At 46.7% G+C, this 60,948-nt stretch overlaps 2 protein-coding genes across 5 annotated transcripts; one reads left to right on the forward strand and one right to left on the reverse strand.

Annotated features, from left to right (window-relative positions):
* The first annotated feature begins 10,691 nt into the window (after nucleotides 1-10,691).
* On the forward strand, nucleotides 10,692-15,141 carry MMGT1 (membrane magnesium transporter 1). The gene is made up of 4 exons (XM_075259024.1): nucleotides 10,692-10,812; nucleotides 12,348-12,400; nucleotides 12,597-12,700; nucleotides 13,934-15,141. The coding sequence occupies exons 1-4, from the start codon at nucleotides 10,734-10,736 to the stop codon at nucleotides 14,094-14,096; spliced, it is 399 nt and encodes a 132-aa protein (XP_075115125.1). The 5' UTR covers nucleotides 10,692-10,733; the 3' UTR covers nucleotides 14,097-15,141.
* Nucleotides 15,142-19,543: 4,402 nt separating this feature from the next.
* LOC142184528 (integrator complex subunit 6-like) lies at nucleotides 19,544-52,542 on the reverse strand. 4 transcript variants are annotated; one of them, XR_012711838.1, is made up of 19 exons: nucleotides 52,200-52,499; nucleotides 52,009-52,086; nucleotides 36,464-36,613; nucleotides 34,783-34,872; nucleotides 33,358-33,541; nucleotides 32,641-32,769; nucleotides 32,191-32,354; nucleotides 31,279-31,431; nucleotides 30,164-30,296; nucleotides 29,976-30,070; nucleotides 28,135-28,245; nucleotides 25,818-26,033; nucleotides 24,964-25,087; nucleotides 24,454-24,596; nucleotides 23,068-23,305; nucleotides 22,311-22,694; nucleotides 21,498-21,591; nucleotides 20,078-20,428; nucleotides 19,544-19,732 (listed from the first exon to the last, which is right to left on the reverse strand). XR_012711838.1 is itself a non-coding variant. In XM_075259430.1 (19 exons), exons 2-19 carry the CDS (start codon nucleotides 52,269-52,271, stop codon nucleotides 20,329-20,331), a joined length of 2,658 nt encoding a protein of 885 aa, XP_075115531.1. In that variant the 5' UTR covers nucleotides 52,272-52,285; nucleotides 52,527-52,542; the 3' UTR covers nucleotides 19,544-20,328. The 4 variants fall into 4 exon arrangements, 3 of the variants coding, with proteins under 3 accessions (XP_075115531.1, XP_075115530.1, XP_075115532.1); XM_075259430.1 differs by adding an exon at nucleotides 52,527-52,542 and having other exon boundaries at nucleotides 19,544-20,428; nucleotides 52,200-52,285; XM_075259429.1 differs by having other exon boundaries at nucleotides 19,544-20,428.
* Nucleotides 52,543-60,948: the final 8,406 nt, after the last annotated feature.

The following is a 60,948-nucleotide window of genomic DNA, read 5'->3' on the forward strand; positions in this document are numbered from 1 at the left end:
CTGAATGGTTAAATGCCCATGATCAGAGATGACTCTGATCATGGGCATTTAACCATTCAGATGCCGTGCAGTAGGCTTCAATAGTTACATAGTGAATCTGCCATAGACTGCAATACAGTAGCATTCTATGGCACAGGTGAGCTAAAGATCCCATGCCCAAGCTCCCTAGGGGGGACAAAAAAAATAAATAAAATAAAATAATAATAATAGTAATAGTAAAAAAAAATATAATAATAAAAATAATAATAAAAATTAAATAAAAAAAAGTAATAAAAAATATAATAAAAAAATAAAAATAATAAAAAAGTAGTAATAAAAAAATATAAATAAAAAAATAAATAAAAATAAAATAAATAAAAAAAATAGAAAAAGGTTAAAAAAAATAGTAAAAAAAGTTTTTTAAAATATAAAAAAAATTAAAGTTTAAATCACCCTTTCTGTAGATGACATATAATTATAAGTAAATAAATGTAAACATTAACACATGAGGCATCCCCAAGTCCGAAAACACCCAAATTATTAAAATATAAAAACATTTGTCCCATACAGTAAACGGTGTAGCAGGAAAAAGAATCAAAATGGCTTATTTGGCTTTTTTTTCACCAAATTACCTCCCTAAAACAATGGAATAAAAAAGCAATTACATTCCCTATCATGGTACCAATAAAAACTACATATTGTCCTGCAAAAAAAAAAAAAAAAAGACACCTTACGCCTGGGTTCACACCTGCGCCTCGGTCTTTGTTCTCAGGTTTCCGTCTTCTGCAGGGCAGGAAACGGAAACCTAAAAAACGGAGACCCGAGGTGCAGATGTGAACGAGCCCTTACACAGCTCAGTACATTGAAATATACAAAAGTTACAGGGGTCAGAATATGGAGAGTCAAAGAATTTTTTTTTTCTTCCAAATTTTTTATTTTTGCAGTTATTAAAACATTAAAAAAAAATAAAATAGAAATTTGGTATGCAGGTAATCGCACCAACCTGAAAAATAAAGCGAATACAGCATTGTTACCGCAGAGTGGAAGTCGTAAAAAAACAAAACAAAAAAACAAGAAAACGTCAGCACTGCATTTTATTCTCAATTCCACCTCATTCTGAATTTTCGGAATCCGTGGACCGCCATTATGGGGTCATGTGACCATGTGTCCAGGAATATCAGGCAAATGTTTTTGTGTTTTGTTTTGTTCCAATGCACATAACAGAGGTGCGGGACGCGTTACAGTGTATCTGGCCTTGTATTACAACCAGGACAAGTCAGGGCAGATGAGAATGTTCTCTCCGACAGCAAGCAGAGATCTTACAACTAGTAAGCAAATGAGCTTGTGTTCACACATTGCATAACTTTTATTCTCTGTGATAAGTTGTCTTCCTGCAGCTGCCTCAGCGCCTCTTTCCACAGAGGCTCGATCAGGCCCATAGTGATGCTCCACCCACCATGTATAATAACACTGCCCTGGTCCATACGGAGGACAGGATATAGTGAGCTCTATGAGGCCTCGTCACCCCCCATTCCAGATGCAGAAAGATGGGGCGACACCTCCACGACAGCAGCAACATCCAGCACCTGAGCAGGACAATCCCTCACCAAAGCTGGAAATGCAACGACGTCCAAACCCAACGTCCTAAAGATGGTGGAATATAAGAAAACCTGATGGGAGATGTAGTCCTATGTGCTGAGCTCCATAATCCCCCTCCCCAATAACCAGGGACATCATAGAGCCCATACATCTGTCTGTACATATTCCTAGTATACCTGATGTTATGTGAAGCAATGGCTGACAGCCGGACACAGACAGGCACAGGTGGAGGCGGCTCATCACCTGTCTGCACCCTGCTGGGAACCATCACTACATCCAACATCGGAGGAACGGGCTACGGTTTATAATGATGTACATGTGTGAATACCGCTATATCATACGTACTCTTATTCATGGTCTGTAGGATTGTGACCGAGTATTTAATTAAGGCAAATTCCAAAAGAGAAGACAAAATACCTGCAAAATAAGAGGATTATGTAACAACAGGTATACAGGAGGAGGAGTATAGTAGAAATATTCTGGAACACAGTAGGAGTTTTATATACAGTAGTTGAAATTCACCTTACAAAATTAGCTTTCCTGGAGCCCAGAAAAGTGTATGTGCAGCATATTATACTGTGCAGGGCTACTGTGGGGAGCATATTATACTGTGTAGGGCTACTGTAGGGTCCATATTATACTGTGCAGGGCTACTGTGGGGAGCATATTATACCGTGCAGGGCTACTGTGCAGGGCTACTGCGGGGAGCATATTACAGTGTGCAGGGCTACTGTGGGGAGCATATTATACCGTGCAGGGCTACTGCGGGGAGCATATCACAGTGTGCAGGGCTACTGCGGGGAGCATATCACAGTGTGCAGGGCTACTGCGGGGAGCATATCACAGTGTGCAGGGCTACTGCGGGGAGCATATCACATTGTGCAGGGCTACTGCGGGGAGCATATTACACTGTGCAGGGCTACTGCGGGGAGCATATTACAGTGTGCAGGGCTACTGCGGGGAGCATATTATACCGTGCAGGGCTACTGCGGGGAGCATATCACAGTGTGCAGGGCTACTGCGGGGAGCATATTACAGTGTGCAGGGCTACTGTGGGGAGCATATTATACCGTGCAGGGCTACTGCGGGGAGCATATCACAGTGTGCAGGGCTACTGCGGGGAGCATATCACATTGTGCAGGGCTACTGCGGGGAGCATATTACAGTGTGCAGGGCTACTGTGGGGAGCATATTATACCGTGCAGGGCTACTGCGGGGAGCATATCACAGTGTGCAGGGCTACTGCGGGGAGCATATCACAGTGTGCAGGGCTACTGCGGGGAGCATATCACAGTGTGCAGGGCTACTGCGGGGAGCATATCACAGTGTGCAGGGCTACTGCGGGGAGCATATTACATTGTGCAGGGCTACTGCGGGGAGCATATTACACTGTGCAGGGCTACTGCGGGGAGCATATTATACCGTGCAGGGCTACTGCGGAGAACATATCACACTGTGCAGGGCTACTGCGGGGAGCATATTACACTGTGCAGGGCTACTGCGGGGAGCATATTACACTGTGCAGGGCTACTGCGGGGAGCATATTACACTGTGCAGGGCTACTGCGGGGAGCATATTACACTGTGCAGGGCTACTGCGGGGAGCATATTATACCGTGCAGGGCTATTGTGGGGAGCATATTATACCGTGCAGGGCTACTCTGGGGAGCATATTACACTGTGCAGGGCTACTGTGGGGAGCATATTACACTGTGCAGGGCTACTGTAGGGTCCATATTATACTGTGCAGGGCTACTGTGGGGAGCATATTATACTGGGGGGCCTCTGCAGAGCATATTATATTGTGTGTGGCCCATGTGGAGCTTTATACTTGGGGGCAGTGTGGGAAGACTATTATACTGTGTAGGGCTACTGTGGGGAGCATATTATACTGTGTAGGGCTACTGTAGGGTCCATATTATACTGTGCAGGGCTACTGTGGGGAGCATATTATACTGTGTAGGGCTACTGTGGGGAGCATATCATACTGTGCAGGGCTACTGTGGGGAGCATATCATACTGTGCAGGGCTACTGTGGGGAGCATATTATACTGTGCAGGGCTACTGTGGGGAGCATATTATACTGTGCAGGGCTACTGTAGGGTCCATATTATACTGTGTAGGGCTACTGTGGGGAGCATATCATACTGTGTAGGGCTACTGTGGGGAGCATATCATACTGTGCAGGGCTACTGTGGGGAGCATATCATACTGTGCAGGGCTACTGTGGGGAGCATATTATACTGTGCAGGGCTACTGTGGGGAGCATATTATACTGTGCAGGGCTACTGTAGGGTCCATATTATACTGTGTAGGGCTACTGTGGGGAGCATATTATACTGTGTAGGGCTACTGTGGGGAGCATATCATACTGTGCAGGGCTACTGTGGGGAGCATATTATACTGTGCAGGGCTACTGTAGGGTCCATATTATACTGTGTAGGGCTACTGTGGGGAGCATATTATACTGTGTAGGGCTACTGTGGGGAGCATATCATACTGTGCAGGGCTACTGTGGGGAGCATATTATGCTGTGCAGGGCTACTGTGGGGAGCATATTATACTGGGGGGCCTCTGCAGAGCATATTATATTGTGTGTGGCCACTGTGGAGCTTTATACTTGGGGGCAGTGTGGGGAGACTATTATACTGTGTGTGGCCACTGTGGGGAGCATATCATACTGTGCATGGCTACTGTGGGGAGCATATCACAGTGTGCAGGGCTACTGCGGGGAGCATATCACAGTGTGCAGGGCTACTGCGGGGAGCATATTACATTGTGCAGGGCTACTGCGGGGAGCATATTACACTGTGCAGGGCTACTGCGGGGAGCATATTATACCGTGCAGGGCTACTGCGGAGAACATATCACACTGTGCAGGGCTACTGCGGGGAGCATATTACACTGTGCAGGGCTACTGCGGGGAGCATATTACACTGTGCAGGGCTACTGCGGGGAGCATATTACACTGTGCAGGGCTACTGCGGGGAGCATATTACACTGTGCAGGGCTACTGCGGGGAGCATATTACACTGTGCAGGGCTACTGCGGGGAGCATATTACACTGTGCAGGGCTACTGCGGGGAGCATATTATACCGTGCAGGGCTATTGTGGGGAGCATATTATACCGTGCAGGGCTACTCTGGGGAGCATATTACACTGTGCAGGGCTACTGTGGGGAGCATATTACACTGTGCAGGGCTACTGTGGGGAGCATATTACACTGTGCAGGGCTACTGTAGGGTCCATATTATACTGTGCAGGGCTACTGTGGGGAGCATATTATACTGGGGGGCCTCTGCAGAGCATATTATATTGTGTGTGGCCCATGTGGAGCTTTATACTTGGGGGCAGTGTGGGAAGACTATTATACTGTGTAGGGCTACTGTGGGGAGCATATTATACTGTGTAGGGCTACTGTAGGGTCCATATTATACTGTGCAGGGCTACTGTGGGGAGCATATTATACTGTGTAGGGCTACTGTGGGGAGCATATCATACTGTGCAGGGCTACTGTGGGGAGCATATCATACTGTGCAGGGCTACTGTGGGGAGCATATTATACTGTGCAGGGCTACTGTGGGGAGCATATTATACTGTGCAGGGCTACTGTAGGGTCCATATTATACTGTGTAGGGCTACTGTGGGGAGCATATTATACTGTGTAGGGCTACTGTGGGGAGCATATCATACTGTGCAGGGCTACTGTGGGGAGCATATTATACTGTGCAGGGCTACTGTAGGGTCCATATTATACTGTGTAGGGCTACTGTGGGGAGCATATTATACTGTGTAGGGCTACTGTGGGGAGCATATCATACTGTGCAGGGCTACTGTGGGGAGCATATTATGCTGTGCAGGGCTACTGTGGGGAGCATATTATACTGGGGGGCCTCTGCAGAGCATATTATATTGTGTGTGGCCACTGTGGAGCTTTATACTTGGGGGCAGTGTGGGGAGACTATTATACTGTGTGTGGCCACTGTGGGGAGCATATCATACTGTGCATGGCTACTGTGGGGAGCATATTACACTGTGCAGGGCTACTGTGGGGAGCATATCATACTGTGCAGGGCTACTGTGGGGAGCATATTACACTGTGCAGGGCTACTGTGGGGAGCATATCATACTGTGCAGGGCTACTGTGGGGAGCATATCATACTGTGCAGGGCTACTGTGGGGAGCATATCATACTGTGCAGGGCTACTGTGGGGAGCATATTATACTGGGGGGCCTCTGCAGAGCATATTATATTGTGTGTGGCCCCTGTGGAGCTTTATACTTGGTAGCAGTGTAGGGGAGACTATTATACTGTGAGATTTATTCTTCTGCCAAGATCAAAGATTTTTCCAGGTTTAGGCCATTTTTTCTTCAAACATTCGGTGAGAACAGAATGGCCTGGGATCATTTTGTCTCTGGTAACATATTTTAGATTCATCCTTGGGATCCTAATCAGACACCACAATATCCTTGATGGAATATTTTATTTTTTCAGAAAAATTTTTTCTTCTGGATCTTAAGAATCTTTGTCCGGAGAATATATTCCCCTTCTGATAAAGAGTAATGTTCGTGATCGGTACCCGCACCGATTGCGGACATTAACCCTTCATGGCGGTGTGGGAGCGTGCCATTTTGCTGGGGATCACTGGCACCTGGAGCAAGCTCCAGGACTGGTGCCCCATTGTCATGACAGCTGGGAGTCTTGTGAAGGCTCCCAGGCCTGTCTGTACTTTATTTCTATTGCAGGCTGCTCTGTGTAGCCTGCATTAGAAATACCAGTATTTTGCAATGCATTTAAATTCGGTATCCCTGGAATTGTACCGAAACATAGAATACAGGTGACATGTCATTTTGTCTGCACAGTGAATAATGTAAAAAGCGAAGCTCGTAACAAAGTCGCACAAATGCACTTTTTCTTCAAATCTACCCCATTCAGAATATTTTTCCAGCGAAGAATTTGTCCCCCAAACATTAAGACCTCATATGGCTCTGAGAGCGGAGAAATAAAAAAGTTATGGGGTTTGAAAGAGGGGGGGGTCAAAAACAAAAAAATGAAAATCAAAAAATGTGTGCAGCAGGAAGGGGTTAAACTGTACTACAAAGTCATTAGGTGTCTGCCACTTGCGAGTCTTCCTTTTCTAGGTCTCCGCACATATTACATATAATAGAAGGGTTCGGTCCAGGATTATTTGATTATCATTTCTTTTCACATATCCTTGGACTTTCCCTTCTTCTTGCCGCTCCCCTGACATCTAGTGGAGAAGAGAGAGAGTGCAATCCCTTAGGACTAGAACGCGCCTATTACCTAGAGATCACCATCACACTACAATTGTTGAAACCAATTAATTCCAGAATACAATGGCGAATCTATTCTTAAAGCAAACTCTTCCTCTTACATAAGCTTCTTTATGGATTTGGGGGTGAATTTTGCCCCCCGAATCCAGAGCAGATTCATCCCGGAATCTGCTTGCCATTGTTTTCAATGGGAGGCAGAGATCGCAGCAGGACGCAGAAAAAAGAAGCGTCCTGTGGATTCTGTGGCCGATTCATCTGCGGTGTCCGTGGCTTGAGACTCCCTGATGATTAGGCCCATTCATCTGAGCCTAAGTGGAATTCCTTTTCATTTTCTGTGATGTGAACATACCCTTACTGGGGGATTTTCGGATAGTAGGATATTTCCTGCGAGATTTTATGGCCTCCCAGTGCTCTGGTGTAAAATGTGCCATTGTCTCTTCCGGCTGACAACCTAATGGACGTGCCAAACTGCAGAGGAGAGAGGGTTGGCCGGATACCTTATGTCCATGTTTCTGTAACCCTCTCGCTGTTTGAGTCCAGGCAACCATAACTAACTTTTAGAAACATGGAGACAAAAAAAAACCCACCCTTGTATTTAATGTACCTAGCCCAGCTTCTGTAAGTAGGTTATCCTTGTTTTAAGGGGTTCAACCTATTTCCCCCCAAAAGTTGAAACTACAGGCTAAGGAGTCTAGCAAATAAAGTCTAATGGTTAGGATTCCTGGTTCTCACGCAGGTGGCCTGGGTTCAATTCCTAGTATGGGAAGTTTCAATTTTCTGATCAGCACGGTGGCTCAGTGGTTAGCCTTGCAGCGCTGGAGTCCTGGGTTTGAATCCTGTCAAGGATGATATCTGTAAGGTGTTTGCATGGGTTTCCTCCCACACTGTAAAGACACACTGATAGGTAAATGTAGGTTGTGAGCCCTATATGGGACTATGTCTGTAAAAACACTGCGGAATATGTTGGCCCTATACAAGTAAGCTTAATAACAAGACAAACTATGAGAAGACAGGAACCAGGTAAGTCAACATTTTAACCCTTTCTCTATAGGTCAGCCTCCATTTCTTCCATTTCTTTACATTTCCAGAATACAAATTTTCTTCCCAATTTAGTCTAGCATTATTATCCCTCCCAAATTTAACCCCAAGGATCTTAATATAGGAGGGAGCCTTGGCAAACTGTGCAGATCATAAAGAGAATTTGTATGACTTGTCCAAAGAGCTTGAACAGAGACCCGGAGGTCTCTAACCTAGAGGACAGAATTTGTGCCAGAATTTTCTTGCAGTCTTTAACCCTTAAGTACTATCATGGTTTCTATCATAATGATAGGTCTATAGTAGTGCTGTATGATAGACACCATGATAGGACTTAAGGGTTAATATATAAACAGAGTCCATGTCTATCTGCAGCATTTGTGAGCCTTTAGTTGCTCCATTTTGCTTACCAGTGCTGGGATCTCCTGCGCCCCTTGCAACTGTGGTGTCAGCGGCGTCTATTGCACCTGGGTTTTACATGGTGTCACAGGTTTCCCCTTTGCAGATTTCGTAGTTTCTCTAGATTTATGACAACTGTCTTTGCTGGAGCTGGATCACACGTTCCCAGGTTTGGGTTAGAGACAGACTAAGAAGAACCTTCAGATTTTCCTACAGGTTTAACTTGTGTTGCATCCACAGACTTTGCAACATTTCTGCTGTTCCCATCAGTGGCCTGAGATCTTGTGCAGCTGGGTAACGCCATGCTGGATACAACCTCATGTAGTTGTAGGTTCTCCTGATATGTCTTCCTCTCCGCTTGTGTCTGTGTGCTGGAGGTGTTACTTACACACCTGCTGAATGTGATGGGTTCTGCTTCAACTCTTGCGCACCGTGACGGCCTGGTTTTGGACTTTTCAGACTTTCAACTGAAGATTCCACCTAAGGCTGAAGCCCCATGTTGCGGAGACGCAGCTTTTTTTGTTCAGATTTTGCTGCGGTTTTTTGAGCCAAAGTCTGGAGAGGATCGAAATGGAATGGAAAATATAAAGGAAGCTCTTAGATGTTTCCCTTCTGTTAAATCTATTCCAGACTTTGGCGTTGCCTTAGCCTAAGAGTCACCTTGTTGTCCAGAATGCTGCATTCCTTGCCTTGCTGAACGTCTTATAACACATCTCATCGATGCTCCGGCTGCTGGCATTTCTTTCTTTACAGCACATGCTTCCACATCTTCACCATCTTCCTTGCACTGGTACTGCTCACATTTTGCAGATTCTTTTCATCAAGGACCACTTTTTGGGTTAACATCCATGTTTAAAGGAGTTTGGAAGGGATCTCCTAGTGAAGGCCTGGAAGCCTGGGCCTTAGTTGGGAAGCTTTCCCATCCAGGGTGGCCCCTGCCGTGAGCGATTCCCAGACATGAGAACTACCAAAACACATCATCATAGCTAGGAGACAGTGTTATAATAAGAAAAAAAAACAACGTTACTTATCTCTCCCTGGCTCCAGTGCACTCCCAGCAGATCATGTTGGCCATTTTCAATGTAGTACAGCAGGACGCTGGACGTCACGTGAGCAGGGGCTTGCGACGCAACGTATAAGGACGCAAGCCCCGGCCCATATAACATCTGAGACGAGAGGTAAGTAACTGTTTTATTTTATGGTCTGCATTGTGACTATTTTTATACCAGACAGTTATTTTGTCATTATTCCGGAACCGAGTACCAGCGCATTACGGCTCATTTTAACAACTGGCAACTACCTACATTATTCACACACTGTATACACTATATACCCACATCACATACATTACTCCACCCCCGACATTTACAATATACAGTGCACTCCATACTGTTTGCACACACTGCATACACTACAAATATATGAATTTTACACCATAGACCAGGGGTAGGGAACCTTCGACTCTCCAGCTGCTGGGAAACTACAACTCCCAGCATGCTCCATTCACTTCCATGGGAGTTCCAAGAACAGCAGAGCCAGTATGCATGCTGGGAGTTGTAGTCTTGCAACAGCTGGAGAGCCGTACGTTCCTTACACCTGCCATATACATTATTCACACACTACCTGTGTTTCTCTAGGCCGTTTCCGTAGGTATAATTGCCATGCTGCAATTTCGAAAACTGCTGCGTTATTGGAAATTGCAGCATCTCCACTATGCATATTTCTGTGGATGGTTTCGTGAGCCACTTTGCAAGGACACACCCGGCATAAAGTATTTTTTATACTGATGACCTCTGCACAGGACAAGTCCTTAGTATCTGATTGTGGCTCCAACCCCTGGACCTTTTCTTGATCATCTGATCTAGCAGCATCGCAATGCGTGAAGCTACAGCATAGGAAGGCGCCATAAGCAGATATGTTTCTATCCGAGTAAAAGACGCGGAGCTACAACATCCCCCTGCACCATTGCTAGGGCTGTGGATGGGGCTGCAGTTGTGCACCTATTGGTTGGCTAAGAGCAGACCCCTTCGGGGTTCACCTTATTTTTGGAGCAACCAGGTATATACAATATACATACACTGCATATACTATACAAACACCACATACACTATGCACACAGTACATACACACTACATTTGCAATAGAGACAGCACATCTATAATAGTAATACACACACATATAATAACACACACATACAGCAATTCTGATATTGATCACAAGGTCAAAACCAAAGGGAACCAAAACTTGTAGCGACACGCGGAACTGTAACCTGCCAACCACAACATGGCGCCTCGCTCACTACTCACGCGTGTGATTGGCCCGCCGGACGTCTGTCGTCACTAGACGCCGTCTCAGCAGTTTGACGTCATTGACAGCGACCGCCGGCGATTTGCTGTAGTATCTGGAAGTGGAGGCGCTCCGGGGACATGGCGTCTTCAATCTGGAAAGGGCTGGTCGGGGTCGGGCTCTTTGCCTTGGCACACGCTGCTTTTTCTGCGGCTCAGCGTAAGTCACGGACCCGGAGTGTGAGGGAGAATGGCGGATGGACGGGCAGAATAAGCGGCTGCTGTGGGACAGGCCTTGTGGAGGCCGTGGGGGGAGGGGAGGCCAGCTGTTGTCACTGGAGGGCGCCTGTCTGCTGTAGAGGAGGGGGCTGTGTACTAGCAATGTATATATATATATATATATATATACTCACCGCAACATACAGGCCAGGCTGGCAGGTGACATGTGACCTTTGGCCCTTGAAGCCTAAACAATGCACCTGTGATGTCATCATGGCTGCCAGATCTTGTATTGTGCAGGACTCCCTCATGTCCATGGCTGTCATTAGTAAGGAAAGTTCTGCCACTTAGTAATTTACTTTCTTAAAGGGATTTTTCTTATCGATGATCCCCCATACATCTAATAAGGATCGGCCATCCCTTTAAGTAGTAGTCACACTGCAGCGCCATCCCCTGTATAGTGCTGGTTGCAGACAAGTGCAGCCCCTGTTACTAGAATAGGATTGGGCTGCGCACCCTCTGTCCACTGCAGCATCTCCGGACACCTGACCTGTGCGTTTCCAGTCCCAAAACTCCACTTGGACTGAGAACCCGCCTTTAGGCTAAGACCCCCGTGCTGTGCAAAAGCTGCTTTTTTTTGGGTTGCAGATTTTACTGAGGCTTTTTGAACCAATCCCAGGAATTGCTACGAAAGTAATGGGAAATATATAGGAGACTTTTATACTTCGACCCAATAAACTCCTGCAAAATCTGCAACAAAAGAAGGTTTTTTTTCACAACGGGGTGTTAGCCTTAAAGGGATTGTCCTGGCTCAGTTATTTTAATGCAACCAGCAGGGATTCTCATAAAATACATATGCCAGTGGTTAGCACTGTAGCCTTGCAGCGCTGGAGTCCTGGGTTTGAATCCCACCAGGAACAACATCTGCTGTGACCAGATAAAATTTAGGGGTAGTTTTCATGGGTGAAACTATTGCGGATGTATCCTATAGATAGATCACTAATATCAGATCCATGAGGGGGGGGGGGGGGGGTCCTGCCACCCCTATAACGTGATAGACAGAACAGAGCAGGTAACAGTCCCTGCGCTCAGGCCCTATTCAATTGACCTGCAGTACCTGATCTGGCCACTACATAGAGAACAGCGCTGTCTGCTTCCTGCTCTATTCTCTTTGGCTGAGAAGAGATGATCTAATATTGATAATCTATCAATAAGGCACTGCTATTGTTAGCCAAGCAAACCCCCTTAACGCACAGGGCGCTGACTTAATGTATGATGGACGGTCATGAGGTCGCAGTGATGTCTTGTGTACTAATATACATGAGACTGTTAAATAAGGCGCCTCCAATGCCTAATATAGCGCCACTGCGGGGGAACTACAAGTGAGCCTTGTTCCCCTGTGCTGTACGGAGGCCTCAGTGCACAAGAAGACGCCGCCATCTTAGTGTCAGGAATGTAACGTTGTCATATCTAGATCTATAAACAAGAAAATATCTCTGGGCAGGAATAATTTCTGAATTCTACTTTTGTCTGTAGATCGTTCGTACATGAGATTGACTGAAAAGGAAGATGAAACGTTACCGATAGATGTAAGTGACGCCTGGATCTATTCCCAGGGCTTCTGTCATTTCACTTTGTGCAGTGTGTAAGATTCAGCAGAATTGTTGTATTCCTCTGCCTATAAGATGGCTGGTGTACACAATAATACGGTATACATTCTATTCTGCACCATTTGTTATTCCTCGTTTGCTCTGGTTGTAACTTTCCAATCTTCTTCCATTTCAGATAGTCCTACAGACCTTACTGGCGTTTGTAGTCGCTTGCTACGGCATCGTACACATTGCTGGAGAGTTCAAAGACATGGACGCCACTTCAGAGCTGAAGAATAAGTAAGGCCGATTTGTGACAGAAGCGACAGCTAAAGGTTTCCATACACTCTAGATCAGGGATAGGGAACCTTCGGCTCTCCAGCTGCTGTGAAACTACAACTCCCAGCATGCTCCATTCACTTCCATGGGAGTTCCTGGAACAACAGAGCCAGTATGCATGCTGGGAGTTGTAGTTTTGCAACAGCTGGAGAGCCGTACGTTCCCTACCCCTACTCTAGATGAATGTCTTCTCCTCTTGCTGTTTTCAGCTGAACTAGAAGAACATCTAATTTGTATGGAGGTATCCCAAATTTCCCCTCAATGGCAGCAGCTTGAAAGATCGGGCATGTTGTATTACAATATGCCCAATCTTTCTATTCCTAAAGAGGACCTTTCATGGTCCGGGGCACAGGCAGTTCTATATACTGCTGAATTCAGCGCTCTGTCGGCTTTCCCAATCGGTGCCCCGGGTAAAGAGCTATCGGTCCCATTACCGTAGCTCTTTACAGTCAGAAGGGTGTTAGTGACAGTCTATCAGGTACGTCTTGCTCCACGGCAGCGCCTATCGCACCATACAGTGTGAGCGGGGAGGAACGCCCCCTCCCTCTGCTCGTCCATAGAGGAGTATTATCAGGAGGGGAGGGGGCGTTCTTTCCCGCTCACACTGTACATTGCTATAGGCGCTGCTGTGGAGAAGGACGGACCTGACTGACTGTCAGTAACACTCTTCTGACGATGAAGAGCTACAGTACCGGCACCGCTAGCTTTTCACCCGGGGCACAGATCGGGAAAGCCAACCGTGTGCTGAATTCAGCAGTATATAGAACTGCCTGTGCCCCGGACCATGAAAAGTCCTCTTTAAGGGGGGTAAAGTTACTTCCCTAGTTGTAAGTGCTGGTGTCAGGCTTGTTGCCTACAGACCTTTTCTTCCCTTACCTTTAAATACGTTTTCTGACATCATAAAGACCTATCAGACCCCCTGCATGTGCTATACATAGTAGCAGTGGTGCGGTCTGGGTATGAGACTACCACCGATCTGATACTGAAGGCTTATCCTGAACATTGCCCCCTTTACCGTTCACTTGTAGGTTTCATTCTTATCTATGGCCAGTTACGCCCCCTTATAGCTATTTCCTAATTCAGCAGCTGTAATACCAATATAGAGCTATGTAGAGTGCACGCTGTGACCGTCTGTACGTTCATATAGGCATCGCGATAAGTTTCCATAAAATATGTGTTGTTTTTTCTTCCAAGGACATTTGACACTTTAAGGAACCACCCGTCATTCTATATTTTCAACCACCGAGGGAGAGTAATGTTCCAACCCCCAGAAACAGAAGAGTCTCACTCAAATCGGCCCGGCCTCCTATCCAACCCTTCTCTGAAGTTACGAAAACTAGAAGCGATGCAACGTTGACGACAGAACAGATTTTTACAAATGATTCTTAGAACAGAACATTGTGATAACATCAGAGTCCCGGGTGGAAACTTTTTGTTTTTTTTCCTCTTTTTGTTTTTCTGGAGCAATATTTATATTGATCTTCCAGACTTTATAAGATGGGAATGAGGACTTACTTTGTACACTTCGTCGGAGGACTGCGAGGCGGCCGAGCGATGCACTGTAACTTATTGCTCCAATTATGCTGTAAAAGTTGTCTTTTATCTTGGAAACATTACTTAATGCTGCAGCTCGAATAAATTGGCTTGAATAAGAGAGAAACGGTGAAGGTTTGTTCAGGGTAGGTGTGTGGTTTATCTAGAAACCTTTAGTCCAAATGTCCCACCGTCCGGAAAGGGCTCCGATTATTTGTTGCTTCTCTGTGATCATGTCATTGACCCGCATGTAATCATTAACTGCCTGCAACGGGCACTGAGGAGGAGGAGGAGGAGGAGGATCATTCACCGACATTGTGAACCCTGGCCTGCAAGCCGTGCAACTCCAACTCCCAGCTTATGTCTATCGGGGCCTACTGGGAGTTGCAGCTTCACAACATTTGCAGGCCCACGGTTGGTTTATGTCAATTTCCCATTTTTGTGCAGAAAGAGATAAATTTTAGGCTGTGTTCAGATCATGTTAAGAGGCTAGGTTTGCAATATATACACCAAACGTATATCATAGGCATCCCTTTAAGCCGACGGGCCAATAACTGCCCATTTGGCCTCTATTGGGCCAGTATACAGGATAGTGTAGCCTATTAATAATGCATTCCCCTGTATACATAAACTGCAGGATTATAGGTATACACGGGGCGATTGTTCTAACCTATAACTCCAACATGATGTGAACACCGCCTTGGTTGGTATAATGGTTTTTCTTCTGATAATTTGTGATTAGACATTGCATTACCCCTGGATATTGTCAGATGGACGACCACTCTGCACAATACAATGGGGTTCTGTTCGCTTTGCATTTCTTTATTATAACCCCAGAACCTTATGGATCAAAATAAAGGAACAGTCACTTACCCGGTTCTTGTTGTCAAAGCCTTCTTTAACTTTATCTGGATTACGGAGAAGAGGGCGCAAATGGGGGCAGCGAGGACAGTAAATGTCTGATGTGGCCTCTGGCTTGGGCGGTGGTGACACTTACCAAAGCTCTTATGATCCCTGTTGGAGGTGAACACTACAGTAGCAAATATAATATGCACCATTAAATGTAATACCAAAGCACTGCAAACATTGAAGGGGGTGTAGTGTTCACGTCAGCACCCTAATCCCTCCAAACTGCTTATCAATGGGGGTGCCAAGAGACCCCTCACCAATTTGATGTTATTCTCAGAAACCATTCCAAACTTCTCGCCGAGGCTCCATTCAGACACACATTCTTATAAAACACGGCCACAAGTTCCATCTGATCTACAGTTTTAATGACCTCATCGAAGGGATCTGCAGCCATAACATTGTAGGGGGAAGAGGGGGATCCAACCTGCCCCATTCTTTGTGCCCAAGGCAAAATAAGCTGCTGTCAGAGGCCCAAGGTCCCTTCTTGAAGAAACCAAATCTATTTAGTGTGCATGTGGAAAGGGGATTTAACCAAATATCCTGGGGGGGCCTAGAACCTCTATTCTGAGGTGAGGCCGCACTGCAAGGAGTATACTGTAGGTAAGTGGGGAGGGCGTAGTGATGAAACCGTAGGTCTTCTATAAACTGTCACAATGCTATTTGTTTGGAGTTTCCCACTTTGGATGTCTCCTTTGCGGTAGAGGAGTCCCCTGATAAGCAGATCACAAGGTGCCCCCTGCTGGGAACCCCAATATCCTGAGTGTAACTAGTGCTGTACTGCGATCAGCACATACTCTAATATTTACAGATCTCATTCACTGCAACACTGGGGAAAACATTCTAACTAGATGTAAATGTAGTCGTACATCTCAGGGGGCTTTCATACTTCACTCGTTCTCTGGTTTGTGCATTTTGCCAGGTTTCCGTCTTCAGCCCCAACGAAACTGGACAAGAGACAGAAAACCGGCGGTCAGTTTCAAAAGCCATTCCTGCACGTCTGACAAAAAAACCCAGTTTCCCTGTGGACACACAGTCACCTTTACAAACCCATTCAAGTGAATCAGTTTTAAAACTGACGGCTGGGCTTCCGTCTCCTTTCCAGTTTTACCGGGGCTAAGGACAGAACTGCACAAACCAGAGAACGAGTGCAAGTGTGAACCCCCCTTAGCTGTCTGCTGACGTCTATTTCTCACCATACACATGCACACTGGGTTCAGTCAAGCGTACATGTGTTTCCAATATGGATAAGGAAATGAACAGTATTGGTTATGTTGAAATGCAGTGATCCATCCTTTCCTGCCATAAGGGGGGTCAGATATACATGTAAGGTTTGGAAACCAAGGGGCCCATAATTGCGCTTGCACAGGGGTCCTCTGTGTCCAACCCTGCGATGTTTTTCCATTGATCTCCATGTATAAACATAGCGAATGGAGTCTAATGTGTAAGGCCGGCTGGTGAAGAGAACAATGAGGGAACCCAAGAGAAGACGACTCCAGGAACAATGTCAGATCTAATCCGGGAGACATCTTCATCTTGATGTAAGTCGTATGTATCGTCTCTCTCCTGACAATGCTAATGAGATATCCGCTGTGTGACTCGGCTGCCGCATGGGGTGACATCGTGTCACTCAGTGTAATGAAGGTTTGACATTATCACATGGACCCGCAGGTTCAGTTCCTGTGACCGATTAGATTAGTTTTAGGTAATAAATCTCAGCTATTGGCCGCCATTCCCGGGCTAGGCTTCCTTAGAACTGAAGGTTGCCATCTTTGTTTATCTATAGAAGAAATATCTCTAGTTAAACTTCACCTAGAGCTCAAGCTGGCCAAACCAATCCCAAAAATATTCTCACACGTCTATAGTGGGTGCAAAGGTCCTGATGTGTATAATACAGTCCACACCATGCAGATTCAGCTTTTTTTTTTTTCTGTTGACATGAGGGTTTATTCTTTTAATGATGAAATATATTTTTAGATGCTGCAAATTTTTCGGACTATAAGACACTTTTTTCCCTCAAAGTTTGGGAGGAAAATGGGGGGTGCATCATAGTCCAAATGCATCGCCCCACTCCAGCCGTGGCCGGCTTCTTGCAGGAGTGGGACAATGCTGCGGGCAGGGAGTGGCTGTCTTAGCGATCCCATCCTGTCTGTAAAGATGATGATGGCCGCTCTGCTGCCATAGCTACTGGGTCTCCGCTGTAATTGTACAGCAGAGACCCAGATCTAATGACCGCGATCAGAGTTCTCTTTGATCGTGGGCATTTCTACCTGTAAGCCTCCTCATTATTTGATGGTTTTGTACTTTCATTGTGATAAGTTGAGGAAATTTTTAATGAATCTGGATAATTTTGGCTATTCTTGCAGAGAACTGACCATGGCTGGAGACAGCACTGATGAGTAAAGTGTCAAGAGCTGTATTTTTGCTGCAAAGTGGAAAATCAGGATAAGACTTGGGCCGCTCACATTGGTCATACGCTTCAGTGTTTGTCAAAAATACAGAACAGGAGCCATCTTTCCTAATCGTCTATGTCAGGGGTAGGGAACCTTTGTCTCTCCAGCTGCTGTGAAACTACAACTCCCAGCATGCTCCATTCACTTCCATGGGAGTTCCAAGAACAGCAGAGCCAGTATGCATGCTGGGAGTTGTAGTTTTGCAATAGCTGGAGAGCCATACGTTCCCTACCCCTGGTCTATGTAGTCACCAGTCCTAGTTTTGACTTACAAACCTGAATGTGTGAATAAGGCCTTACTGGATGGGTTAATGGTTCACGCCACTCACTACTCTAATGATTGAGGCTACATTCACATCACATCCAGCAAAATGGATAACCAACAGACCCCGGTATAGTCAAGAGGGTCCCATCAGCATCTGTTCGTGTGAATTATTACATGGGCCAGTCAAAATGATGGACAACATACATGAACTATCCCGCTTACCCCTCGTTCACATCTGCGTTGGTATTCCGTCCGGGGGAGTCCTAATGGGGACCCCCAAATGGAATACCAAACGCAATTGCAAGCGGTGTGCAGTAAAAGCACAAGGACCCCATGGACGATAATGGGGTCCGTGTGATTGCCACGCGCTGCCGGCACAAATCATGCAAACAGGAAAGTAGACTGAACTACTTTCCTGTCTGCGTGATCCCTGCGGAGATCTCACGGCAAGCACATGGACCCCATTATAGTATATGGGGTTCGTGTGCTTTTACTGCACACCGCTTGCAATTGCGTTTGGTATGCCGTTCAGGGGGTCGCCATGCAGACTCCCCCCCGGACGGAATACAAATGCAGATGTGAACCAACCCTTAGGCTTCATACGCACAACCAAGTGTACGGGCTGACGGAGTCTTATTCAGAATACACTCACAGAACACTGAGTGATCCATTGTCTCAGAGCAGGATCCTGCACTCAGTCATGTGCATGAAGCCTTATCCAGTCCTGGGTTCAAATCCTGCCAAGGAGTTTGTATGTTCTCCTAGTAGTACATGGGTTTCTTCTGGGTACTCCAGTTTCCTCCCACATTGCAAAGACTTACTGATGGGGAATGTAGATTGTGAGCCCTATATGGGACACCAACTGTAAAGGGTGATCCAAAATGTATGGAGAATTAATTGAACACACTGGTTGGGTACGCCATCTCATACGTGGGGGACGGTGTCGAACACAATGGCCGCTTTGAAAGACGTCATCTTAAAGTTCAATGGGAAGGGGGTGCATGTGACAGATGTAGCAACGTGCCACACACAGGATGCACAAATAATAAATAAACCCTACATATTACTGAAAAAAGCATGAAGTGTGTAAGTATAGAAGGCCGTTCCAAGAATTTTAAATTGCAACATTTTTTTTTATACGTCTTGTAGTAAGACCAGGGTTATTTGTGTTGTCTTGTGGAAATAAACAGGACACTATTCTCCAGCTACTAATCTGAGGCCTATAAATCCCTCCATATAGAACTGCAGGAGGAATGCCAGCAAATCACGTGAGAATATAACACGAGGAGAATGACACACAAAACACTCGGGAAAGCCCGTGCATCCTGCGCCATCGCTCCGCCACTAGGTGGCACTAGTAAGACGTCTTGCCTTTACCTTGAAGAAAGCCTAGACTTTAGTCCCCATAAGGAGAAACGCGTCGTGCAGGCTCCGGAAATCTCGGCAGGGAGAAATAGCGCCCCCATTCCTAATGTGGCTAAAAATGCAGAGTGTTAGGTCATCCTGATAAAACCAACTTCAACCACAATTACAATTTCATAGAAAATTTATTATATATATTTATGTATATAATTTTATATACAAGAGCAAAACTTCTATATACAGTTAAAATATCACAAAATGACAGAGCTAATAACAATACTGTCCAAAATATTTCTTCTGTATGAACATTAAAATTATGTAGACTTGGAAAAAAAAAAAAAAAAAAAAAAAAGTTTCTCCTTTTCTAGTGCTTCCAAAGCACAGCGAGTGCAAGGCCACCTGACGAGTCTCCGTCCTGCTCACAGGATGAAAGAAGTCGGGGACCTGGGGAGTCTCAGGTGCACTTTCTTAAGGTCTGCAGACAAAACAGAAGAGAGTCTGAGGTAGTTTGTTTAGTGACTCATTGGATGTATACAGTCACACGGCTGTCTTTAAATGTCCCTCAATACAAAATGGCAGCCTATTCTGAAAACGGGACAAGCTACCTCATGTACTCGTGAATGCACCGCGCAGAGATCATCACAAGGATCAGGCAGGCGACTGCTGGCGCGCCAATTCTTAGGCTACGACTCGCATTTTGCCCAGCAGTTGCTCGCTTTTGATCCAAGTCATGGTCTGTGCTAGAGCATTGTTTTGCCTCTCACTCCCTCAAGTGCGTGAGAATGAGGTTAGGACAATGTCAAATGAGCACGTTCATCACCTGTCGGAGGGCCACCAGTGGGTAACGTCTCCAGCCGGCGCACCGGGCGGCACCCTCCATACAGACAAAGCCTCACAGTCCATTGTAAGTCCTGACGCCTGCGCCATCTTGCCGCTCCGTCCGTTGCTTGTCCTCTGTCCCTGGCCAGAAAGTGTCCCGAGATGCAAGGTGTTGGAGGAGGTCGCCATGTCCTCCTTCTTTCTTCTGCGACAGCAAGCTCAGCCCTGGTCCTCAGTCTTCGGGGCAGACTGCTATCTGCTGTTGACGTGATTGACAATGGGTGGAACGCCGCTGGAGTCCAGTTCGGATAGAAATCTTTCCAAGTGCTGTATTAACACTCGCTTTTTAAACCTGATTAGCAAAAAAAATACACAATATAGATGGAGGTTTAATATGGGACAGGCCAAGGTCATGGTGGAGGACAAATGGGTTTACCATAGTCATGGACACTCACGGCCACGTCATGTGGCGACAGAAGGCTGATCCGGAAATGTAGTCCAATTGGCATATTCGGAGTGGTGATAAAAATGGGGCAATTGGTATTATGGGTGGGTTTTTTTGCCTTCCTCTGGATCTTGGGAGGGTTATAGGCTCAACTTGTGTCTTTATCCAACCGTACAATATTGCATAAATAGCAAGTGATGGCCATCTTATTAATCTAGACTTTAGGGAGTCGCGTGTGTTATATAATATGTGTATATTAATTATATTTCAGGCACAATTCAATAAAACAGGTAAGGTGATGATCCGAAGGAGAATATGAGCTCTGTGATATACGGGTTTATGTGATTCGGAGCAGGATTTGGGGGTCCAATAGGACTCCTAGGAGAGATGGAGAGAGTCCCGATTGCCTCGCCCACTCAGAGACTGACCGTTCTCCTTGTATCCGTCACTGTGTGGGCAGAAGTCTCATTGTCACTCCAAGCAGTCGCGCCAGGGTCCAAACCCTATAAACCCATACGTACCACAGTGTTCAGCTTCTCTCCTCCATCATATCCTGCTCTCAGACAGGAGGTCTTGTATTGTGGGGGATGGTGTAAGAGCTTCTGCAGCAGCCAGTCGCCTCTACACAGATGGAAGGTTTGCGGGGAAAAGTGCAGGTAGCAGACGAGCCCCCAGGACTCTTGTATGACTATCCTCTATATAATATCTTGGTTTTGATCCAAGCAGACGCAGATACTGGAGGAGGCACGGCCTAGGGCAGGTCCACACCTGCGCCCGGTCTCCGCTTTTGGGTTTCCGTCTTCTGCCAAGAGAAACTGAACAGGAGATGGAAACCCGGCGGTCAGTTTTCAAACCCATTCACTTGAATGGGTTTGTAAAGTGACCGCCCATGAGAGTCTTCTGCCTCTACGCGGGGAAACCGTTTTTTTCAGACTGTTTATTCTTCAATTTAGCATTTTCTTAAGGATATACTCACCGTGCCGCTTCCTTGATAGTAAATTCTATAAAAGTTTTTTGCACTTCAAATGGTCCTTGCACTTCTTCAAGCAGAGTGAAAATTTTTTCGTAATCTAAGGTTTAAAAAAAACAACAAAACAATAAAAAAACCAAAAAGATATGAATACCAATAAAAAAAAATAATTCACAGAATGCCGTCGGCCATGTAAACAGATGCAGATGGGCTGTTCCAGGTGATAAGTGTCTGGGTGGTGGGAGTCCAACTGCTGGTTGGGGTTTCTGCAGCCCATAAATTCAGCCACGCACAATTTTTGTTAGCCTTTAGAGATGAGCGAGTACTGTTTGGATCAGCCGATGCACCTGGTACTTCCGCTCTGACGGTGGCCGGCCGCTTAACCCCCCGCGTGCCGGCTACGTCCATTCATTTCTATGCGAGCGTGCTGTTCGGATCGGCTGATCCTAACAGTACTCGCTCATCTCTATTAGCCTCGTGACGACACACATACAACATAATGAGGTAAATATGGCTCGCAAGTCCCTGCAGTTATAATGTGGAAGGATCAGATTGCAGTAGACAGTCTTAGGGTGCATGCACACGATGTAACGTGCCACTGATTCTTACACGATAACTTGTGCAAGGATCAGCGCTGCAAAACAGAATCCCCATTGACTTCAATGGGTTCGGTTTAGCGTGCATAACACATTGAAGTCAATGGGATTCTGTTTTGCAGCGCTGATCCTTGCACAAGTTATCATGTAAGGATCAGCGGCGCGTTACATCGTGTGCATGCACCCTAAGCAGTAGAAATGGTCTATATTACTGTCTACTTACTTCTTCCAGGCTTCCGTACTTCTTTCATGACTCTGATCTTAATATCGGCGTTGTTTCCATTGATGACGCTCTGCATTTCCTTCAGCGAGTTCGGCAGGGTCATTCCTGATGTACATTCCCGAGTCACCAGAGAATCCTCCAGAGGCACATAGTTGTCTAAAGGCGCCTTTATAAGTGTATTATTCACCGGCTTGTGGTCCAGGTTATCCTCGTTCAGGCAATTGAGTTCATCAGTAACAGAGTCATAGTTATTAGGCAGCATGTCGTCATCCCCCAAAGCAGCAGGACCCATTAAGGGAGACAAGCCGTCCACTTGCTTGTCCACAGTCTGGCCATTGTCTGTCCTCTCTCCATTCCCGTCTGTAGTTAGCAGGTTATTTCCATCTGGGGAAACAAATACAACACAAGGAATTACACAATGCTCCATGCATTTATTTACAGGACACATGCGGACCTGAAGGGAACGTCCCCTGTGCCTAATGTACATAGCGGATGATGGAAGTACCAAAAACAAGCACTCATAACCATGTAAATCAACACAAGTTATTGCTTTTGAACAGCAGGGCGTACCCCCCCCCCCCCCACAAAAAAAAAAATAAAAAATAAAAATACAAAAAAAAAAATCACAGTACATTGCCTGTTAGGTATCTCATGCACAAGTATTGCAGTGTATTAGAATAGTGTCAGGCCCCCGAGTGGTCGAGACCCAGAGTACTGGGCATATAGAGAGTGACGCAGCTTTATTGCAATGTCTTACCTTTGTGTATGGGGATTGGCTTTATGAGGTTGTGTGGAGCCGGGCTCCCAGGCACAGCAGGCGGCCCCTTCCCTCCTACGTGATTAGTTATTATAGGAGGGGTCTGAGGTCGTCTTAGCAGCAAAGGAGACATACTCCGCCTTCTCTTCAGGGAGGCCGGGGTGCTGGGCTCTCCGGGACGCTTCACCTTATTCTGGGGACCGGCAACAAACTCGTCCGCTTCATCAATCATCATACCCTACAGAGGAAGAATCCAACAAAATCCAGTGTAAGAAATGGGCTGTATAAAACACATAAGTGACCTCTATTTGCATTCAGTGGTGTATCCGCCGTGTAGAAATTAGGGCTGAGAGATTATGACCCCACACAATTGAACATTTTATCTCCAAATAAATTAAGGAATTTTTAATTTTTTTTTTTTTTTAATTGCCAAGTCCTATGCCATGTAATATTCTGGCAAAGCTGTAAGAACACACCCCATGTAATTATTTGTATACTCGCTTTGTAATTTTTGGCCAAGTAGACAATGCAGCCTAATCTGAAGGCAACAGGTTATGGAGCAGATTGTGCAGATGTACTGAATACTTTATAAATGGTCATAAATTAAACTTATATCTCTGCTCATTCTAGACTAAGAGTCCATGCGCACAACTGAGTGTGCATCTGAGTTGGGGGCAGAGTTTATCATGGTTGACATCCAACTGCTTTCATGTCTATGGGACCTCCGGATCCGTTCCAATAACACAGATTATAGAGCAGGTCTTATTTTCCTTCATGTTATGGGTATGGAAAGGATCCAGAAGCCCCATAGACGTCAATCCATCACATGATGCAGTTGGAAGTCATCTGACTATATTCTATGATACACGGGGCCCCGACTCTGACACGCACTTGGTTGTTTGCATGAACTTAGTCTAGAATGAGCAGAGGTGTAAATGAATTTATGACAAATTATAAAGATACGTCTGACAATCTGCTCACACTCCCTGCTCTATGACATGTCTCCTTCAGGTTGTTCTGTATTTTCTACTCGGCAAGTTCCTTTTATTGCTACCAAAACAGTCTTCTCACAAACCGTGCAGACGCCACTGAGAGTGTCCTTTAGAGGGCGTTCACACTTGCGCCTGTGTCCGCCCGCCGCGCCTCCGTCCTATTCCCCGGGTGAACTGGACAGGGGACGGCTTCCCGGCGGATACGAGTGCCGCCCCCTTACAGACAACTGCAAACACCACCTCATTGTGCTGATTGAGTTTGCAGGGAAGGTCACTACAATTTCCCGAATTCACAACTCAATTTATTTTTTTTCTTCAGTATGAAACCCGGCAGGAAAAGGGATTCCCCAATATAATGGACGACATTCACTTCTTGCATGAAGCCCAACGTTACCTTTTTATCCTGTTTGAATGGATTTCCAAAGGTGTGAAGCCTCTTGGGTTGATCTGGATCAATCTCTCTGAGAGGGGAAGGCATAAGTTTCAAGTATTCTTGGTAGTTGCCCATCTGAGCCACTGGAACACTATGCAGACAATCTGAAAACACAGATTTATAGGTTAAGATTTATTTTATTTTTTTTTATGTAGATTGTGAGTCCCATAGAGGGATATAGGATACAGGGATCACAATGTACATTTATTTTCCTATCAGTTTGTCTTTACAGAATGGGAGGAAATCCACACAGACATGGGGAGAACATACAAACTCCTTGCAGATGTTGTTCCTGGCGGGATTCGAACCCAGGACTCCAGCGCTGCAAGGCTAACCACTGAGCCACCGTGTTGCCCCACGATTTATATATTAATTTCAGAACAAATATCTGATTATTTTTATGTCCTGTTATTTCTAAGAACAATAGATGGAGTTGAAAAAAAAAAAACACCCCACACCCCATTACCATACCTTCATCCTGACCAACAGTCAGTTTATGCGTTTTCAGTAAATTGGTCCTCATCCTCGTCAACTGATCTAAAAGATTCCTGCGTGGAATGTCGTAGGCATTTCTGTAAGTTTGGGGCTTGAGATCCTGATGGGGGGGAAAAAAAAAAAAAAAAAAGTTAAGGTTATTGAAATTATTCAAAATCCAATTTCACACTACCATTATTATAGTCCGTTGCTCTCATCCATCATAGGACGGACGGTGATGCAGACAAAACCCCTTTGACTACATCCATTGCCATTCACAGAAGCTGCTTCCACTTCTGCCATTAAGGGGATGTTCACTTGGTGGAAAATGAAGAGGAATTCTGCAAAAGAAGTCACCCAGCTTTCCAAGAGGTAGATATTCCATAAGTACCAGAGGTTTTTTTTTTATGAAAATGCTCAGTACTTGGCCAATACAACATGGTCTGAATACAGACTAAGGCCCCACAGGCCGTAAACGCAGTGATAAAGCGCTGCGGGAAGAACCGCTGTGTGATCGCATTGCGGTTCTTTCCGCAGCGCTTTGAAGAGAAAGTTCACAGAGTTTTCCTCCGCTGACTTTCTCTTAACATTATATCTACGGGAAAGCCGCCGGCGTTTCCGTAGATATAATTGACATGTTGTGATTTGCAAAGCCGCAACAGCTTTGCAAGTCGCAGCGTGTCCGCACTGCATTTTTTTACCGCAAAGTGGACTTGGGATTCACATGAATCCCATTCGCTTTGCTTGCACTGTACAATGCCGCGATTTTTCCCGCAGCAGAGCAAATCGCAGCGTTTACGTCCCGTGAGCCCCTCGGCCTGATTCTGGTTTCAGGTTGTTTTTTATTTTACCTTATTTAAGAGGCCAATCTGAAAACCGGGGAACTCCTTGACATTCATCTCCTGCAGCCGTACGGGGCTTTCTCCAGAGATTCCCTGCAGCAGCTGTTTGAAGTGTCTGTTGTGAACTAAAGACAGTCTTGTGGAGTTATTCTTCACTTTAATCCCCGTCTCCTGCGGGACCTTCTTTCCAACAGATGCAATTATTCTTTCCGACTCCATTTTAGTCTGGAATATACAAAGAATTATGAGTGAGAAGACACGTTTGCAGGGGAAGGTTATTACAACAGCAGGAATAACCAGAGATGAATGAAACACAAACAATGTCGCCATCAATCACAAAGGACAAAGCTCACGTACACCAAAGCTGAAGCCGTAGCCACAAAGGCTGGTGACACGCGACGTACAGCTCCGGATGTGACTAACAAACGTTAGATGCCTGACTGATACATGAGGGATTGATGTTTAGTTCTGCAGGGTAAACTGATTTATTCCAGGGAATCCTCTCTCAGACATCATCTAAATTGCAGCGTCTCTTTGCCATTGCACCAACAACCCTGATAACATCTGGGCTGTCAAATGTGAATTGGGGAGGTGTCTGTCTTCAGCTTTTATGCCATCATGTGACATTTACAATACGATGCAGGCCGCAGATGCTTCCTTATTGATCTGCGGGTGGTTTACTGTCCCAAATTGACCTGACGGCTTCTCTTTAACCACAGAGCCTATATTCCACACAGGACAATCACGCTGCACAACTTCCCCCTGGTATATATAATTTTTGCATCCAACTATTATTTTAGCAATGATCAGAATGTCCTTCTTGCAATTCCCATCGGCCTGCAATCTGAAGAATGCAATGGGTGCAATTTTTCTTTTCTTCTAACATGCAAGCAGCTCAGTTCTTTTGATGATCCAGCAAAAGGAAAAAAATTCCCTGTCTGAACATCAAAAAAACCCAAACACGTGGCGTGTAAGAGGCCTTAATCACGGAGACTATACGTCACACTTGAAGGCTGGGGCCACACAGGGCAAACATGCTGCAGAATTTCCCACAAAAACCTCCTGAAATTGGGTGGAGCTTTGCTGCACCTGCAGGATCCTTTGTTGGCCTATCTTGGCTTTCATCCGTCGCACTGGAACGGTTTAATGCCTCGAGTAAAACCCACAGCAATAACAGACATGATGCCAATGAATTCACAGCAGCTAACCCACTGCATTCATACAGGTTGACACCCCAGCCTTAGGCTAAGGTCCCAAGTAGCAAACCATGCCAGAACACTGATACAGTGGCGTAACTACCGCGGAGGCAGCGGCCACAGGGCCCGGGATATTAGGGGGCCCGTTGATAGCCACTACTGCTGCGGTTTTTTCTTTTTTCTTAATAGGCCATTACCGGCTGGAGTCCAGCCACTAACAGGCCCTATTTACTTACCGATCCTGGCTGGGCCGGGATTGGTAAGTGACACTGCAGGCCCCGCAAAGACTATAATTATACTCGGGGGTCTTTGCAGACCCCTGAGTGTAATGATTGCATGCCCAGGAGAGGTAAGAAACATAAAAAACTGTGTTACTTACCTCTCCAGGCTCCGGGCAGGCTTCAGCCTAGTTGTCTGACATCCCATGACACCGGCCTGCTTCCCGGGTTATATGACGTCTGATGTCATTGAAGAAGGACGATGGCGGAGGCAGACAGCGTATAAGCCGGGGGACAGGTAAACAACAGTAGTTTATGTTTTTATTCCCATGGGTCTCCGATTATTATACTCTGGGGTCTGAAAAGACTCCAGAGTATAATAATTGTTTATGGGTGTCCACAGTGAAGCTTAATACTGAGTGCAGGGGAGACTATGGGACATAATACTGTGTGCAGGGGCGACTAAGGGGCATAATAGTGTCCATAACAAATTGGTGGAGGGCTTCAATTTCAGGAGCATTAGGCTAAGTTCACACAGGGAGATGCATCACACTCTTGGGCCAAAACCTTCCTGCCATTGACAGTCGCGGTTTCCCCCTCCGGAGTAGGCTCAAATGAATGGGCCGACTCCGGAGGTTGCTGCCGCGAGGCATACAGCATGGCTCAATGAGCCGTGAAATCCACCTGAAGAAGGGGCGGCCCGCTTCTTTCATATTGCCGCTCACAGAAAAAAAAAAAAAAAAGTAGCCTGGCGGTCTCTGTAGACCACCATTGTGAGGGGGCGGATTATGATGTGGATTATGCGCCATAATCTGCCCCCTCTGTTCCCTTACATTTAATATTGACAATACAAACAGGAAAAAAAGCAGATATGAAACTATTATAAATTGACAAGAACAACTACATGGTTACCTGTTGACTGAGCTTTTTCAGATATGAAATGACACTGTAACTAAGACCACAATCCAAGTTGTCAGATATTAGATTTGGCGCTCCCATCATCCTCAGGGCTTTCTTTAATGGCTAAAAAGAATAAAAGCAAAATGTATTAAAAAACTTAAAATAAAAACCAACAACATAAACCAATTCTCTCTGTACCTAAAAATATTCTAAGGCCTTGTGCGTACTTCGCATGGAGCTATATACACATGCTCCGCTCCTTTGCGGCAGCAGTTTTGGCTTTTCCTTACAGATTAGGTTCAGATGAATCCGTCTAATGTGCGGGGTGTCCGACGCTGCAGAAACCGCAGCAAGATCGAGCAATATCCTTACATCAGGTGGAATCTGCCATTGATTTTGGGGCAGAATCTGCTTAAAAATCAGCGCCAGATTCCACCGTGTGAACAAACCCCCAGGGCAACGGATTTCTTGCAGAAATTTCTGCAACTATTTCATCGAGTTGGTAAAAATCCTCCAAATCCATTAAGGCACAAAGAGCCCCAGTCACACTAGTATCAAATTGTCTTTCTAGTCTCGGAAATGTCTGCAACAAATCTGCTGTGTATGAACAGATCCTATAAGGAGTCGGAAACTTCTGACCAAGTCTGTGCTGCAAGTACTAAGTGATTTAGCATTGTTATACATCATAATGGCTTCTGATTTAACTCATGATTTTAAGAAGAATTTAATTGCCTAAACATTAGAGATGAGCGAACAGTGAAATATTTGAGATTCGTTTTGAGTAGCCCCTCAATATTGGACTATTCGAACAAATATTGAACCCCATTATAGTCTATGGGGGAAAAAAAGCTTTGTTTCAGTAGATACCAATAGTCGACTCAGAGTCACCAAGTCCACTATGACACCCCAGGAAATGATGACAACACCTCTGGAATGCAACTGGGACAGCAGGGGAAGCATGTCTGGGGGCATCTAACAAGCCAAAGTCACTGTATTACGCCACTAATAATGCGGGAGCTGACTTTTTCCTACAGGAATGCATTGACCAGCGTTGATTGGCCGAATGTCATACAGTGTACAGCATTCAGCCAATCAACGCTGGTTCTGCCGGAGGCTTGTCTGTGAGGAGGCGGAGTCTAAGATCGGTCCACAGCAGCCTCCATTGTGGTCCAATCTCAGGTATAGCAGACTGTGCGCTGAACTCTGCTACACGTGAGATTGGACCACAATGGAGACTGCTGTGGACCGATCTTAGACTCCGCCTCCTCCGGCAGAACCAGCGTTGATTGGCCGAATGCTGTACACTGTATGGCATTCGGCCAATCAACGCTGGTCAATGCATTCCTATGAGAAAAAGTCAGCTCACGCATATCGCAAGCTGACAGGGATCCTGACTCGCATATAATGGGCTGCCACGAGATAGAGCCCCAAAGAGCTGTGTGAGTGACATTCCCCCCTAAATAAAGCTAATCCCTAGCTAACACTGCCTGTACATCTGTCCCTGCCTCACAGTCACATAGGTCACAGTCTCATATGAACCGAATCTGAAATCCACCATTCGTATAAAGTGGAGGTCACCTGAATTAGCCAGCCAATTATTTTTTTTGATGCCTCCGTTGTTGTAGTTCCTGTCCCACCTCGCCTGCAGTTTATTGGTGCAAAAAAAGCACCAGGGAAGGTGGGAGGGGATATGAATTTTAACGGCGTTTGCCTCGTGGCGTTTGATTGGAATCGAATATCTCAAGCAGCCTGATATTCAATCGAACGCAGTTAGCTCATCTCTACTAAACATGTATAGGGACATTTAAAAAGATACAACATTACCAACGGCAGGGAAAGAGACTTGCACTTACCATTAAGAAATACGGTGGCATTGTTTTCAAGTAGTTCTCAAAGGATTGGCGCCATTTCAGTGTTGGCTTTAGTTTGTGCAGCTTGAACAAGTCGTCTGTAAAATGAAAAAGAAATGAATGCTGCGGAATATAAGAAAGATAATACAAGTAAGGGAAGGCGGACCAGGGGCCGTACGGTGCGGACTCACCAAGTAATGGAAGTAACACAGGGTAGTTGTACGGCATAACAAACAAGTTCACACAGGTAAGAGTGGTGCTCGCTTTCAAATAGCCAAATGGCTGCCCAATTTCACTGTACTTTCCACTGCTACCCACAAAAACCTGCAAGAGAAAAGCACAAAAAAAATGAGGAGACTCCATAGGAAGTCACTAAAGGCAGCTCCTTGCAGGTGACAGCAGTTGTGTGGCTTTGTTGGTAGATAATACAACTTTTCCTCCGATCTGGAGTTATAGCCTGTAGATTCACAATTCTGCAAACATCAGACATGGAATCTCACAGGCGGAGGCGCCACGTTGTGGAAATGAAACTTTTTTGTTGATGATTTTCTGCAACAACAAAGAAAAGATGCATTTCCACAATGCAGCAGAAAAAAAATCGTGGTGTTTTACAGTCAGAGAAAAGTGGATTGGATTCTAGCAAATCCCACGCTCACTTTACGGTAAAAACCACGCCGCGGACACACTGCAATCTCCAAAGCCGGCACGGTTTTGGAAATCGCAGCATGTCAACTGTATCTACAGAAACACCAATGGTTTCCCCATAGGTATAATTGAAACAAAGTCCGCAGAGGAAACTTCTGCAAACTTTCTGTCTAAAGCGCTGCGGGAAGAACCACGATGTGTTGCCGCCATGGTTTTCCTGGGATGCCACGTGGGGGGCCTTACGGGACGATACGCAGTGCTAAGGGAAAAACCACAGCGTCAACGCATCGCAGTTCTTCCCACAGCACTTTGAACAGAAATTTCGCAGAGTTTCCCTCCGCAGACATAGTTACCATTATATCTATGGGAAAGCTGCAGCATTTACGTAGATATAATTGACATGCTGCGATTTCCAAACCCATGCCGGTGCTGGAGATCGTAGCGGGTGCGCGCTGCGGTTTTAATCACATAGTAGGCATGGGATTCGCATAAATCCCATCCACTATGCAAGTACTGTAGAACACTGCGATCTTTCCCGCTACGAGCAAATTGCAGAGTTCCTGACCCATGGGGCCCCAGCCTGCTAGTGACATATATTCACCGCGATCCTGGAGATTTGACAATACAATCCACTGCATCACAGATACCATCTTGTACTGACCTGCCAGCAGGTATGAGGGGACTTTCGTTCTAGAATATACTGCGTCAGCGGCGACGGCTCAAGCTCGTACTTGTCAAAAGGTAGTTTATCGATGACCATAGGTTCACAGTCAACACAGGAGAATTTCACCACAGGATGGGAAGTGCGTGGGGGCTGAATGCGAAAAAAGAAAACACGGCATATTACATTACAGAATATAAGATCTCCTTATAACAGTCTGGTAAGATTTTCCTAAGTCCAATTCCTTTACATCTCTCATCTGGATGCTGCTTTCTTCTCTTACGTCGTAGTGTGGATAATTTTGTCAGCTTTCTCAGACTGTAAGGACTGTAAGAACACAATGCTAGAAGACTCAGCAGTTAGAAGTAAGCGATCTTTACAGGGCCTTAGCTTTATTCTAAAGAAATCTCTTGCAATTTGCATTCAAAATGTTAAGAAACCGAGACTCTTCATTTGGGGGGACATATCAGGATCGCAGAACGCTAAAAACCTTGAAATCTTCAGAGACTAAAACCAATGCAATCCAGAGCAGCGAAGCGGTGGAGGAGACAAACGTCATCCACATGCTGTGACCAAAATCTGCAGCGCTTCAGATTTTACAGGTTTCCTCCATCGCTTTTAACCCTTGTAATGCAAAGATTAGAAGCTGCAGGAGACCTGCAACATAAAGTAACTTTTTGGGTGGTCTCTACAATTTAATAGCATGCCTATCCTATTTGATGCACAGCCGAGGGCATCACCTGCCTAAAATCTATACTTGCTGCAGGCAAAGATTTGCACCAATTTCTGGTACACACTAACAGACCTGTCAGTCCACGGGAGGCTTAACCACTAAAACTTTACAAAAGCAGCAATGGGAAAAGTGGTGCAAAAAGTTGTGCACGTTCACCCCCGTTCTGATCACGGCCTTACCAAAGTTGGAGAGTTCTGATCAGGCCAGAAAGACTCCGGAATTGGCCAATGTCCAACAGGGACACCGGTTTTTGGATTAGGACGCACATAGATCAGTTTATGACAACTGTGCCATGCTTGTGGAGCAAAGGAATTCGTGGACCTGAGGGAATCTGGAAGAACATCTGCAGAGAGAAGAGAAACATTTTATCAAAAAACAGAACAAATTTACACGTGATAAAAGAATACCAGAAAAAGTGAAGAAGTTTTGACAAACTTTCTAGATACAATATTCTATCCCTGTGCTACATGGGGCCCCGACCTACACAAGTTTTGCAGCCAATACAAATCTGATCAGATAGTTTCACATCCACAGATTTGCACAGGCCCCGCCTATGGCCCCTAGTAACGTTATCTCCTTTTTCAGCAATTTTACCCTACACAACGCTAACAAAGTCAGAACATTGTTACCTTCACCATTTGGCGTGGGGTCAGGACCAGTCTTCTCAAAGTTGATCACAACACCGCTCTGAACCTTTTGGACTAAAGACTCCAAACATTGGTTTAACATCCTCTGCGTTCTGACACAGTATGAACGGCCTGGAAAAACAAACAAACCCCCCAAAACAAATGAACACGGTCCACTTAAAAGGACACCACATAATGTACATATTTGTGACACATTGTACTTCATCTAAATAAATAAATAAATAGTGAATTTGGTTTGGAATTTTGGAAAATATGCGGTTTAAAAAGTGTGAAATGATCGGCTTCCCTGCAGATAGTCATATCACCCAAGTTAGTTCATACGTCTCTACTTCATGTTGGAATCACATTCTAACAGGGAGATTTATGGTTGTTACCTGTTGTATGGGCACATGGCAAAGCTTGGCACGGGGAGGGCACTACTTGGGCTGCCCACAGATCCCCCCCTCCCTTCTCAAAGTCAGGTCACCGTGCAGCTTTGCAAGGACATCATCCAGACACTCTAATGTCCTGGAAGATTCATTATAATATTAGCTCTGCAGGGTTTAGTTCCTGTGTCCATTTCTGGTTCCAGCAATAACATATTTTGGATACTTTGATGACTATTTTGCACAACTTAGAAGAAATGCTGGGAACGTCTCTGCCTCGCCTTCCTATTGCGGTCACACAGATTCCCTTAAAAACTGATTTGTAATAACTTACCTCCAGTGACCTCGCACATCTGAGTGATTGCAGACTCATCGGAGGGGACGCTCCCGACCTGCTCTGGCTCTACAGACAAAGCTCCTGGAAGCCGAAGGACAAGTGCAAACAGCCTCTGATCCCAACGAAATGGCTCTTTTGTAAGCTCGCTTCCAGGCAAAGGAGAATTTAGGGGAAGGTGAAGCTGCAGGAAACATAATACACGGAATGGTTTGAGCAATTTGTATTCACAAAAAGGTAAAGGATGAGTAACCGAGAGCATGTCAGGGCCCCTGCACTCTGCTAATCAGGTTATGGGAGTCAGACTGACACTTACTATAAGGATAGACCAGCAATATATATATTTTACAGATACTACAATAGGTCAGCGTACAGTTATCTGCAGTTGGGCCTCACTACATTGCACAGACATTGCACTATAGTCATGTGTAAAGCCTTGGTTTTAAAGGGATCCTAATCATTAAAAAGCAATTTTTTGTGACTAACACGTCAGAATAGCCTTAAGAAAGGCGATTCTTCTCCTCCCTTTAGATGTCCACCGTTCGGTAGAAATCCCAGTTTTCGTCAGTATGAAAAAGAGTTCTCTCGCAGCGCTGGGGGCGGGCGCCAGCGCTCAAATAGCACATGCTCTCTGCGCCTCTTCTTCCGGCGCTGGGGGGGGGTCAAACTTCTAGGCCTCGGACAGAGCAGAAAATGGCCACTTACTGTGTAAGCAGCCAGTTTTCTTGTGGCCGGGGGCATGCGCAGTCGGCTCTGCCCAAGGCCTAGAAGTTTGACCCCCCTGGAAGAAGACGTGTGAAGAGGACGTTCCTGAAGAAGATGGAGGCGTCGCTGGAGAGGTCTCCCGCAGTACTGGGGACACCCCCAGTGCTGTTTGAGCTCTGGGACCTGCCCCCAGTGCTGCAAGAGAACTCATTTGCATACCAATGAAAACTGGCGGCGCAAAGAAGACATCTAAAAGGTAGGAGAAGAGTAGACTTTCTTGACATTATTCCTACGTGTTAGTCACAAAAAAATTGTGATTTAATGATAGGATCCCTTTAAAAGGGTGACCATATCAAAAAATATCCTTGTTAGGCCCGGGTCACATCTGCGTTCAGGCCATTCCGTTCCCCTCTCCGCATGAAAACTGCAGAGATTAAAGTCCTTCAACCAGTGCTTTTCTCTCTGCATTTTTTGTGAGGAAACCACACGGACCCCATTAAAGTCTATGAGGGTTTCTTTATGTCACTGCTTTTTTTTTTTTTTTTTTTTTTTTTTTTTAATATGAATAGGTTTCTGTTCAGGGGGGTCGCCAAACAGAAACCCGAATGCAGAAGTGAACCGGGCCTTACAAATGCAGAAACCGATTTCTACTTGTTACTTTACAGCAAACACAGGACAGTAAGTGGGACAGGACACGAATCCCTCCTAAAAGCCACTTACCTCTTCAACGACACCTGAGGGAATGGTAAGCTTATTTCCATCTGTGATAGTGATTAATATGGAGGGCTCCAGAAAGAACGGATTCCTTCCCTTTAAGACAGTAAGAGCACAGTGTTTATAGCACGGCAGGCAACGTTTCTCACACAGATTTTCTATGGCGCGTCTACACATTGCCTGAAGCGTTCTCTACGCATTTGTTTCCTAGCCGTTCACCTGGCGGTCTGCTGCCGGATCAGTTGGCCGTCCAATGTATAAGGGGGGCTGCCAGCTACACAAGTCTCTACCAGGAGACCATTAGGCTATTGCCGTCAGTCAAGCTCATCATCTTCACAGGATCAGTTGGCAACCTGACGTCTATGAAGCGGCTGCCAAACACACAGGTGTGTTTACTGTCAGAAGGCAATTACAAGGACCATGGCAGATTTTCACAGCAGATTTTCCTGTTCTATCCAAACACCATCCTAAGCGACGGGCGCCAGAGCGGTGTCATTTACATTCTGATATCCCGTAGCCATTAACATGCAGATTTGCTTAAAGAGGATCTTGTATGTCCTCTGGGCTGCAGCCCCTTCTCCTCCCATCAACCTTAAAGGGATCCAATCACTCAGACACAATTTTTTTTTCTAAGTACCACATCTGAATAGCCTTAAGAAAGGCTATTCGTCTCCTACCTTTTGTCGTCTTTTCCGTGCTGCCATTCACCTACAATCACGGTTTTTCTCGGTATGCAAATGAGCTCTCTTGTAGCACTGGGGGCGGTCCCCAGCGCTCAGACAGCAGTGGGGGTGTCCCCAATGCTGTGAGAGAACTCTCCCCAGTGCCGCTTCCTCTTCAGCCTCTTCTTCCGGCGATTGCTTGTAACTTCTAGGTCTTGGGCAGTGCAGACTGCGCATGCCCACAGGCCACGAGAAAATGGCCGCTTGCACAGTAATGTAAGCAGCCATTTTCTTGTGGCCTGTGGGCATGTGCAGTCTGCACTGCCCGAGGCCTAGAAGTTACAAGCCACCGCTGGAAGAAGAGGCTGAAGAGGACGTTGCTGACGAAGATGGAGGCGGTGCTGGAGAGTTCTCTCACAGCATTAGGACCGCCCCCAGTGCTGCGAGAGAACTCATTTGCATACCGAGAAAAACCGGGATTGTAGGTGAACGGCGGCACGGAGAAGACGACGAAAGGTAGGAGACGAATAGCCTTTCTTAAGGCTATTCCAACGTGGTACTTACAAAAAAAAAATTCTGTCTGAGTGATAGGACCCCTTTAAAGAGACAACTATTAAAGCGCTGCTGCAAAAACTACAGCGGCAAAGCATTGCGTTTTTTCCGCCTCGCTTTTCATAGAGAGTTTGCAGAGTTTTCCTATACCTATAGGAAATCCAATGGCATTTCCCGCAGCGGTTTTGCAAATCGCTGAGCTTCTGCTGCTCGTATTTTACCACACTATGGGGATGCTATTGGCTAGAATCCCATCCACTACAGAGGGATTGTAAAATGCCGTGTTTTCTTTTATGTGACGTTTACACCACACAGGGCCCCGGCCTTATCGGGAAAAACTGAACTGAATATAAGTAGAGGGTGTTATCAGTAAGACATATGGCAGATGCAAACCAATGTCCTATCCTAGTAAAATCCCATCCCATATACTACATATATGATACAGATATAAATCCAACAAACGTGGCACACACCTGTCCATAGTTATCGATTCCAGACACCAATCGATTCAAATTAAGTAAATCAAATGAGGATCGAAGGGCTTGGCCGAGAGTGGTGAGTCCAGAGGCCTGCAGGTTCTTCAGCTCATTCATGAACGTGGCATGGTTCTCCTTCCAGCCCGCCTGGAAAATAGAAGACATTTAATTCTTAAAAATTGTTCCCAATGTCAAAATGCAGTCAGTACAGAGGCCAGCGATTGGCTGCAGCAGTCACATGTTGCACAAGTAAACAGAGTACGGTTCCATTCATACATTATATATATATATATATATATATATATATATATACACACACACACATATACATATATATATACACACACACACACATATACATATATATATACACACACACACACATATACATATATATATTTGGACAGGTTAGCCTTGGATTGCAAAAAAAACAAGTGTCGCATGGTGAAAAAAAACAAAATCCAAGCGCCGCGCAGTTTCTATGCTCCGTGCAGATCCAGAAGTGTCACTTGTACGGTACGAGGGGAGCAGATGTGCCGGAAGCGGCGCGTGATGAGGCGATTTGCAGTCTTTCACCTTCTCTCCTCTTCTTTTAAGAGCTACGAATAATTAAGGCTGCGGAGCGGCAGATGAATACCAAATCTGGCAGCAGCGCCTTGTAAGCAAGCTATCCTTCAGAAAGCAGACAGTCCCTGTGTGACCTAAAAAACCACCCGCGCCAATGGAGATGGCACCAAAAACCAGGCATATCCCTTCATCCAAACCACCTATGCCCTCAGTCTATGCCATGGAGGTATTACATGTGCCCACCTATGGTGTGGAGCCTTTGAGGCCCTCGATTTAGGAAAACTAAAGGTCAAAAACGACACATGAAATGAAAGGCTATATCCTTCCTCCCGAGAGGCCAAACCCCCAAAACCGAATGAAAAACTAGCAACGGCAAGGCCAACAGTATATGGACGTCTCCTCCAGTTAGTGGACAAAGGGCCTAGTGGTAAAAGGTCTATACAAGTCATAAAAAGCCAAGAACAAGATGGAGCAGGGATCTCACACATGTACACAGCACCTGTCATTTGGGAACAACAAAATGGAAGGACTCGGCACAAAGAGCAGCAGAAAACTCATCGGTCCTTGGACACAATTGCCATCAAGATCCAAAATCCTACAAGCAACAGCATCACGAGAGGCGTCTGAAGGTGTCATGCACTAGATTTCCATGCACAAGCCCAAAACCACTAAACCCATACACCCAATGCAAACCAGAAGACCCTTCTGTCATCTACAGTGGAATCCTGATCCAAATGGCAGCATAGAAAACGTCCGGCGGAGGCCGCGCACTTCCAAAGCAAAGGGTCCATGTGGTGCAATAATGGGAACCCACCAATCATTCTAATGGGGATGCATGCCAATCATGCCACGTTGTCGCCTCTCGAGGAGATGACAGTGATGGGACTATACAGCAATAGAGATGAGTGAACACTATTCGAGACAGCCGTTCCCGGAAAGCACGCTCCCATAGAAATGAATGGACGTAGCAGGCACGCGGGGGGGTTAAGTGACCGGCCACCGGCAAAGTCTGCATGCCGGCTGCTTCCATTCATTTCTATGAGAGCGTGCTATTCATAATGGCTGTTACGAATAGTGTTTGCTCATCTATACATCAACTCATCTGCCACATGTAAGTCTTGCACTTTTTTGCACCATGCTCTAGGGCCCAGTTAACATCTGCATTCGGGTTTCCATTCGGGGAGGCTACTTGAGGACCCTCCCCCCTCTAATGGAAACCTATCTGCTTAAAAAACAGTGGTTACCCAAGGAAACCTGCAGACCCCATAGACAATAATGGGGTCCGTGTGGTTTCCACACAAAAAAATGCAGAGAGAAAAGTGCAGCTTGTAGGACTCCTCTCTCTGCATATTTCATATGGAACTGGGCCTTATTCACACCCAAAAGGATGACAGGACCACGCACACAATCCCTCACCGCTTAATGCAAGAATCTAAATTTCATTCTAGAATCCTTAATTTAGTTGGGGCTTCAAAATAAATTGTAGTTTGCAAACAATCCTATGTCCGATCTGGACTACTCTAGATTTTCTATCATGGACAATCTTTTTTTTCCCCCTATCAGGATGTCTTTGTAGAATGGGAGGAAATCCACACAAACACGGGGAGAACATACAAACTACTTGCAGATGTTGTTCCTGGTGGGATTCGAACCCAGGATTCCAGCAGTGCAAGGCTGCAGCGCTAACCACTGAGCCACCGTGTTGCCCCCTATTATGGACAATCTGAAGTGTTTCTGCAGCAAAAAAAAAAAAACTGGCATTTTCTTCTTTTTATTTATTGCAGAATCCCAGCAGGAAGGCTACCGCTTTGTCTCATCCTATTGCAGAAAAATTTGACATGCTGCAGACTGTAAATTCACAACGCAGGTCAAGGTATGTGCAGATGTTGCTGCAGAAAGTATTTACAATGCGAGGATGACATTTTGTTGCTGAATGATTTCCACATCCGTATTCCCGCTCAGAAAATCTGCCTGTGTGGACACCACCCTTAAAGGGATCCTATCATTCAGATGTCGGCTATTCTCTCCCACCTTTCGTCGTCTTCTCTGCGCCGCCGTTTGCCTACAATCCTGGTTCTTGTCGGTATGTAAATTAGCTCTCTCGCAGCACTGGGGGCGGGCCCAATACTGCGAGAGAACTCTCTCCAGCACCGCCTCCTCTTCTTCAGCCTCTTCTTCCGGCCGTGGCTTGTAACTTCTAAGGACACCGGCCTTGGGCAAAGCAGACTGCGCACGCCCAGAGGACATGAGAAAATGGCCGCTTGCATAGAATTTGTATTTGCAGAAGAAATGGCGGCTTTCGGACGTGGATGCGCCAAAGGTTCTGAATGGGGATAATCCACGAGAGGAGTGAACGTGCGCTCATTGCTCTTGTGGATAAGGTTTGCCAACATCTTGCATAGATTTGATTGAATGTTCCATGTGAACAAGCTCTTGGCTCTCAATCAGACGGTATCATCTCACCGTGTATGGTTAGATCTGGTCCTCTCCATTGCTATTCATACAATGTCTGACAATCACTCATTGCAATGGGGATTTTTTTTATAAAAATAAAAAGTGATTAAAACAATTATTTCCTGCAGGAAACCTCCCTCTGAGCTCGACATAAGAGACAAAACTCTTCACAGATTGCTCATAAATCATTATTCCGTGCATCTATTCACACGTTTGGCTTCTCGCTGGTGAATTTTCCTCCCACCAATTTCTGAGATTAAAAAAAAAAAAAAAGGACTCGACAAATGTGCGAGATGATTTGACAAATCCCCGCACGGGGAAGCGGCGCTCTAGAAAGGATCTCCAATATCTCCGGATCCCTACGGCCTCGCGTTGTACTCCAGGGCCGAGCCCCGTCTGACGGACGCGTATTCCCGGCACCGCACAAGGCAGCAGCTTGTTGTATTCATCGATCATATGGAAGGGAAAGTATGGCAGTCACTGGCATGAAGATATCTGCAGGATGTAAAGAGCCAAAGCCCTTAAAATGAATCACGTCATTCCTAAGCTGAGCGCACATTACATGTCTCCTATGACATAGGTATTTGTGACTCGGGACAAGAGGGTAAACCTGCCAGACACTTACAGTCCCCTGAGAACACGAGAAGGATCGGAAACCTTAAAATCCAAGAATCTGATCCTTCTGTCCCCCTGGAGCACCACTACACAACCTGTCCCATATCCAATGCTGGTTCGACCACTGCGGCGCCCCCACCTGTCAGCAGTACAGGGGTGTTTTGTCAGTTCTCGGTGGAGCGGTGGATGGTCTTGTGTGCCCAGCTCCACTCATTTTAACGTTGCAGGTTCACGTGGCCAAACTTTGTGCTGATTTTGAGACGGTTAATGTCCTCAATCTACGTCCCATTGATTTCGTTGGGATGCAGAGATCATCACAGGACTCCACACAACAACAACAAAAAGTTAAAAAAAAAAAAAATAAATAAGCGTCCTGCTCGACCTCGCCTTCAAAGTCCTCCACACGAGCCACTCATCTAGAGCGATTCAGCATCTGCCTCAAATTCACCTTCCATTTCTGCCATTAAAGGGATTCTATGTCTAAATCGCTATTTTTTCTGCTTTAGACGTCGGAATAGCCTTTAGAAAGTCTATTCGTCTCTTACCTTTAGACGTGGTCTCCGTTCCTTAGAAATACCGTTTTTTACCGGTATGCAAATGAGTTCTCCGCAGCAATGAGGGCGATGGGGGCGTCCCCACTCCCACCCCTTCTCTTGTCATCTTCCGTCAGCATCATCTCAGACGCCTGCGCAGTCGGTTCTGTCAGCAAGACACTAGTAGAGTCGACTGCGCATGCTGGCCGCAATTGTGCGCATGCGCAGTACACTCCTCGAAGTCTTCGCCGAACAGAACGTACTGCACATGCTCAGTAAGGTCTGTACAGCCCTCCAATGCCTGGATGACTTCACTCGCATGTTGGAGGGCTGTACAGAACTTACTGCAGAGCGTACTGCACGTGCACGCAATTGCGTTCTTTAAAATATGGCCGCCGGCATGCACAGTCGGCTCTACTAGTGTCTCGCTGACAGAACCGACTGCACAGGCGTCAGAGATGACGCTGAAGGAAGACGACGAGAGAAGGGGAGGATGCAGCTGAAGAAGGAGGCGTCGCTGGAGAGAGTTCTTGGGTGTCTCTCAGCGCCGCCTCCTTCTTCGTCCGCAGCGTCATCTTCAGCGTCTTCTTCCGGCGCAGGCTCGTAATTTCTAGGCCTCGGGCAGACTGTGCGGGCGCGCAGGTCACGGGAAAATGGCTGCTTGCACAGTATTGTTAATGGCCATTTTCCCGTGGCCTGTGTGCCTACGAAGTCTGCTCTGCTCAAGGCCTAGAAATTACAAGTCTGTGCTGGAAGAAGACATTGAAGATGACGCTGCGGACGAAGGAGGAGGCGGTGCTGGAGACACTTCTCTGGTAGCGGTGGGGACGCCCTCATCGCTGTTTGAGCACTGGGGCCCGCCCCCGTCGCTGTGAGAGAACTCATTTGCATACCAGTAAAAACCAGTATTTCTAAGGAACGGCGTAGCAGAGACCACATCTAAAGGTAAGAAACGAATAGACTTTCTAAAGGCGACTCCGACGTCTTATCCACACAAAAAAAAATGCTTTTAGTGTTAGAATCCCTTTAATTCCCGCACCCGCCAGTCCAACAAAACGGACAGGATTTGGCGTAGATCTCCACCATCACTTTGCCAGTTTCTGGCCTGATTACAGTAATTTTGTTGGGGACCAGGCCTGTCCGCCCCAGCCGACCTCGCTCTCCTGCTATAGAATATCCCTTGTAGAGTATATTGGGGCCTATTAGACAACCGCACTCAGTTCACAGATAGGGTTGAGCGATCGGGAAAGATCAGATAGCGATCGAGTAAATTTCACGATCGGAATTCCAATCCCGATCTTTTCTGGCGGGATCGAGGTCAGAGGTTAGTACCCACAATGCTTTGCTACTGGCCAGTCATTGTGGGAAAAGCTAACATTAGGGTTGAGAGATCGGGAGAGAGCGGATCCCGATCGGCGATCGAGCAAATTTAACGATTGGCTGGAAAACGATCGAAAATTGGATTTTAAAAACGATCCTAAAATCTCAAGATCGGCTCAACCTCTATTCACAGATGAACTGTCGGACCTTTGTGGGCAGACCCATAGGGCTCGACCTACAAAGACGACCTACTCATGAGGCAGATGTGGCAGGGACTTGAGTGTATACGGATAGCTAGTGCCAGATACAGACCAGACATCAGTCACCCTACAGTCCTCGCTATTCTGTGCAGGTCAGAACTTGACTTTCTTCAATTCCTTTCACCAGTTTATTTCCACGTGTGCGTAAAAACCCGTCACAGATAAAATCTTTCTACAGAAATCTTTTGATCCTTAGATGAGCCTATAAGGAACGTTCAACTATATTAAAGGGGGTTTTCCACCACCCATCACATCCCCTTCCCGGTTTACACGAGCACAACGTCTCATCCGTGTGGGCGGTTGTGCCTGGAACGGACAGCAAATCCCTTTAAATGCAAAACTCACATGAAATGAAAAATCACAATTTAAAGGGTTTTTTTTTTCATATGGACAGGGGAACAGATCCCAATACGGTGACCGGGCGCAGATGTGGACACAGACTTTTGCTTTAGACGTCGGAGTAGTCTTTAGAAAGTCTATTCGTCTCTTACCTTTAGACGTGGTCTCCGCTGCGCCGTTCCTTAGACATACCGGTTTTTACCAGTATGCAAATAAGTTCTCTCGCAGCGATGGGGCCGTCCCCACTGCTGCCAGAGAAGTGTTTCCAGCGCCGCCTCCATCTTTGTCCGCAGCATCATCTTCAGAGTCTTCTTCGGGCGCAGGCTCGTAACTTCTAGGCCTTGGGCAGAGTAGACTGCGCAGGCGCACAGGTCACGGGAAAATGGCCAGTAACAATACTGTGCAAGCGGCCATTTTCCCGTGGCCTGTACACCTGCGCAGTCTGCTCTGCCCAAGGCCTAGAAGTTACGAGCCTGCGCCGGAAGAAGACGCTGAAGATGATGCTATGGACGAAGAAGGAGGCGGCGCTGGAGACAATTCTCTGGCAGCGGTGGGGACGCCCCCATCGCTGTTTGAGCGCTGGGGCCCGCCCCCATTGCTGCAAGAGAACTAATTTGCATACCGGTAAAAAACAGTATTTCTAAGGAACGGCGTGGCGGAGACCACGTCTAAAGGTAAGAGACGAATAGACTTTCTAAAGGCTACTCCAACGTCTTATCCACAAAAAAAGGTTTTAATGGTAGAATCCCTTTAATGCATTGGAGGATCTTTATTAATCCTGACTGACCACGGCCATTCCAAACACTAGAAACTGATAGTTTGTAGTCTTAGGGCGGGTTCACACCTGCGCCCGGTCTCCGCTTTGCAGGTTTCCGTCTTCTGCCTGAGAAACTGGACAGGAGATAGAAACCGGCAGGCACTCTTCGAACCCATTCATTACAATGGGTTTGCAAAGTGACCGACCGTGAGCATCTTCTGGTCTCCGCGGCGAAACCGATTTATTTTTTTTTAACCGGACACAGAGTCGGACATGCAGGACTTTGTGTCCAGTTTAAAAAAAACAAAAAAAAAAACCCAACAACTGTTTTGCCGCAGAGACCAGAAGACGCTCACGGGTGCTCACTGACTGCCGGTTTCCGTCTCCTGTCCAGTTTCTCGGGCAGAAGACGGAAACCCCCAAAGCAGTGACCGGGCGCAGGTGTGAACCCGACCTGACTGCTGGCACCCCACTGGCCACGAGAATAAGAAACATGACCCGTTGCTCCATTCAGGTAAAATAGGCCCCCTGCTCTCTTGATTGTGGGGTCCCGGCTGTCAGGCCGCAACTTCTATTCTAGAAGAAAATTGTTTTGAAACAGACTCAAAATGGGCTCCCTCCAATGTGCTGCTCTGACGCCCCAGAGGGCCCTCGCTGGTCTTTATTTGATGGCTCCTATCGACACACAAAGTGCCCAATTAGATGAGGTTTTAACTGTGCGCCTACTACGTGATGGGACCACCAAGAACACTGGGGGGGGGGGGGTAGATTTTAACCCATTCTGAGCCCATTTCAAAAACATTTTCCCTGACGAACAACCATCCTAAGAAGACAGGCAGACAGTTCTAGTGCATGTACTGCACCCCATCCCAATACGTGAACATAACTCCCCTAATTTTCATCTAGAACGACCTGGTCTAAGTGAACATGTACAAGTCATCCAAAAACAGAAAATAAAGCCGGTTTATTATGGAGGGGAAGATCACGTTACAGCTGAACTGTCTCAGGACTCGCCCTCCAATGATCTGTCACTAGGTCCATGTAAGATATCACCAAATATCAGCACCATGCAGTGGCTTTAACACAGCGCTGCAGCGATCCGCTACCGAAGTACTCGGGACACGTCTGACTATGTAGGTTGTGTCCGAGGGCAGGTGTCGCACAACATATGTCAGACATATGCCCGGACGTCTCTGTTGTGTTACAGAACGCACAAAGACGACGTGTACACTTGGCAAGCGACCAACATTGATCATTCTGCTACCAGAACTTCCACTTTTGCTTTCTAAAGAGCGCCTGTGACGGCTCGTCGCGAATTCTCGAGAATCAGACATGAGTAGATTTGCACCCACTAAACGTCTCTCGTATTCTCTGACTTGAAAGGGAGGGGATGGGTATAAGACTACATTATCGAAAGCGACCAAGGGGACCAAAATGCTATAACAAAAGCAAATTTGTGTGTGCATTTTGGGTTCCGTTCATTCTTTGCAGACTTAAAGGAATAGGACAGTATGTACCACTATTCTTCTCAGCAAAGCAACCTTAAAGGGATAATCCAGGTCTTATTAACCCTATCCATATGCTGCATTATTTGAGTGAGCCTTTCACAGCACCGTTCACGTGACCAATAAACGTGACACTGCATGGCCTGTGAAGGGGACGCGGCATAGAGCTGATCTACAGCGGTCCCCTGTGTTCCTACAGATCGTCATTCAATGCCCTATCCTAAGGCCAGGGTTCCATTCACTTCAATGGGGCTGCTGCAACAGTAACCCTTAGGCCCCCCTGCACGCAACCATATTCATCCTGCAAACAGGGTCCGTATAAGGCCATATTTACTGGACTGACCACGGTTGTGTGCGGGTTACTCAATGCATCATAGTGAGCGTGGCCCAATTGCTACTGTAATAGACTGTCAGTCTAGTCCGGCAGATGTAGTGAATTCCATGAACATGGCCGTGGTCAGTCGGCTTGCTACGTACTATTTCCAAGACAGAATATGGTCGTGTGCAGGTGGCCCTAAGACTATAATGGGGTCCGTGTGCTTTCTGTACAGTCTCGGCATGAGTAATGCAGACAGGAAAGTAGATCGTGAACTACATTACTGTCCACATGTCCCATGCGGAAATCTCCTGGCAAGCACATGGACCCCACTATAGTCTATGGGGTCCATGGGCTTTCACTGCACACCATTTGCAATTGTGTTTGGTAGTCCTTTCAATAGAAGTGAATGGGAGGCGAAAAATTTTGCAAAAATAAGCGACTTTTTTTTTGCAAAAAGCCACATGGGGAAAAAAAAAAAAAACACGACACGTTTTTTCAGCCCATTCACTTTACAGGAGGGGAAAACAGCCTGGCTTTTTTTTTTTAAAGCTGTTTTTACAAAAAAAAAAAAAAGCTCCAAAAAAAGCTTCTTAATTAGAAAGCTTTTTTTTCCGGTGCCAAAATAAGCCACACGTTATCTACATGTGAACTAACCCTAAGAAAGTAGAGCCCCGAAATACATGTCAAGGCTTCAGCTATCAGGAACGTCAGATAGGTTCTGTTTATGAAGCAATGTCATTTTAAGAAGGACGTCTCAAATGACAAACATTCATAAGACACTTTTCTCAACAAGGGACTCGCAGCACAGGGAGCGTTGTAGAGTCGCGGAGATAGAGGCGGCCATACAAGCGCTCATCCCCAACACCCCCGGGGGTCAGTCTTACAGAAAGCCAATTTACCCATCAGTATATTTTTGACATGTGGGAGGTAACACACACACGAACATGGGCAGAACATACAAACTCCATGCAGATGTCGGCCACGGCGCTGTAACGCAACACTGAAACTTGTTTGTTACTTGAAAATACAAGTGTTCAATGGCTCAGAACGCGACATGTTATTGTTCCTCTGGATACAATAATTGGGCATTATCATTCTGCTTATCTATGAGCGATCCCTGCTCTGTCACCTCTGATTTAACACAGTAGGGACTTGCCATATTGGTAATAACCCACGCGAGACATCAAATTACAATGTATACGGAAATTTTGACTACAAAACGGTTCTATTTCTGCAGGACGGCCAATGTGACAAATTCTTAGGACAAATTCCAAGTAGGTAACCTTTTCGTCTGGTCTCAATTCAGACGTCACAGCCTTGGTTTGATAGTTAAGAGTCGAATGGAGGGGTTGAATGTGCAACTCGTTTTATTTTTTGCATTGTGTCGGGGGGCGCTCGGTGAACCTCTTTGTAATTGACTTTATTAATCTATCCAACTTCCTTTTAATAGAAAGCAGGCTGTGAAGTTCCCATGAGCGGCGTTCTAAGAATTGCCAGGAGACTTTGTCCGTATACACTGACCCAAGAGGGATCAACACTTCCAACGTTATCTCCGGCACTCGCTGTAAAATAATTAGACATATCGCCAGGTAAAAACACAGTTGGGGATGTGATCTTATACGTAGCATGAAGTGCAGCTTATTAAAGTACAAATTCCCAACTGTGTTTTTAACTAGTGATTAGAGATGAGCGAACAGTGAAATATCCGAGATTCGTTTCGAGTAGAGCCTCAATATTCGACTACTCGATCGAATATCGAATCCCATTATAGTCTATGGGGAAAAATGTTCATTTCAGAGGAAACCACTATCTGACTAAAGGAGAGTCACCAAGTCCACGAGTAGCAGGAGCGGAGGGCAGTTAAAGCGCACGGACCCCATAGACTATAATGGGTCCGTGCGCTTTAACTGCACAGTGCTTGCAGTTGTGCTGATATTCCGTTCCTGCGGACTCCTTCCAGACAGGAGGCAAGCACTAATGTCAACCAACCCTTACTCATCCTGCAGAACCAGCATTGATTGGCCGAATGTTGTACAGTGTATAGCATTCCATGCATCAACGCTTGTTCTGCCGGAGGCTCGTCCGTGAGGAGGCAGAGTCTAAGATCGGACCACAGCAGTCTCCATTGTGGTCCGATCTTAGACTCCGCCTCCTCACAGACGAACCTCTGACAGTACCAGTGTTGATTGGACGAATGCTGTACACTGGCCAATCAACGCTGGTCAATGCATTCCTATGAGAAAAAGTAAGCTCCCTCGTAACAGCAAGCTGCCAGCTCTCCCAACTAGCAAGGACGAGCCTCCTGCAGAACCAGCGTTGATTTGCCGAATGCTATACAATGTATAGCGTTCGGTAAATCAACGTTGGTTCTGAATACCGTAGTATTCTATCCAATACCTACTCGATGGAATACTACTCGCTCATCTCTACTAGTGATATCTCAGGTTCGGTCCTGTCTCGCACTTCAATGTTGGCATCATATGAAAGCTCAGAATATCTAGTTGGAACAACACTGAAGATACAGCCTTTTGAAGGGACCATCTTGCCTTTGGAAAACGCTTCAGCTCTGCATATTCACATTGCAAACGTGTATGGACTTTCCCTAGTAATAGTCAGTTACAGGATTGAGAAGAACGTTAGACAGGATAATAAAGGATATGACAAAAAATATTGGAGTCACTAAACACAGACTCCCCCTGCCCAGACACAATAGGAGTGACCGGCTAAGTCAGGTGTATGGTGGATCCAGTAGGGAGCGCTGCCTTGGCTCTCGGGGTCTCAGCGGGGCAGTCAGGCAGGTCCCATCCTCCAGCCCACCATAGCTAATACATGCAGAGCCTTGGCATTTTTAGGTGTTGCACTGAAGCAGAGGCAAACCATGCCTTTCCTATAGGCAACCCTCACCTACCTGGTTTGATGTGGATACAGCAGGTGGTGCTTCGTACTAACGGCGCCACCTACTGGATTCACAGCGTATCAGGCAGCCCTTGATTTTACCCTCTCCATTCTGGCATGCACACCAAGAGTCCCTAAGTCTGAGGCCGCACAGTGCAGGAACGCAGCTTTTTTTATTGCAGATTTTGCTGCATTTTTTTTTTTTTTTTTAAGACAAAAGCTAGGAGTGAACTTAGCAGAAGGAAGAAGCATAACGGCGTCTTATTTATTCATTCATTCCTCACTCCTAACTTTAGCTCAAAAACTACAACAAAAACATGCGTTTCAGCAACGTGGGGCTTTCCTCTGCAGACTTTCTGCTTCAATTATATCTATTCAGAAAATCCCCGGGTTTCCGTAGGTATAATTGACATGCTGCAATTTACAAACACGCAATGGTTTTGGAAATCGAAGCATGTCAGCTGTGGATAATTCTCTTTCCAGTCTGTCTTTGTAGAATGGGAGGAAATCCACGCAAACACGGGGAGAACATACAAACTCTTTGCAGATGTTCCTGGCGGGATTCAAACCCAGGACTCCAGCGCTGCAAGGCTGTAGTGCTAACCACTGAGTCACCGTGTTGCCCCGTGGCTGTGGATATTGTTCTGTAATGTGTGGGTAGGATTAGCCAGAATCCCATTCACTTTGCAGGTACTGTGTTCATGCTAACTTTGGGCCCCGGCCTAAAGGAATTTTCCAGGAAACTACCGTATATTGATGGCCTAAACAGAGTGATAATATATCAGTGGGAGACAGACACTCCTCCACCACACAGATTAGGTGGTGCTCAGACAAGTACTGTATCCTCTTCATTGTACACATTGGTCCACAGTAGTAGTAGTAGTGGTGCAAGGTATTGCAAGGTATTTTACTCTACTGCAGGGATAGGGAACCTTCAGCTCTCCAGATGCTGTAAAACTACAACTCCCAGCATGCTTCATTCACTTCCATGGGAGTTCCAAGAACAGCAGAGCCAGTATGCATGCTGGGAGATGTAGTTTTGCAACAGCTGGAGACCCGCACGCTCCCTGCACCTGCTCTACTGGAACAAAACCAAGTGTCCCGCATGGCCGCTACTAATGCAACTGTATGCAAGTATACAGAATATTCTAAACAATGGATAGCCGTCATCCAAGTACTGCAGTCCCTTCAAAAAGTGGCAGACCACTGCAAATCTAATATGTGGAGCCTATGACAACATCCTAACAAGAGAGCATTGGAAACTCCTTTAAAGAGAGTCTGTCACCAGGTTAGAATCACCTTTCCCCTTGTGAATCGGCGTCTCTATTGCCTAGAAATTGTTTCTGCCAATATCTTAATGAGCTCTTTGAAGCAATGCGTGCGTTGCGATTGGTCCAAAGAGCTTATGTGCACATTGACAAAAACGGATTGTAACTGGTTAACGGGCAGCGATTCACAAGGGGAACACACTGTGATTCAGGTGACCCGAACCTATTTATCTCCTGGCCTGGGCTGATATGCCAAGTTCTGGTGACACACTCCCTTTAATATAAATAGGTAACATTGAGTTCCTCCAGCTACATGTGTGAAACTAAGTTATTTTTTTGTAAAATTCTCAGCCTACACTAATGCACATTACTGGACGTCAATATTTTATATACTTGTGCAGTGGTAAGAGCTGTGCCAGCCAGAGTATACAACCCGGACCCTGCTTAGGTCAGAAGGACACAGAGGTTGCTGTATAGTGGCTCTCTGCCCCAGCACCAATGTACACCCCCAACACCCTGCTGGGGTCAGTAGGGCATAAAGGTTAGCAGTCTAAACCTGTCTGCTCCAGTATGCTCACAGTGCCCTGCTAGGGGCAAGAGGACAAAGATGGTTACCAAAAAGCATCTCTTTGCCCCAGCACCAGTATACGCCAAAAGTACCCAGCTAAGGTCAGGAGGGCACACAGGTTAGCAGACAGCAGTCCCCCCTCTGCCAGGGGCACAGGTTACAGGACAGCAGTCCTCCCTCTGCCAGGATCAGGGGCACAGGTTACAGGACAGCAGTCCCCCCTCTGCCAGGGATACAGATTACATTACAGGACAGCAGCCCTCCCTCTGCCAGGATCAGGGGCACAGGTTACAGGACAGCAGCCCTCCCTCCGCCAGGATCAGGGGCACAGGTTACAGGACAGCAGCCCTCCCTCCGCCAGGATCAGGGGCACAGGTTACAGGACAGCAGTCCTCCCTCCGCCAGGATCAGGGGCACAGGTTACAGGACAGCAGTCCTCCCTCTGTCAGGGTCACACATTATAGTCCAGTCCCCCTGTGCCAGGGTCAGGTGGGCACACATTACATTATGGTCAGGTGGGCACACACATTCCATTCCCCCCTGTGCCAGGATCAGGTGGGCACACACACATTACAGTCCCCCCTGTGCCAGGTGGGCACACATTACAATATAGTCAGGTGGGCACACACTTTCCATTACCCCTTGTGCTAGGGTCAGGGGCACACAATATATTACATTACAGTCCCCCCCTGTGTCAGGTGGGCACACACACATTCCATTCCCCCCTGTGCCAGGGTCAGGTGGGCACACACATTACAGTCCCCCCTGTGCCAGGGGCACACATTACAATTTAGTCAGGTGGGCACACACATTCCATTCCCCCCTGTGCCAGGGTCACACACACACATTACAGTATCCCTGTGCCAGGGTCACACACACATTACAGTATCCCTGTGCCAGGGTCACACATTACATTCCACCCCCCCTGTGCCAGGGTCAGGGGGGCACAGGTTACATTATATTACACTACATTCCATTCCTCCCTCTGCCAGGTCACATTATATTACATTCCATTCCTCCCTCTGCCAGGGTCAGGTGGGCACAGGTTACATTACACTCCACTCCTCCCTGTGCCAGGTGGGCACACACGACATTACACTCCACTCCATTCCTCCCTCTGCCAGGGGCACACATTACAGTACAGTCCCCCCTCTGCCAGGTCACAGGTTACGTTACATTATATTACACTACACTCCATTCCTCCCTCTGCCAGGGGCACAGGTTACATTACAGTCCCCCTCTGCCAGGTCACACATTACACTCCACTCCATTCCCCCCTGTGCCAGGGTCAGGTGGGCACACACATTACACTATACTCCATTCCATTCCTCCCTCTGCCAGGTCACATTACATTATATTACTACACTCCATTCCCCCCCTTTGCCAGGGTCAGGTGGGCACACACGTGACATTACATTACACTATACTACACTCCATTCCCCCCTGTGCCAGGGTCAGGTGGGCACACACATTACACTATACTCCATTCCTCCCTCTGCCAGGTCACATTACATTATATTACTACACTCCATTCCCCCCTCTGCCAGGGTCAGGTGGGCACACACGTGACATTACACTATACTACACTCCATTCCCCCCTGTGCCAGGTGGGCACAGGTCACATGACATTACACTCCATTCTCCCCTGTGCCAGGTGGGCACAGGTCACATGACATTACACTCCATTCCCCCCTCTGCACCCGCATTTGTATTATTGATCATGTTGCCAATCACTGTCCAGCGCAACTAAACAGGAAGGGGCGTGTCCGGGAGTCACCCTCCACCAGTCAGGAAAAGACACGAGTGACGTCACCTGGCCCCGCCCCTCCAGCACTCTCCTCCCCACCTCCATCTCAAGCACTTCAGACCCATACAAAAGCAAGATGTCCGCCATCTTCAGTGGCTGCGACCCGGCTACTCCCGCCGAAATCCCCCCTCCCTCCTCACCCCCGCCCGCCTCAGCCTACACGGGCACCCCCCGCCCCGGAGATGGGGTCTACTTCGGGTCGAGTCCCCCCTCGAAGGGCAGTTATTTTTTTTTTTGGAAGGCGGCCTAACGTGCCCTCTGCAACAAACCGCCACGGAGTCGGGTGGCAGCGGGGGACAGGGAGGGGAGGGGGGAGCAGCCGTTAGTGCGTTTACCTTGATGCAGTATGGAGGCTCGTCATATGTAACCAGCATGTACCTGTCGCCCCTACTAGCCGGATCCCGGGCGCGCAGCTGCGGGGACACAAACACAACAAGGGGGGAGTCAATAGCACAGAACAGTCAACAAGCCCCACAGCCGACCCCCCCATTACACCCCATGAGGGAGACGGAAGACGTCCTGTTACCTTCATAAATATCTCAACCGCGCCTTTGGCAATATCCAAATACGTCGTCCCCAAATACGTCCGCTGGTTCATAGAGGCGGACGTGTCTATGAGGAACAGTAAAATAGGCATTTTTAGCGCATGCCAGGCGGTCACCGCACCGAAGCGCCAGCCTAACGCTGCCCTTTATTGCCCCCGGGGTCGCTGCTCATCTATAGGTCGCTGTCTAGAGGGGGTTATTTGGGGGGTTCGGGGGGTATTGCCCCCTCTCTGAGGTGTTATGGGTCCCCGGCCGCACAACGGCCCTCCTCCCCGTGTACTGCTCACTTGAGCTCTGAGTCTCTTCACCGTGTTCACTGATAGATAACTTCTCTTCCTAACCCTCAGCATTGTACCATGTGACTGGCCGCCTCCTCATTGGCTGCGCCGCTATTACATATTCATGAGCTGTCCTTTCTGAAACCATACCAGGGCGTCACGTGGTCTACAGACGTCCCATTGGCTGATAGGTCATTTGCATAGATGAATATTGATGAGCTGGGCGCGGCTTCTCCTCCGCTTTGTCTTGTGGGAGTTGTAGTCTGACGGGGCTTTTTGTCGGTGTCCATTTTTGGGGCTGTGTTAGCGGAGTGCGGGCTTGTTGTGTCGCTGCCCGGGTGCAGGACTGGCCAGAGGCCTCCAGGGAGGGTCAGGTCACACAGGGTCGGGTCTAGTCATATCATGGTTGTCTCATTAGCAGAAAATGTCACGTGGGAGGGACTTGTGGTAGGGCCTCACTTGTAAAATAGGGCCAGATTGGGACTGTGGGGGGGCGCTTTATTACAAGCGGCCATATAGAGGCACATAGGTGTATAGATATTACTTCATACATAGTGGCATCGTCCGGGAGAGAAAAAGATGCAAAAAAATGAAAATAAATCGTCACCTCGCTGTTACCCATGTCCGCCGCCAGGTTATTCTCCCAGAGACGTCCCCTCCGAGGCCAGGGATTGTTCTCCATTGGACGTCCCCTTTAAATGTACATACATGACCAGAATCCATAGGGGTGTCTGTGGCAACAACGTCCACGTCATGGGAACAGGACGCAACGATTGGGTTACTGTGCAAAGACCAACCAACCTTTACGATAGGTCATCCATTAGAGATCTGCTGGGGGTTCGACATCTGGGTACCTCGCCGATCAGCTGCAATGTTCATATGAGCCTTACCCATACACAGCACTGTACATGGCCCAGGTGTCGGACCCACCGCGGATGTTCAACTAAGAACCTATACTAAGAAATCCAACTTAAATGTCAAACCCCTTTAATAGACGTTTACTAAAGTCTTTAATATGGTGGAACGGGTTACACACAGTCTCCCAGTGGTCATGTGAAGACCTCCTCTGGCCTGTCCATCTTGAGTCACGATGCTTGTTTGACCACCAAGGCTTATGAGACAACCATTGTCCTCTAGCAGACTGGGGATAAGTACTCCGCCATACAGTGATCACTGCAATCCTATGTATAACCCTGTAGTGAGCGGTTACACATAAGTGGCCATTTATTGGCTGTTCTTACGTCACCTCCAGCGTGATCCGCACAGGAATAAAGACTGATCTGCTGCCATTGTACAGAGCTCCCTTATCAGGAAGGAGTGCGCACCTGGACCTGTCCTTGCTCTGTCCTGTTCACATCACTATAAATGGTATAACCTGAAAGAGACTTATGAACTAATGGCTTTAGCCCATATACCAGTGGTGGTCAACCAGCGACTTAGAAGCCACATACTGTATGACACACTATAGGAGTCATCACCATATGCACTGGTTGCAGTAACACTACTTAGTGGACGTGTTCTTACCTCCAAATAGTGATCATTTAGTTGTAATAATACCAATCAAAATTCACATTTAATTATTTGTCTGCAAATCTTTGCAATTTTATGATTTCTATTAACTTCTACTACTATGTTACTACCATATATACTCGAGTATAAGCTGACCCGAATATAAGCCGAGGCCCCTAATTTTACCGCAAAAAACTGGGAAAACTTACTGACTCGAGTATAAGGGGGAGGGGGGAAATGCAGCAGCTACTGGAAAATTTCAAAAATTAAAATGGTCGGAGTTTTTGGTGCAGTAAGTGCTGGGTGCTGGGGAAGTGGAGGGGGTGTTTTTTCTTCCTCCACTTGGAATTCAGCCTGGCTGACTATAGGGGATCTGCAGTGCTCCTATTAACCCCTTCCCGACGGAACAGGAGCACTGCAGATCCCCTATATTCAGTAGACCGGGCACTGTCAGACACAGGGATACCTAATGTGTTTGTGTGTCACAGTCATTCAATACTTTTATATGTTTATATATACAGGGAAAGGAGGGATTTACGACTTTTATTTATTTTTCTTTTTTTTAAAGCTTCCTTTTTCCCACTACTTTATGGGAGATTCTATACATTACTATTGCGGCCGGTCATAGACCCCCCTCCCCCCCCTAATTATTATTTTTTTTTTTTGCTGACTTGAGTATAAGCCGAGGGAGGCTTTTTCAGCACAAAAACTGTGCTGAAAAATTCGGCTTATGCTCGAGTATATACGGTATATTCTCATGCTTGTTTTGGAAATCGCAACGTGTCCAAGCTGCAGTTTTAAACGCAAAGTGGGCATGGGATTCGCAAGAATCCCGTCCACTTTGCAGTTACTGTATAACGCCGCGTTTCCGGATATGTTTACTTAGAGGATAACAAAGGGGACTTGAGGTGGACCTCCGACTTGGATTCCTCTTCATTTGCATTGGCTTTCTATCATAGTGTTCCGTCACTGCTTAGGCCCAAATAAATGGAGTCTCGAGCCGCAGTAAGACAGAGCAGGAGGCTTATTTTTGCAGCATCTCTGCGGAGAGTCCTTCAAACTGCTACTTCTTTAGATGGTTCCAGTTTGCTAGTAGCAGACGCGATTGTGCTACAGACCTGCACCGAAACAGGATAAAGTGCATAAACTGCAGTATGTGTACATGGACTAAAACCTGCGCAGGCAGAGCAGGCTCAAACAGAAGCTTTGCTAAACACTAGAAACAGGAATCAGGATATAGGTAATAGAAAACCCGGAGGATACAGGTAGACAGAATACACATTACAGAAAGACTGGAGGCGACAGGTATACAGAAACAGACTAAGGGTGAATTCACACTGAGTAAACGCTAGCTTATTCTGAACGTAAAACACGTTCAGAATAAGCGGCGTCTAAAGCAGCTCCATTCATCTCTATGGGAGCCGGCATACGAGCACTCTCCATAGAAATGAATGGGCTGCTTCTTTCACTCCGTGCAGTCCCATTGAAGTGAATGGGGAGTGCCGGCGTGTACGCTCCGGCATGAGCAGAGCTTGTCGTATACGCCGGCACTCCCCATTCACTTCAATGGGACTGCACGGAGTGAAAGAAGCAGCCCATTCATTTCTATGGGGAGCGCTCGTATCCCCGCTCCCATAGAAATGAATGGAGCTGCTTTAGACGCCGCTTATTCTGAACGTGTTTTACGTTCAGAATAAGCTAGCGTTTACTCAGTGTGAATGCACCCTAACAGTAATAACAGGCTGGAGAGACACAGACCTAACAGAAGCGTGCATGCAAACAGTACGAGGAACTGAACAATGCACACATTGTTCAACCAGAGCTATACATAAATCCTACTAATATTATAAAGATGAAAGTTTGTGTGTTTGGATGTTTGTTCCCGATTCATGCCAAAGTGCCCCAACGGATTGCAGTGAAATTTGACACATACCTCCAATGGCACCCGGAAAGAAAGATAGGCGCATTAACATCACCGTAGGATGCCCGGTTTTCCAACTGCAAGCCCCAAAAGCACGGCCGGCGGAGGGTGAAGGACCTGCGATGATGTCATCGCAGCCATGCACACTGTTACCCCATTGGACTATGCGACGGAGGGGGCGGTGCTGTGGATGCTCAGGCTGGCCGCTGTCCCTTCACGCCACTCTGAGATTGGAGTGGCCGCCACAGGGGGCGGAGCTACTGGGAGGCATGAGGAGGGGGAGGCTGCAGTCGCAGTACAAGGCGGGGGTGAGGAACACCCGGTCGTGGGTACAGACGGGCCAGGGGAAGAGGACGCTGGGGTGTGGTGGGGGGGAAAGGGGGTAGGCAGGGTTTTGCGGCAGGGGGAGAAGAGGGAGGTAGTGGCAGCCGCAAGACAATAGGGGAAGGGCCACAGCCGCGCTGCAGGTGGGTCACACAAGGAAGGCGGGGGTCGCGGACGAAGTCGCGGGTATTGCTAGTATATATGTGTGTGTATGTGTGTGAATATACGGTAGGTTTATTGTGCCTTTTATACACATAGCACATAGTGTCACCTATATAGGATGCCTTAATATATGGGATACTATAATAACCATTCCCATCTGTTACCACCATTAGCAGGTTCCAGGATTTTTCTAATATTCGGATATTTTATCTTGTGATTTCTCAGGAAATGATTTCATAGTTCTGCATAAGTAAAATGAAATCTAGCAGCAGAATGTGTGATAAAATACCAAAATAGAAGCGTCTCACTTGTTAAAGTCTCACTCCAGTTATTATTTTCAGTCCCTAGCCCTTTAGTACAGGGGATACTGTAATATAATGAAGAATGACATCACTAACCTGGCGCCTCCTGTCATTGCTTGGGATGGGGTCCCCTGGCTGGTTATGTGATCGCACCCTGACCTGCCGAATTACCTCCCTTTTACTGTGTAAGTCTACAGGAGCTTGGATGTTAAACTCTCATAGACTTTCATAGAGACCGGGGATGATCACCTGACCAGCCTGGGGCTCCTATGTCAATTAAAAAAGTGAATGAATCACCAAGTGAATAACCTTTTATTTTTTGACAATTTTTTAATAAAAGTTTTTTACAGACAGGTAATACAATAAGGCATGGGGAGATCCATGAGGGACAAAAAAGAGAATGGGTGAAAGCAGGATACAAGAGAAATAGAACAAAACCACAGCAAATCCAGACAAAAAAAACAAGGGACAGCTAGAAATTAAAGTCTGTCCACCGGGGTCATTGTAAGACATTGGTGGGCCCAGTGCAAAGGGTTTATAAGGCCCCCCCATCACCACCACTTAGGAATACCTGACCCACAGTTCAGTGTCCCCCTCCAGCTAACCCCAAAGTTTAATGTCTCCCCAGTATAATTTCCACAACCAGTGGCTCCCAGTTTAATGTCTCCCTCCAGTTTAATGTCCCCCTCCAGTTTAATGTCTCCCTCCAGTTTAATGTCCCCCTCCAGTTTAATGTCCCCCTCCAGTTTAATGTCCCCCTCCAGTTTAATGTCCTCCTCCAGTTTAATGTCTCCCTCCAGTTTAATGTCTCCCTCCAGTTTAATGTCCCCCTCCAGTTTAATGTCTCCCTCCAGTTTAATGTCCCCCTCCAGTTGCCACCAATGTCCCATCCAGATTATTTTATGCCCCTCTTCTGTTTAATGTGCCCCCATGATATTATGTCCCTCTTGTTCCAAACACACCCAAAAAAAAAACCTCTAATACTCGCCTCTCCTCGCTCCCCTGCTGTCTCTGGTCCGGAGTCTTCAGGGAGTCGCAGGCGTGATGTAAGTGACGTCACCCCTGCTTCACCATTGTCTTCATCTGTGTTGACGTTGGGGCAGCCTGGGCCCACTGCCCGGACCACAAATGCAGTACTGTCTTCCTGTCCCTAGGGGGCACATGTTTGGTGCTCAGCCCTTTCTTGCACCAAAGATGCAGCTCATTATTTGTTCTGCTATCCTAATAATGAGCCCAGTGCCATATACTGTACATTATAATATGCCGGGCCAGTTTTAGATGTTTAGCTCCTACCTGTGCTTCTTCTATACACGGTGATATCAGAGGCTTAGTGGGTCAAAGAATTCCCTGGAGCAAATCCACCGGCACATTAGATGAATGAAGATGCGATTTAAGAATTCTGATAAAAGATTTCTGTAAATCCCTGGTTAATAGATAAATCAGAATAAATAAAATGTGCGGGTGCTAATTAAAGAATGTTGTAGTAGGACTGAGAGCGATCTCACCGTCAGTCACCTGCTGCCACCATGCATGCGGCCCTGTCACAGGCACATGCTCAATGGAAAGGAGGAGCCAAGCGCACAGGACGTAAAGGGTTAATCCCATCTCAGCCCTTTAGCCTGGGGCAACATTAAAAATCACAGTAAAATCGCACAACTTTTTGTACTTTTATGCATCGCGATGTCGCACAATGCAATTATTCTAATAATAATTTTTAGTAATGTACATTAAAGATTGCAATTAACTGCGTGCACCTGCACAAATGCACAGAAATAAAAAAAAATTACAAACAATTTCAGCAAAGATTGTGAAGGCAGCAATTATATGAGAGCGGTCTATGAGAGCGGTGTCGTTTGCAACATTGACATGCAACAAAAAGTCTACAAAAGATAGTGTGACTGTTGCATTGCAGTTGCGTTGCGGTCGAGGCGACTTCTGCTCCCCATTACAGGTGCACTAACTGGTCTGGGCTAGTTTGTTACCATCTGCATATCGATAACACGTCTGTCGATCCTGTGCCTTCCATAACTCCAAGACTCTTCTTTCTTGGTGTTGCAATTGCAATGTTGAGGAGCCTTTCTTAAAAAGCGTGCACTCCACCATGCAATCGAACCAGTCCCCTTACACATACATGGAGTACTCTGCTCTTAGAGATGAGTAAACCTCCTTGTAACAAACCAAGTTTCATTACAAATTTCCAAAAAATTTAGATTCTAACAAAGGCAAAATCTGGGGCATTCAGCTCACATGGATACTGACTAGTGGTAACCAGTGGCCCGCATTTTTCTGGTCATCTTTCAAGCACCATGCTATACGTTGTTGTCATCCCCCCCCCCCCTCACATGACCACTGAGGTCCAATTGGTAACATGGGGGCCCCCCCGAATGTCATCATTAAGAAGAAGAACAGCACGCCACAGGATGTCATGGCGGAGGCCAGGGAAGGTATTTGTGTTTCATTTCTAGACACCTCCTGTCCTCGGGAAGAGGCCCCAGGGTGTAATAAACAACTTATCCTGGCACATTTCGTTCAGACCAAAGAATTTCCATGGAAAATATATTTTCCACACAAAAAGTGCAAATAAATGTTGTAAGTTTTGGACATTTTTTTTTTGCAGTAAAAAACTTATATTTTTCCTGTGGGTAAAAAATTCAGACATGGTTATAATTCAGCCATAAAAGTGTCCAAAATTGTCTAAAATCCTGGATAAATGTGGCAAACAGCATGTTATGGCATTCTTGCACATACTATTATGCTCCATAGTGGCCCCTGCACACAGTATTATGTCCCTCAGTGGCCCCTGCACGCCATATTATGCCCCATAGTGGCCCCTGCACACAGAATCACACCCCATAGTGACCCCTGCACACAGTATTATGCCCCATAGTGGCCCCTGCACACAGTATTATGCCCCATAGTGGCCCCTGCACACAGTATTATACCCCATAGTGGCCCCTGCACACAGTATTATCCCCATAGTGGCGCCTGCACACAGTATTATGTCCCATAGTGGCTCCTGCACACAGTATTATGCCCCATAGTGGCCCCTGCACACAGTATTATACCCCATAGTGGCGCCTGCACACAGTATTATCCCCATAGTGGCGCCTGCACACAGTATTATGTCCCATAGTGGCTCCTGCACACAGTATTATGCCCCATAGTGGCCCCTGCACACAGTATTATGCCCCATAGTGGCCCCTGCACACAGTATTATGTCCCATAGTGGCCCCTGCACACAGTATTATGTCCCATAGTGACCCCTGCACACAGTATTATGTCCCATAGTGGCCCCTGCACACAGTATTATCCCCCATAGTGGCCCCTGCACACAGTATTATCCCCCATAGTGGCCCCTGCACACAGTATTATGCCCCATAGTGGCCCCTGCACACAGTATTATGCCTCATAGTGGCCCCTGCACACAGTATTATGTCCCATAGTGGCCCCTGCACACAGTATTATCCCCCATAGTGGCCCCTGCACACAGTATTATGTCCCATAGTGGCTCCTGCACACAGTATTATGTCCCATAGTGGCCCCTGCACACAGTATTATGTCCCATAGTGACCCCTGCACACAGTATTATGTCCCATAGTGGCCCCTGCACACAGTATTATGCCCCATAGTGGCCCCTGCACACAGTATTATGTCCCATAGTGGCTCCTGCACACAGTATTATGCCCCATAGTGGCCCCTAAACCCACTATTATCCCCCATAGTGGCCCCTGCACACAGTATTATGTCCCATAGTGGCCCCTGCACACAGTATTATGCCCCATAGTGGCCCCTGCACACAGTATTATCCCCCATAGTGACCCCTGCACACAGTATTATGTCCCATAGTGGCCCCTGCACACAGTATTATGCCCCATAGTAGCCCCTGCACACAGTATTATGTCCCATAGTGGCCCCTACACACAGTATTATGCCCCATAGTGGCCCCTACACACAGTATTATGTCCCATAGTGGCCCCTGCACACAGTATAATGTCCCATAGTGGCCCCTGCACACACATTACTATGCCCCATAGTGGTTTTTAAAAGACTCCCCCGAGTATAATGATAGTGTTTGTGGGGTTTGTGGGCCCGTGGCCTCATTTACCAGTTCCAGCTCCTTCTCACAGCCCCCTCTGCAGAAGTGGAAGCATTGGCGGCCGTGAGCAGGAGCCAGGATCAGTAAGTAAATAGGGCCCTTTACCTGCTGGAGCTACTCTAGCAGGTAAAGGCCTAT

This window comes from Leptodactylus fuscus, chromosome 11, assembly GCF_031893055.1.
Source record: "Leptodactylus fuscus isolate aLepFus1 chromosome 11, aLepFus1.hap2, whole genome shotgun sequence".
NCBI classification, from domain to species: Eukaryota; Metazoa; Chordata; class Amphibia; order Anura; family Leptodactylidae; genus Leptodactylus; species Leptodactylus fuscus.

Bases quoted from the DNA above. Each gene is read 5' to 3' on its own strand.
- MMGT1 (XM_075259024.1), top strand. From the start codon at position 10,734: ATGGCGTCTTCAATCTGGAAAGGGCTGGTCGGGGTCGGGCTCTTTGCC. The intron at 12,401-12,596 runs GTAAGTGACGCC...CTTCCATTTCAG, and splicing joins ATGAAACGTTACCGATAGAT to ATAGTCCTACAGACCTTACT. The intron at 12,701-13,933 runs GTAAGGCCGATT...TTTTCTTCCAAG, and splicing joins ACTTCAGAGCTGAAGAATAA to GACATTTGACACTTTAAGGA.
- LOC142184528 (XM_075259429.1), bottom strand. From the start codon at position 52,310: ATGCCTATTTTACTGTTCCTCATAGACACGTCCGCCTCTATGAACCAG. The intron at 30,297-31,278 runs GTCAGTACAAGA...TTTCTCTTGCAG, and splicing joins CCCCTCATACCTGCTGGCAG to GTTTTTGTGGGTAGCAGTGG. The intron at 22,695-23,067 runs GTAAGACATTGC...TTGTTTCCCCAG, and splicing joins GCCAATCCCCATACACAAAG to ATGGAAATAACCTGCTAACT.